General features: G+C 39.6%; 1 protein-coding gene across 1 annotated transcript; it reads left to right on the top strand.

The window, feature by feature from the left end:
- Positions 1-49,782: 49,782 nt before the first annotated feature.
- Positions 49,783-51,018, top strand: LOC140830120 (uncharacterized). Its single transcript, XM_073193402.1, has one exon. It carries the CDS (start codon positions 49,783-49,785, stop codon positions 51,016-51,018), a length of 1,236 nt encoding a protein of 411 aa, XP_073049503.1.
- The last annotated feature ends 21,071 nt before the right edge of the window (positions 51,019-72,089 follow it).

The following is a 72,089-nucleotide window of genomic DNA, read 5'->3' as shown; positions in this document are numbered from 1 at the left end:
GTCCAAAAGTTGGACGTCATTCCTAATGGATTTGCTCCTGTCCTGGTGTTGTGTGACAAAACGGGAGCTATAGCTCAAATAAAGGAGCCAAGGTCTCATCAGAAGTCCAAACATGTATTGAGAAAGTACCACATCCTCCAAGAGATTGTGGAAAGAGGAGATGTCTCGATTGACAAAGTCGGCTCCGCAGATAATGTTGCTGATCCACTAACTAAGCCTTTACCTAGACCATTATTCGAGAGGCATCGCGAATCGATGGGTTTGAAACATATGGGTAGTTGTCTCTAGTGCAAGTGGGAGATTGTTAGAGTAGGTGCCCGTCGAGCCAAGTAATGGCCGAGTGTTCACAATGAAACTCTATGTATAAGCATTCTTTATTTTAATAATATTTGAAATTATTGTTTTGACAAATCTTTATCTGTATACCCATGCTAGTTGCATAGATAAAGACATTGAATATACAAATAGTAGAAAGAATATGAGATGCTCATATGATGAGTATCATGAAACTCATATTTGGAATACTGTATATTCTAAACAGTTCCTAGTCGATTCAGCCGCCGCTAAGAATGATATAGGCCGCTAGAGTTCGAGACTAGTATCTGCGATGTGAGTACCATGTTTCATTGGTAGGGTACATTGTGATGTCCGAGCATGCAGATAGGTGCTCCTGGTAAAGTGCACTGAACAACCCTCCATAAAGGACTTTCCAAGTGGTTCTCACTTATCGAGTGGAAACGTCCTGGTTTATGGTTGTACACCATTAGTCCTTATGACCCGGGACAACATTGAGACTCTATGTGCTAGCATTACACTTTGACTTGTTTACCGACTCTCAAGGTGTCATCAGGTGGCAAGGTTGGGTGTTTTGTCGAAACATATAGGAGTCAATGCATTGTAGTCGGGGATTCACCGCTTACCTTCGGGTATGGATATCCTATGTGTTCTCATGTGTATGTAGGTTGAAATCTCTGATCAGATTATGGTGGTAATTATGAAAGGGGTTTCATAGATTACACCATCGATTATACTACGACATGACACAGAGTATCGATTCATTGACAACTCTCGATAAACCAATGGTTGTCGAATCGATCGGGATATATGAGTTGAAGGGACCGTACTGTACGCTAACCATAATTGAATGGTTCTTGCAGACACTATCATTTTATACCTAGGGAATCATGTAAGCGATGCTGCTAAGCGTTTAACATGATTGGTTGGGTACTATCAGACTTGAGTTCTGACGTTTTTGTTATCAAAGAGTTGATAAGTAAGAATCGAGCAATTGGGGTATGCTCATATAAGGACATGTTTAGTGCGAATCACATGGAGATGTGAACCCACTGCTAGTTGTATCTATGAACCATTGAGGGCCACACAAGTATTAGCTTTCTAGATCCCGTTGAGAAGTAAAATAGTTAATGTGTTGAACGGCTTATAAATGAGTTTATAAGCGTAAGGAAAAATAGAAGTAGGACTTCTATGAGGGAAATGTAACTTTTAATTTATGGAGTTGTTCCTAAATTAAAGTTGGCCAAATAGATAATGTATTTGAAAATTGTGATTTTCATAAACATTATTATGGACTAAATTAAATTAATTCAAGTGTTGAATTAATTAAACACTAGTGGGCCTAGTAGAGTCCAAATAATTATATTAATTCAAGTGTTGAATTAATTAAATCATATTGGATCTTGTAGAGCCCAATAGTAAAATAATTATTCAACTAGTGACTTGAGTAAATTCAAGTAATTATTAATTAGTCTCAAATTTGATTGAGATAATTAAATTAAGTCCATGGAATTTTAATTGTTAAAAATCAAATAAAAAAAATGCATGCATGGGAGGTGAAGAGTTGGGAGACAACTTTTTGTTTAACCAAGACATGGCATGCAAAAGTTGGTCTCTACTTTTTCACACACCAAGACAACTCATTCACTCTCCCATTCCAACTCAAGTGGCCGAAAAATTTGGGGTGTTTTCTCCCTCATTTTTCTATCCATTTTTTTTTTTCAATAGTTGAAGAAAAACACTTACTTCTCCTTGAAAAATCCTCTTATTTTTCTAGTGCAAAATAAGAGGGGTTCTAGCTAGTTGGTGGTGGGCCTAATTTTGAAGAAGGGAGGAGGCTTGTAGATCTTCTTGCCATTCAAGAGCTAAGGTGTTTACACTTTAGTTGGAGCCATCATCAATCTTGAGAGATTGATAGGTATATTTCTAAACACACTATGAATGTCATATTTTTGTGTTTTGTATATGTTACATGTTAGTACAAGAGGTGCTCGAAATTTTCTTGTAAAATCGAAAATTTTGAACTTCCGTTGCGTATTAGGGCACCTAAAATCGATCCCTTTCAGTTTCCCTAAACGATGACTTGTTGAGCCCCTAACCCAACACTCTAAGACCAAGACCAAGCCTAGGGACTCCCTCCTAAACCATGAAAGCCACGACTATAGCCCCTACTCGTTTGAACACCCTACCCTCGAGAATGCCCAAAGTCCGACCCTAGCTATTCCAGACCTCCATCTAGCCCGAGACCAACCTTGAAGGACCTCCCCTAGACTGCGGTTTGGACTCATGCTTGACCGTACCATGACTTGGTTTGGTTCTCCCTTGGCCGAGCCTCTCATTTCCTTACCATAGTTCCACAAAAACCCTAGCTGCATGACTCAAACGATCGGCCCTCCCTACGATCATGGATAACTCGTGACTCCAGCATTATGACAACACTAAACCACCGTACATAGCCCTTTAACAGCAAGAACTTGGCAGCCCCCTTGTAACCATACAAAGAAAATGTGAGGCATGATCAAAACGTGCATGAATTCAAGTAAGAACCGAACCAAGGTGATATCCCATGCTAGATAGGAAATTAAACACACGAAGTACACATAACATCATGTATATGACGTGAATGATGTGAAAACGAAGATACTTGGCGTGCCTTTATTATTTATGACCAAAATCTTGAAGAGAAACACGTCGAAGAATCACTGGAGGAGCAAGGATGATCCTTTCTTGAAAGAAAATGGAGGATCCGACCTTGCTGCTGAAGACCAAAGGTGGAGGCTGCTGATGCAGAGGGGTGGATCGCCAAGGTGAATATTTTGGTTTGAGGTTTTATTTTGGTTAGGTTTTAAGTAAATAATACATGCACTAATGGGCCCTAAATATAATTAAATGATTTAAAAGGATTTTTGAGCCCATTAATCTCTAAAACAAACCCATCAAACCCAAAAACATTCCCGAAAAATATTTCGTTTCGATACATTTTTGAAAATATTGCCCGATCCCTCAAAAAGCCCTCTGTTTCGATAAATTTTCATATCGATTAAAAATATGCTCTGTCGGAAAAAAATGTAACACCCTTCTTCTATACTTGACAAGGTTAATGATACTTATACTCAAAATCAGAATAGACTTTGAATGATATACCTATATTATGAAACATTTCAAACAAGGGGTATCAATTTGAGGGTTTATAAAAATTTTAGCATGATGTCCCTACATTTTGTAATGGCCAAAAAAAAAAAACTCAAGCAAAAACATCTATACGAGACGTATATGAACATCTTCATATACAAACATACGCCGTATCGTTATACATAAAACATAGACGTTGGAAAATTTGTTACAAACCCTAACATAAAATCCATTGTAATACATATGCGGAAGCTATACAATAAGACGTCCAGGTTCTTGTCGAGGTAAGGTACTTCACAAGTATCCATTGGCGAACCGACATCCTATGTATCTTCATTACCTGATCCTGTAATACATGAGTTACGTAAGTTCATAAAAAACTCAATAAGTTGGCACTTATACGTATTAATATGCATCGAAGAATTATACAAATCAAGTCGTGATCAAAACTGAATATTTAAACCATATCATAACATAGCATATATTCATGTTCATTTCAGTATTTGAGCCTCATTAGTTGACTTGTACTACCGTGCTTGCTTTATTATATAGCTACTACTATGTTGGACGTCAAGGTGCCTTGTCACAACCCCAAGCCCAATGAATATATCACCTTAATAGTTTCACTAAGGGTATTTCCTTGCCTCGTAACAGTTTTGATTTCCTATTGAGGATTTGGACCGGCCGTTCTTCATACGAGAGATTTGATTCAAGCTCCAATGGTTCGTAATGAAGAAGGTGAGATGGATTGGCCAAATACATCCGTATCAAGGAAATGTGAAAAAAGTTATAAACATTTGACAAATTCAGTGGTAATGCAACTCAGTATACTCTGTCTCATATTCTATCCAATATTTCAAATGGACCGATATATCTTGGACTTAATTTTCCCTGCTTACCGAAACGCAAAAATGCCCTTCAATGGTGACATTTTTACAAATACATTGTCACCGACATGAAATTCCAATTGACGACGTCGCATTTCAGCATAACTTTTCTGTCGACTCTGGGCATTGTGGATTCTTTTTTTGATCTTGGTTACCAATTCTGTTGTCTGTTGCACCAATTCAGGGCCTAATAACTTTCTTTCTCCTATTTCATCCCAATGTACTGGATATCGACATTTTATACCATATATTGTAGTATACGCTGCCATTCCTATAGTTGAATGATAACTATTGTTATATGTAAACTCAGCCAACGGTAGTTTACTATCCCAAATGCGTGGAAAGTCAATAGTACAGTACCTCAAAATATCTTCCAATATTTCATTCACTCGTTCTGATTGGCAATCAGTTTGAGGGTGGAATGCTGTACTAAATTCTAATCGAGTTCTAATGACATGATGTAAACTTTTCCGAAATGCAGGCATAAATTTGGGATCTCTATCATATACAATTAACACTAGGATGCCATGAAGCCTCACTATCTCTTTGGTGTATTCTTCGGCATATTGATTCATCGCGTAGGTGGTCTTTACTGGAAGAAAGTGAGCTGATTTTGTGAGCCGATCTACAATAACCCATATAGCATTGAATCCTCTTTGTGTTCCTAGCAACCCAAGGATGAAATCCATCGTAATATGTTCCTATTTCCACTCATGAATGGGTAATGGTTTAAGGAGTCCTACTGGTCTTTGATGTTCAGTGTTGACATGTTGACAAGTTAGACATTGTGCAACAAATTCAGACATGTCCTTTTTCATACCTGACCATCAAAATAAAGTTTTTAAATATTTGTACATTTTCATGCCTCCTGGATTAATCGAATAGGGTGTAGCACGATCATCTATAAGAATGCCGGTTCTTATCGTTCCTTATTTTGGCACACAATCTACCTCGATATGTCCACATTCCTTCCCCATTAAGTTCAAAGTTCAAATTTCCTTTTTACTCATCTCGCTATCTCACTTGTTGTAATTCATTATCTGCACTTTGTTCAGCCTTGATCCTATCTGCAAGTGTTGGTCGAACCATAAGGGATGATAACCAGATCGCAGCTCCCTTTGGAATAACCTCAATCTGCAAGTTCTGTAAATCCCATAAGATTTGTTCTTGTACTTGCATTACGGTAATAGAACTAGATTTTCAACTTTATGCATCTACAAAAACATTGGCTTTAACTAAATGATAATTAATAACACAATCGTAATCCTTCACTGATTTCAACTAGCGTCGTTGTTGCATATTCAATTCCTTTTGCATGAAAAAATAATTCAAACTCTTGTGGTCAGTGTATATTTCACACCGCTCACCATACAGATAATGACGTCATATTTTAAATGCAAATACCACTGCTGCCTATTCTATTTCAGGTGTGGATAGTTTTTTCATATTCCTTCAATTGTCTTGATGCATAAGCAATCAACTTCCCATGCTGCATTAAGACTGCTCCTAAACCTTGTTTTGAAGCATCACTACATACCAAAAAACCTCATGGTCCTTCAGGAATAGCAAGGACCAGTTCTGATGTCAATTTTGTCTTTAACTCTTGGAAACTGCAATCACATGCTTCGTTCCATTCAAATTTCACATTCTTTCGTGTTAAACTAGTCAAAGGCAATGATATCCTGGAAAATCTCTCTATAAAAAGACGGTAATAACCAGCTAACCCAAGAAAAATACGTACCTTGGTAACACTAGTTGGTCATAGCCAGTTATTAACAGGTTCAATCTTGCTTGGATCCACAGATATGCCTTCTTTTGAGATGAAATGGCCCAAGAATTCTACTTTTTCAAGCCAAAATTCGCATTTCTTCCATTTGGCATATAAATGTTTATCCTTCAAAGTTTAAAAACTAGGTTTAGATTTTCTCGATGCTCCTCTACAGTTCATGAGTAGATGAGAATATCATATATAAATACAATCACAAACTTGTCCAAAAATGTCTTGAAAATTTTGTTCATTAAATCCATAAAAGTAGCTGGTGCATTCGTTAGTCCAAATGGCATTACAAGAAATTCATAATGCCCATACCTGGTTCGGAAGATATTCTATGAGATATCATCTGACTTTACTTTTAGTTGATGATAGACTGATCATAAATTAATCTTCGAAAATATAGCAGCTTCTTGTAATTGATCAAACAAATCATCAATTATGGGGAGTGGATATCTATTTTTTATTGTCACTTTGTTCAACTCCCTATAATCAATACATAGACGAAGGGTACCCCATATTTCTTCTTCACAAATAAAACACGTTCACCCCACGGTGAAAAGGTCGGTCTAATAAATCCTTTATCAAGTAACTCCTATAACTGTCATTTCAATTCCTTCATTTCTGTAGGAGCTAATCGATAAGAAGCTTTTGAGATCAGATGAGTTCCTGCCACAACATCAATCATAAATTCGATCTTTCTATCTAGAGGTAAGCCTGTTATATTATCGGGAAATACATCTAGGAATTCACAAACAACATCTGTATCTTTTAACTCACGAACAAGTGGGTCAATAGTTAAAACAGATGCTAAATATCCTTGACACGCCTTCTATAGTAATTTACATGTCTTCATACAAGAGATTATTTCAAGAGGTAATGATATACCTGCACTTGCTACTGTGAATGGTTCAGCTCCTGTTGACGCAAACTTGATCATTTTCATGCCACAATCAATAGTTGATCTATACTTCGAGAGACAATCCATTCCCAGTATCACATCAAAATCGGTCATTTTCCGAACTATCAAAATTTGCATACATCTCACGCCCTTGGACATATATTGGGCATAATCGCACAATCTGATCTGTCTGTAATTCTTGCCTGGAAGGTAAATCTATGGTGAGTTGTGTTTCTGTTTTACTTGTTGTAATGCCCAGTTTCCATACAAACGATTCCGAAATAAAGGAATGCGTGGCTCATGAATCTAGTAAAACTGAAACGTCTGCCCTTTATTGCTTTAAAAGTACTAGAATTTTTTTTAACACTAAATGCACATTTTCCCCATGAAAATATATTTATAAATTATTTTACCCCTTAAAATAAAATACCAACCATCTAGCATTTTGAAAATCAAATGCAATAGTCATAAAATGAAATCATCAACTGTTTTTCCAAACATAAAAAAACAATAAGTTTGAAAAGTATAGCCCATACTAAACCTCTCAAAAATCTCTCAAAAAGCATAAATAAATAGTCTTAAAAATCTTTAACATAAAGCATGAGTCATAAATCTTAATGCAGAAAGAGTAGAAGCGATGGTACTCGGGTTGTGTGCGCCATCAGTCCAGTCAAATCATCTGTCAAGACCTCCCTCAACCTCACCTGCATTTATCACACCTAGTGAGCCTAAAGACTCAACACACCATAATCTTAATAACAAATAATACGTAATACATTCAATATATAACAGTGAAAAATACTTGTACTTAAAATATCGTTTTCATGAATAGGCATAAACTTCAAACATGACCATTTTCATAAATATTTTAATGATGCATAAACTTTAAACAGAAACATTTTCATAATGATGTATTAACTTTAAGCATAAACATTTTCATGACATGCATCACATAAACCTTAACCTTTTTCCTTTTACCTTAACATGACATAACATTAAATCCTTTTTCATGATCATAAACATTTTTCTTTTTCCTTTGTTGAATTCAGATCGTTATTTGTGACTTTCCTGAACATGACATGAACATGAAAAATCTATGGATCCATCTACATGAAACCACAGTACTGGGCGGCGGGGATATCAGTGACACTCTCACCGGTCAACTGAGCCTTGGCCTATCATGATTCGAATAGAAATATGATCGTTGGGGTTCCCTCTGGGCCTTTTCCCACCAATGGGTTCCCTCGGGGGCCTTTTCCCCTCACGATATTCTCATTCTTATCATTACCACAAAACTGTTACCACATATTCGTAAGGATGAAAATACGATCGTCGGGCTCCCACTGAGACCATCACCCTCACGATATCTCCAACATTATCGAATTAGTCACAATTACTTCACTTCCTTCAACGTTTACATTCTCATCACTTTATGAAATCATGCATAACATAACATTTTTGTTTTTGAAACCAAGCATGCAACATGTATTTTAAATATCTTCCTTAAATCATAAAAATACCTTAGACATTTAAAAAAATCATAATATCATAAAAACAGCATTTAGGGCACTGCCATGACCTTTACATATTTTAGGTTTAAAAGACCTTTTTACCCCTGGACTTGACTTTTTATGTTTTTGACTTTTTTTTCTTGATTTCTTGACTCTAAAATGTCCCAAATAATTATTTAAGCTTACATGAATTTTTACATAATTTTATTTAGCTTAAATATTAGGCTTTTTCATTTATCTATAAATAATTGTTTTGCCGGTGTTTTAATCCCGAAAAAATCCATAATTTTAATATAAAATTCATAAATTCAAAATTTAGTCTTTTTATATTATTTTAGCCCTTATGAACCACGAATCGACCCCCGTGAGTCGTTTTTAACTTTTTCATTAGTTAAAAACTCTAATTCGACACCTAAACTTCGACCTTGAGCCAACTTTCGATTTTCACGAGTTACCCCCGAACATGTTTGTCCAAAAGATGACCAACATCCTAAATTAACCTACTGGACCCTAAGTTTACCATGAACCTAAACCAAACAACAAAAACGAGCCAACCCAAGACACCCCTATTCTGGCCGAGAACTCTAATTGTGGTAGGACTCTATGATTTGCTTCCCAACCCTTACCAACGAGCCCAGCCCTCGAACCACCCACCCGTGCACCCTCCTAGGACCCTAGTGCATTGCCTTGACCCAGCCCTTGAACCCCAGACCGAGCCCCAAGCCCCTGGAATCAGCACGAAACTTGCGCGCTCCCTGGACAGCTTCTCGGGTAGAGTCCTAGCATGGCTAGGACTCTTTCCCCAGCCCCTACTCGAGTCCTAGCCTGGCTAGGACTCTCCCCTAGACTCCCTCCACGACCCTAGCTAGCCTCTAGACAGAAGCCAGCCCTTGCCCAGCCGTGGGGTACCAAACCCGCACCCCTTTCCCTCATGACAGCAAGTTTCATGTTTCTGTGACGGGTTTGCTTCTGTCGATTTTTTTGTGGTGTTTATGGTGAGTGTGTGTGACTCTAACACATGTGTAAACCACACTTGATCCTACCTTATGTCATGGCAGCCCCTTAACCAAACAATATACACATTATTGGGTTCAAAAATCATGTTTCTTCATGTATACATGCAATATACCGAAAATTATGAAAAATATTTCATGTTCTTCATGCATACAATAATTCAAACAATAATATGATATGATGGATGAGAAAAAGAGATGTATGGCGTGCCTTTGCGTTATATACGCACGAAAAACCGTTGACGACGAAGAACGGGACACAACCTTCGCTTGTTCTTGCTTGCACCCTTCGAAAATTTCTTCTAATTTGAGAGTGTGTGTAACGTGTGTGTATGAGAGGGGTGGGGGAGAGTTTTCAGAATTTGAAAGTGAGTGGCCGATTTTTTGATTGCAAAAGTGTAGGGTTTTGATTAAAATAACACTTTAAATATTAATTAATCAACCTCAAGGCTTTTAGGCCTATTAGGCCCCTAAATTAAGCTCATTAGTCTCAATTAGGATTTAGTTAAATAATAAAAAATGGTTTGATAAAAATAGGTTGGTGAATTTAATAGCCGGGTTACTTAAAAGTTAGTATTTTTGTAATATCTCAACCTTTTATCTTTCTATTGTCAATGATGTTATTCTATGGTTTGGTGTTATGGATATATTGTTAAGTTATTATTGATCATGGTTATTGTTGTGGTTTATAAGTATAGTTGATGGAAGGGTTGCTATTGCATGTTATAGCATCAATATGGTTATTGCATTGTATTCATGGTTATTTATTGTATGGTTAGTTAGAGTAGGTGCACGTCGAGCCAAGTGTTGGCCGAGTGTTCACAATGAAACTCTATGTATAAACTATCTTTATTTTAATAATATTTCAAATTATTATTTTGGCACATATTTATCTGTATACCCATGCAAGTTGCATAGATAAAGCCCTTGAATATACAAATAGTAGAAAGAATATGGGATGCTCATATGATGAGTATCATGGAACTCATATTTGGAATACTGTATATTCTAAACAGTTCCTAGTCGATTTAGCCGCCGCTAAGAAGGATATAGGCCGCTCGAGTTCGAGACTAGTATCTGCGATGTGATTATCATGTTTTATTGGTAAGGGACATTGTGATATCCGAGCATGCAGATAGGTGCTCCTGGTAGAGTGCACTGAACAACCCTCCATAAAAGATTTTCCAAGTGGTTCTCACTTATCGAGTAGAAGCGTCCTAGTTTATGGTTGTACACCATTAGTCCTTATGACCCAGGACAACATTGAGACTCTATGTGCCAGCATTACACTTTGAATTGTTTACCGACTCTCAAGGGGTCATCAGGTGGCAAGGTTGGGTGTTTTGTCGAAACATATAGGAGTCGATGCATTGTAGTCGGGGATTCATCGCTTACCTTTGGATATAGATATCCTATGTGATCTCATGTGTATGTAGTTTGAAATCTCTGATAAGATTATGGTGGTAATTAAGAAAAGGGTTTCTTAGATTACACCATCGATGCAACTACGCAATGACAAATAGTATCGATTCATTGACAACTCTCGATATACCAATGGTTGTCGAATCGGTCGGGATATATGAGTTGAAGAGACCGTACTGTACGCTTATCATAATTGAATGGTTCTTGCAGGCACTATCATTTGATACCTAGGGAATCATGTAAGCGATGATGCTAGGCGTTTAACATGATTGGTTGGGTACTATCAGACTTGAGTTTGACGTTCTTGTTATCAAGGAGTTGATAAGTAATAATGGAGCAATTGGGATATGCTCGTATAAGGACATGTTTAGTCCGAATCACATGGAGATGTGAACCCACGGCTAGTTGTATCAATGAACTATTGAGGGCCACACAAGTGCGAATTTTTTAGATCCCGTTGAGAAGTAAAATAGTTCAATGTGTTGAACGGCTTATAAAGAGGTTTATAACTGTAAATAAAAATAGAAGTATGACTTCTATAAAGAGAATGTAACTTTTAATTTGAAGAAGTGTTCCTAAATTAAAAGTTGGCCAAACAAATAATGTATTTGAAAATTGTTATTTTCATAAACATTATTATGGACTAAATTAAATTCAAGTGTTGAATTAATTAAATAATAGTGGGCCTAGTAGAGTCTAAATAATTAAATTAATTTAAGTGTTAAATTAATTAAACAATATTGGGTCTTGTAGAGCCCAATTAGAAATAATTATTAAACTAGTGGGCTTGAGTAAAATCAAGTAAAGGTTAAATGGTCTCAAATGTGTTTAAGAAAATTTAAATAAAAGTCCATGGGCCTTGTAATTGTTACAAGCCCAGGTAAAAAGCATGCTAGGAAGGTGAAGGGTTGGAGACAACTTTTGAGTTAATTGCATGGCATGCACATGCAACTTTTTTATTCTACTTTTTCCACAACCAAGAAAAACACTTCTCCTTCTCTCCTCCCCTCATGTTGGACGAAATTTGATGCCCTATTCTCCATCATTTTTGCTTCTTCAATTGTTGATGAAAGCACACACTTCTAAAAAAAAATGCTCTAATTTTTCTAGTGCAAAATTAGAGTGGATCTACCATGTTAGTGGTGGACCTAATTTTGAAGAAAGGAGACCAAAAGAAAAGTGAAGCTTGTAGTGTAACGCCCCAGATTCGACGACTGTCCTCACTGTACCAAGACGAGTCTTTCCAGCGTGCTTATGTCCTCACTCACACGCACCCTAGGAAACTTCCCAGGAGGTCACCCATCCCAAAATTACCCCAAGTCAAGCACGCTTAACTTTAGAGTTCTTATCTGACGAGCTACCGAAAAGAAGATGCACCTTCGTGATATGAGTAGTACCAATCAAATCTTTTAAGCCCTCTTCAACTGTACAGTCCATTACATTGAACAGTCTCGGAATCCCTCTCATTCCCGTGTGGGTCGGTTCATTCATGTTTCCTTCACCTAGAAGCCTGCCAGGAGCCGCTCATTGTCCGTGCAACTGATGGCACCGGCGATCACCCCCCGCCCTCTTCGGCCCCGGGTCTCACATGCCCACCAGCTTCCGCTTGGTTCGTCCCCGAACCACACCGTACTAAAGAGGTCAGCTCTGATACCAATTGTAACGCCCCAGATTCGACGACTGTCCTCACTGTACCAAGACGAGTCTTTCTAGTGTGCTTATGTCCTCACTCGCACGCACCATAGGAAACTTCCCAGGAGGTCACCCATCCCAAAATTGCCCCAAGTCAAGCACGCTTAACTTTAGAGTTCTTATGTGATGAGCTACCGAAAAGAAGACGCACCTTCGTGATATGAGTAGTACCAATCAAATCTTTTAAGCCCTCTTCAACTGTACAGTCCATTACATTGAACAGTCTCGGAGTCCCTCTCATTCCCGTGTGGGTCGGTTCATTCATGATCCCTTCACCTAGAAGCCTGCCAGGAGCCGCTCATTGTCCATGCAACTGATGGCACCGGCGATCACCCCCCCGCCCTCTTTGGCCCCGGGCCTCACATGTAGATTGTCTACCATCAAGAGCTAACTTGTTTACAACTTAGTTGGAGCCATAATCAATCCTTGTGATTGATAGGTACATTTCTAAACACTCTATGTATGACATATTTTGTGTTTTTTGTATATGCTACACATCATAGTTGAGGGTGTTCGAATTTTTGCTTGTAAAATCGATTTTTTGAAACTACCGTTGCGCATTAGAACACCTAAAATCGATCCTATTTCATTATGACAAAAATGAGAGACTTTCATTGTTTTTTGTATGGTTAAGTAGATGGTTGTGTATTTGAGGAGTTGTTTTTTTCATGAAGGAATAATGTTGGGAGTTGGATTGATGGTTTGGATGGTTTGAGCCAAATAGGTAATTGGAGTGCAGAAATGGTATGAATATTTTGGTATCTGTTACGGTTTTTAGCATAATGAATGGGATATTGATCCAAATGACATGAGGCCAATTTCATTAGAAAGCTAAGATCCAAGGCTACAACTTTCTTGTTTTGAGTTTGGTTCAAAGAGTTGAGGAAGATGAGTCAAAAGTGGCCCGAAGTGCGTTATGTATATCGCCGTTCCTACACAGACACATTTTGATAGAATGGGCATAACCTTTTACTCATACCTGCAAATGACCTGAAATTTGGGGAGATTCAAGAAAAGACATAGGGCTACAACTTTCTTGTTCTCCACTTTGGCTAATTCGGAAGAACAAATGCCATTTTGGCCCTTGGACCGAGGGTACACGGACCCCACACGGACTCCTACACGGGGTCCGGGTCTGACTAGGAAAAATTGGTGATTTCCCGAGTATACACGGACCTTTACACGGAGGGGGGCACGGGGTCCGTGTCTTTGGCGTAGAAAACACTTTTTTAAGAGTTTCTAAGCCAATAAGTTAGTCATTTCTCTTATTTCTCTTGCATGCATCGACTTGGGGAGTTAGGGTTCTTCATTTCTTCTCTTAATTCCTTTCTTTCCAAGGTTTGAATATTCAAGTTGGAGGTGTGATCTTCATATCCTCAAGAGCAAGTAACCAAGGTAATGGAAATTATCTTTTGGGTATTTGGTTGAAGTGAAGGGATTGGTCGGTTAGGCTTGAATGGTAATTTATAGGTTGAAGATGTGAGGTTAATGGTATAATCTTGATCTTGTGTTGTAGGATCAACCACCAAGAAGCTATCACAACAATTTTCATTGGTTGTAAGTGGGATTTTTTCTTGAATGCATCTCATGGCCTATATTTATGATGAATGATATTGTTATTGTTCCTAGCTCCTTTAATCAATTGATTATATACTTATTATGTAATGGTTCATTGTTGTAAGAAAAGGAAAGGAATTTTGATGTCAATTGCTAAGTAAGGAGCTAGTTCTAATTACATGCACACCACATGTTTGATACAATGATTCAATGGTTCTTTTTATGGCTTGATAGTTATATGGTAGTGGTGGTGATTCTAGCACTTCTAAACCCACATAACGGAAGTTGATAAACATTTAACATGTACAGTGACTGATTTGACTGAAACGTACATGTATACCATCGACGGATGAATTATCATTGCCATACAAGGAAAATGAAAGAAATGGTTGATAGAATGCCATCTTATAATTGTTATCTATATGTTCCATTGAACGATGGCATTTTCTATGGTTCTATTGTAATGATTCCTTTCTTTACACCATTGTATATGTAATTGTTATTGAAATTTCCACTTACTGAGTTTTGTAAACTCATTACAGTTATGTCATGTGATGCAGGTAAAAAGGAATAGCGATAGAAGTGTCGAGGCATGGAAGGTGCATGTGCCAAAGCTTGGAGAATAATATTGTGTTAAAATGGTTTTGAGTATTGTACATTGGTTCATGTTTTGAACAAGAAAGCATCTTTTGTCAAACACCTGGTATTTATGGAGATGGAATTTATGTGCTCGGAAAGATTGATTGTGGTAATGTTTACTCTGTTTTCTTGGGATTATTTGGTAAATCTATATTTAGGTGCAAACTTTGACAACATTTTATTTATTATTATTTTTCTCCAAATATTTTTAAGGCTTGGTGTTACAATTTTAGTCGAAAAAAACGAAACCGAAAAAAATTTACGTCTCGGTGTATAAATCACCTCAAAACCCATTATTTTAAAAAATATGCAAAACCATCAACCATATTTTAAATAATTAAAAATAATTATTTAATAAAAATATTTTGCGTTTTACAGCCCTCGGTCCCCGTTCCTCGATCGTCACTTGAATATTCCTTAAAAATACAATTTTATTGCAACAATGTAGAAAAATATATTTTAAACATGCAATTATGCACAACATAATTAATTCATGCAATTAAAACAATTAATTGTAATACACAAGTAATTTAATAATTGCATGCATGTGGTTTGCGTGGACTTTTAAATTTTCGGGGCGTTACAAAAACAATAACAGTGATACCAAAAATCAAGAACATACCAGTAATCATCGATGTATCCGCGCCACTTCTTCTTTGGTCATCGAGAAAAGGCGTCCCTGTACATTCTCGGAACATCCTGGAAGATTTCTGACGAGATGCCCTGGATTTTTGCAATGATAACAAACATTGATACCTTGCATACATTCACCGCCATGGGCTTTGCCACATTTAGGACAAGGTGGTCTGTCGTGTTCCTTACGTGGAGGGGACCCTTGCCACGAGGTTCCTCTGATCGAGTACCTTTACTATTAGTTAATTTTCCTTGTCCTGTTCCTTGGTTCTTTGGAAAGTACTGTTGCTTGAAAGAGGATCGATTATGGTGCCCGAAAGCGCAACGAAATTTCAAAAAATCATATATTTATACAAGAAAACCGAGCACCTCTTTAGTGTATAGCAAATACCAAAATAAACACGAACATTGGGTATTTAGAAGTTTACTTATCAATCACAAAGATTGATTATTGGCTCCAACTATGTTGTAAGTAACTTAACTCTTGAAGTTAGACAATCTACAAGATTCCCTTGAGCACTCATTGCTCAAATTCCTTATTTCCTTCAAATTAGGTCCACCACTGTGGGGACCCGGACGCTAATTCATTTCTTAATCGTCTGTGGGAATAATTAATTCAATTATAATAAACAGGGTCTACATTTTTTTTTATACAAATTTCAAATGCAGAACATAATGGAACTCATTCGAATATATACATCGAAAAACAAAGTACAAGTCTTGTACCCTATACATTCATTTAAAACTAAGGTTTAACAACTACATATCAAGTGTTCAAACCCTATCTAGAATCCAAGTCCGTAGTCTCCACTCTAATCACGATCTCTTTCTTCATCTCCTCGACCCTGATCTTGTCCCACCTGTTGTCATGCACACATACAAACACGACAACAGCCGGATAACTCCGGTGAGAAATACACAGTATAAATCAACGATACATGCAATCATATAATCAATATAAAGCATGAAACAGATATCAGTAATATGAATCAAAATCTGAAAGCATAATTCAATATAAATCTGTAAATCAACTCATGACTCCATATCTCATACTAGACTCATTCCTAGTCTAGGGATCCCGGTTTCCAGATGTTGGCATCCTATATCGAATTTCAGTAAAAGAAGTAAATCCACCTCTAATCAAACATCGATATAAACCAAACATCCGGTGTCTTGACCTATCCGTCACGGACTTTGTCATCTCCGCCTGTAGAACCCGTAAATCAGACTACGTATAAGCCATGTATTATTTCTAGTATTTAAATTAAAATGATTTTATTGCATGAGGATTAAAATTCTTTTCTTTAAATTTAATTATTTTATGCAGTAGTTTAGTTGTTATCTTTTCAGTTAATTAAGTGAGGCCGGACTGGAGTGGGAGTATTGAAATAAAATCTAATATTAAGAAAACATTCCTAGAATTTATTTTAGATAAATAATAAGTTAATTTAATGTAAAAGAATGTTTAAGGAATTATTTAAGTAATTTAAATGTTTAGCCTTGCATGCAAGATAATGTTATTCTATAATTAATTTATTAATTCACTAAAATATTTAATGGGTAGATAAAACACTAGAGATTTAAAATTTAATAATTAAGAAATATTTCCCCCTTCATTTTATTATAATTTTCGACCATTACCCTTTAAAATATTTAAATATTTGACAACTCACCATTATTTGATTTCCTTTCCTTATCCCTTTCTTTGCAAATAATCCCTTCATTTTTAAATCCTCATTTAATTAATAATTAAGCAATTTCCTACCCTACCTTGGTTGATAAAAAATCAGCCCCCTCTTTTTCTAGATTAAAATTATTTGACAACCTATTCCTTTGATTCTTTCAAAATCCTTTTCTTGTTAGATATTCCCCTATTTATTTACCACTATTTAACATTTAATCAATATTTCTACCATGTTTATCAAGCAATATTCCATCCTCATTTACCACAAAAATTTGGTCACCCTTTTTTTTATAAGATTTAAATTAGTTTGACAGCTCATTCCTTGTATTGTCTAGTAGATAATTTCCCCACTTTTAAATCACCAACAAATAAATAATCAAGCAATTTTCTCCCTTGTTCCTAGACTAAAAATTCGACCAAGTGCACCTTCTAGTATCCTTCAAAATCTTTTGATATCAAATCACTCCCATTATCTCTCAACTCTAAGATAGAAAAGATTTATCTTGCCTTCCTAATCCCCCATCTATTAGTAAACTTTCAATTCATATCCTAGCCAGTTCCCCTCCCCATAATCTCGAAAACTTCAGAACAATATTCAGCAAAATTCGAGAGAGAGCAAGGTAAAATAAGAGAGAAAAAGTGAGAAAAAAAAGAACACTCCGTCTCCTCCGCTTTTCATCGTTGATTTCATTTGTTTTTCTTCCAAAACAAATCCAGGCATGTTTATATTTTCTTTCACTCTTCAATCAAGTCATAATATTATTTTTAAACATTTCATGATCATGATTTTATGAAGCAAAAACAAAAATTTCATGACAGTTTTTTCGAAAATGAAGTGCAGATTTTCGGCCTCTTCTTTCATGCTTCACGGTCTTGTTGTTTTTGGTGTGTACAGGTGGTTGGCTCGAACATAGGCTCCCAAGGCTGCCACTAGGCACGTACTAGGGTGTGTCGGGATCATGTTGGTGTTAGAGTAGGTGCCCGTCGAGCCAAGTGTTGGCCGAAGGTTCATGTTTAAACTCTATGTATGAACAGTCTTTATTTTAATAATATTTGAATTTATTGTTTTGGCACTTCTTTATTTGTATACCCATGATAGTTGCATAGATAAAGCCCTTGAATATACAAACAGTAGAAAGAATATGAGATGCTCATATGATGAGTGTCATGAAACTCATATTTGGAATACTGTATATTCTAAACAGTTCCTAGTCGATTCAGCCGCCACTAAGAAGGATATAGGCCGCTCGAGTTCGAGACTAGTATCTGCGATGTGAGTACCAGGTTTCATTGGTAAGGGACATTGTGATGTCCGAGCATGTAGATAGGTGCTCATTGTAGAGTGCACTGAACAACCCTCCATAAAGGACTTTCCAAGTGGTTCTCACTTATTGAGTGCAAACGTCCTAGTTTATGGTTGTACACCATTAGTCCTTATGACTCGGGACAACATTGAAACTCTATGTGCTAGCACTACACTTTGACTTGTTTACCGACTCTCAAGGGGTCATCAGGTGGCAAGGTTGGGTGTTCTGTCGAAACATATAGGAGTCTATACATTGTAGTCGGGGATTCACCACTTATGTAACGTCCCGAAAATCGAAAAGTCCACGTAAACCACATGCATGCAAATTATTAAATTCTTTGGTATTTTATTAAATTCTTTTAAAGCATAAAATGTATTTTTATTTTATTAAATTGTGTTTAAGTATTTTTATATATTTTATGCATTATTATTTCATGATATGATTTAATTCATGAAATTTTAAAAGTTCATGCACTATGATTTTTAAGTTTCATTTCGCGCTCGGACGAGGATCGGAGACCGGAGAATTTTCAGAAATATTATTTTAATTACATGATTCGTTTTTAAATATTAATTTAAGATGTTTTAAAGGTATTTTTCAAGAATTGGGATTTATTGTGTATTTTTAACCGCAAGTTTTTTATTTTTATCGATACGAAAATTTTATCGAATCGGGGGACTTTATGAGGGTTCGGCTAATATTTTAAAAAAAAAAACTTTCCAACACGAAATATTTTTCGGAAGTGTGTTTGGATTTAATAGGCCTACTTTTAAGCTTATTGACTTAAACTCTTTTAAATTCCTTTGAATTTAAAATAAGGCTCATTAATCTAATTGTTATTTATTTAAATTTAAATAAAACATAATGACCCTACCCCCATTATCACCCTCCCCATCAACCGAAACCCCACCTTCTCTTCAACATTTTAAGTAGGTTTCATCATCTCCATGGATGCAATGCTCGGCCAAGTTCATTTCTTCAAGCAAAATTCTTCGGCGCCTCCCCGTTGCTCATTTCTTCATCTTCTTGCATAGGAAACATCATCAGGCACGCATTGTATCATTATTTCTGCATCATTCACGTTATTATATGCTGTCATGTGTGAATTATTTATGTTTGGCTCGGTATTTTCATGACAAATTCTCATGGCTTCGGTTATCATGATTTAAGCTTGCATCTTCTTGGCATCTCACGTTTTATTTGTCTTTTGATGTAAAGGGGACTGCCGATGTGTGGGGACCCGGACGCTAATCAAGTTCTTAATCATGTTTGGGACTAATTAATCAATTATAAAACAGGGTCTAAATTTTTTTTTTTAAAATACATAGCGGAAACGTAATGTAATTTACTCAAATTACATATTAAACATGAACATACATCTCAGTATAAAAGTACAAGTCATGTACAACATATATGTATTCAACTAGGGTTTAACAGCTAATATCAAGTGTCTAACCCTATCTCTAAATCAAGTCCGGAATCACCACGCTATCTGTCTTCTCTCATCCTCTTCTTGACCCTGATCCAGCCCCACCTGTTGTCATGCACACATACAAAACAAGACAACAGCCGGATAACTCCGGTGAGAATGAATCCCAGTATAAACAATGTACACATGCAATCATATATAAAAACATATATAAAAGCATAATAACGAATATTCATAACATGTCTCAAATCAGAAACATAAATCAATATCAAACACTGAATCATACTCAGACTCAGACTCGACTCAAACAACGCGTCGTCTCAGACTCGACTCAACTCTATCCTAGGGATCCCGAAGTCTGAATAATAGTAATTATACCGAATCTCAGTCGATATGAATGAATCAATTCCTAAACGGCATCGATATAATACATATATCCAGTGTCTGGGCGAATCAACCACAGAATTGACGAATCTGTCAAGAATTAGGCGAATCAGCCAATAACCAGACGAATCAGCCTGTGATTAAGCGAATCAGCTATAATTAGGCACATCAGCCAATAAATAGACGAATCAGTCTATAACCCGACGAATCAGCCGGTGACTAGGCGAATCAGCCTATGACTCAACAACTCAGTAGTCAATACATGCATTCAGTATCTAAGCAAATCAGTCGATGACTAGCGAATCAGCAGTCATTACATGCAGTAGCTATAAATCAATAAACTACAAATATCAATCTTATCATACATTACCTATAACTCAATAGAATACAATCATAAGTCTCATCAATTGCAAATATCAATGCAATAAATGAAAGTATGTGATTTAGGGAAACTCGAGTCACACCTCACTCGAGTTGTGCAATCCCAACTCAACATTAATTTATACCTTTCTTTCTGATATTCTGATTCTGTCGAAGTCTCGAACTCAAATCTGTCAATACTTAATCTGACAAGAACAATATCGAGGAGTATAATATCAATATACCACTCGAATTAAATCTGTCCTGCTCAATACTCAATCTAATTCAATATCGATGGCATAACGGTATAATATCAATATACCCAACAATACCCTATCAATCAGATATTAATTCTAATATCTCATACTCAATAACAACTCAATTCTGATATCACTTGACTCCAAAACTATTCCGAAAATCATAACAATTCCATAATCAGTCCGTTTCTTAATCTGACTTCGATTCTATGATGTCTAATATGTCGAGAACAACATATATGAGTTCCATTCAATTCTGACAATATCATAATTTCAAAGCATGTCAAAACGTAGTAAAACTTACGTCCAGTTGTAGCCTACGTTGATAGGAACTCGATACCCAAGTCGGATTCAAAATCGGACGGACGGATTTCTCACAAATCACAAATCTATGCGTCGAACCCTTTCTTTCCCTCTTGCCTCGGTTTCCTTCGTTTCTCAAGAATATTCGTTTGTATGTATATATATATATACATTGCATGATATAAGGGCAAGTGGCATTGTGCATGTTCTGCACGTTTCTCGCTAGGGCGGTCAAAACCTACCGCTAGGGCGAGTCAGTTTCGGTCGAGATCCTCGGCTGAACATCTCCTATCGCTCGGGCGGTCAAAAGTTGCTCGCTAGGGCGAAGAACTCTCGGCCCTCACAATTATACATGCGCGCTCGGGCGGTGCTTTTCTGCCGCTCGGGCGCGAGATGTTCGGCCTAACATCTTGAGATGTTCGGTTCAACATCTTGGCTTAACATAAACCAACGCCCGACTTCGTCATTTGAGTTCCTATGACTTCCATTACGTCCATTAATCAACGTCTGATTAAAATGATTAAATCTCGGGTATTACATTTCTCCCCCTCTTAGATCTGAGTTCGTCCTCGAACTCACAAATAATCAATTCAGATATATCAGAAGAAATGTATAACATAGTTTAAATCAAACTCTCATCTCAATGAATCCATTCTGAAATCTCTTTCTGGTATCAACCTTAGATTTCACATCTGGAATAAGCCGTCATGAAGTACACTATCATAATACTTCTCTCGTCCTTTTGACAGAATCAATCTCGCATTACTGGCTATACACCATCCGTATAAATCAAGCTATAGCTCATCCCATATCAGTACCATCTGCTGTTATAAAATCTGTTTATCTCAATCAAGGACAGATACCATCTTAAGCTTCAAATACCAATCGTCATCATCCGACGTTGGTTTCTTAAGTCTGTCCTTTCTGAACTATCTTCATCTTCCTTCTCATAACCCCTCTGGTAGTCTGATAATTAACATCATCTCATAACTCAGATAGTGACAATCTGTCATATCCACCAGTGCTAACATCCAGCACTGCAGCTTTTTGGATATCCTCCAATGTCTGGATAATATACTCTGACTGTCTGTCAATCTGTAAAACAATCTAGAAGAAAGCTCGTGATACATTCTGTCACGAATACGATCTCAAGCAAAATCACAATCTGACATAGTCTATTGTGGCATTCTGATCTTTCTGACCACTTCTCTGACATCAATCTGTGTCATCTGGTCATGTTTGTACGTTATCTTGTACAAACTAATAGATATAGATTGAACAATCTGTCAATCACAATCATATCATATTACAATCTGAAAAAAAATGGCGGTAATTTCATTACGAAAGCCATAGAAATGTACTCCCATTTCTATTTAGAACTATACAATTCTGTAATAAATCTTCTGATTTCTATCTTTCTGTCTTTTCTGTTAGCGATTCAGACATATCAGTACAATTTCTGCCAACATTTTAATACATTTCTGTTATAACTGATCTCAATCACAACTATCTGTTCGAATACAATACAGTCTCAATCATCAGACTGAACACTGAATCCATGACTGTAAGCTTCTGACAATATCTGTTCTTTCTGATTCGAACTATTTGATATACACCAATCAGTTAATAACATAAATTAAAGAAGAAATACCTACCTGGTATTCGGCTCTGACTATCAATATCAAGCTTTGCTGTACAATTTTGACACATCTGATATCACAGAATAATCAACCTCATACCACATATAAAATCACATATCTGTTACTCTGATCGACACTCTGTTCTGACTATTGTTATTGAGTTCTAACCATTCTAATCAGCTTTTTGAACTGCTAACGTTTCAACATCAGCTCTGGTTCGGACGGTACAATGTAATCTCCATTGTCTACAATCTGTTTCAACCACGTACTCAGAATAAACATCAATATTCAATCAGATTCAAGGCTAAAATCAATTTCTCTGATTGGAATCAGATCTGAAGTCTTACCAGAGAAAACATCAATAATTTTCATATCATTGGTAAATCAGCCAATGATAGACTCAACTTCAGTAAATCAACTGAATACATAAGGAGTCACTCTGCTCCTTTCTGTAATAATCGAGTCATAACTAGTACGAATATCAAAGAAATTCTCAATCTAGAATTCTTATCGTACCATATTCATCCCTTGGCCATCTCAGGTTCAATTCTCACCCTCTTCTAAAATTAATCTAGGGTAGCTCTGTACTTGATCCGCATATCAATATGCGTAATGCAGTCCCAAACTCAGACAACATCGGTACAATACTAGCTATCATATACTCTAACTCGATCTCATTCTCATCCTACTGTAGTACACAAGATCTAACAGAAATCACTGATACAAGATCTTTTCCCCAAAGGAAAATAAACAGATACTACAGTACATAGGGACTCAACAGAGAATGCATACATCAATGCAAATCTTTCAGAAATAAGAGTATGTGAAGCACCGGCATTACTCAATACATATGCAGGATAATCAAACAAATCAGTTACCTGCAACATCATCATCTGGTGCTTCCTGAGCCTGCTCCTCGGTCAAAGCAAATATTCTGGCCTGCTGTCTAGGAGGCTGGCCAACTGTCTGGCTTCCTCCTGGCCTCTGCTGTGACTGAGATGGTGCTGGCTGAAATGAAGGAACGGCAGCTGATCGTCTACCCCACTGTGCCGCTGATCCAGATGGTTCAGCTCCCTGGGATCTTTGGGAACCCCTCTGTGGACATACTCTGGCAAAATGTCCCTGTTGCTTGCAGAAGTGGCAGCTACCAAGTACTCCTTGGCATTGTTCAGTGGAATGTCTCCCTCCACAATTTCCGCAGTAAACGCCAGTATAACTCTGCTGAGAACCACTAGAGCTAGAAGAACTGCCGCCAGACTTCTTAAACTGCTTTCCTCTAGCCTTCAGAAAATCTTTCTTTCCACTACTGCTACTACCGCCCTCGAATCGGGAAAGTGGTTGCTGTGGTCTCGACACTGGAGGAACAAATTCAGCTCCTCTCTGCCTTATCAGGCCCGCTTCAGCGCCCTTTGCTCTATTCATGGCATCAGCAAAGTTATTAGGTCGCCCTATGTTCACCAATGTAAAAATATCAGGATTCAAGCCATTGATGAACTGATCAGCCACGGCTTCATCATTATCAGCCACATGTGGAGCAAACTTCAACAAGGTAGAGAACTTGGTCACATATTCTTCAATGTTCAGCTGACCCTATCTCAAATTGGCAAACTCTGCCCCCTTGTCTTTCCTGTACGACACTGGGAAAAATCTCTGATAAAATTCAGTTTTAAATACATCCCAAGTAATAATCGTACCTCGCTGCTCCAAGGCCCTCTTCATTGTAACCCACCAGCTTTGTGCAACATCCAGCAACTGGTGTCCAATCAATTTAATCCGGCGCTCATCACTGTATCCCAGTGAATCAAACAGCAACTCAATGCTACCTAACCAACTCTCACACTCGACTGGTGTCTCAGTACCTTTCAGAGTGGGTGGTTTGAATGACTGAAACCTTTTCAGCAAGGTTTCCATTGGAGTCGGCGATACATCCATTGGAGGATTCGATGTACTACCCTGTTCTGGAATTCGTCTAGGAGGCATATCTGAAACTCAAAAGGATTAGTACCCCAATCCCACACATCTGTTTCAATTCAATCTCCCTCCCGATCATCTTACTGCTGATCGAGAATCAGTTCAGATTCGTTCCCAATAATACATATTACAAAATCAAATCAGATAAATCAAGTAACATGTATTGTATAAAGCAGTAAGCATGCCAGCATTCACAAGCAAGGAAAGAAAACTCAATCTACCCCGCTCACTAGCCTCTTCTATCTCAATCTAAAGGATCTATCGCTCTGATACCACCTGTTGTGGGGACCCGGACGCTAATCAAGTTCTTAATCATGTTTGGGACTAATTAATCAATTATAAAACAGGGTCTAAATTTTTTTTTTAAAATACATAGCGGAAACGTAATGCAATTTACTCAAATTACATATTAAACATGAACATACATCTCAGTATAAAAGTACAAGTCATGTACAACATATATGTATTCAACTAGGGTTTAACAGCTAATATCAAGTGTCTAACCCTATCTCTAAATCAAGTCCGGAATCACCACGCTATCTGTCTTCTCTCATCCTCTTCTTGACCCTGATCCAGCCCCACCTGTTGTCATGCACACATACAAAACAAGACAACAGCCGGATAACTCCGGTGAGAATGAATCCCAGTATAAACAATGTACACATGCAATCATATATAAAAACATATATAAAAGCATAATAACAAATATTCATAACATGTCTCAAATCAGAAACATAAATCAATATCAAACACTGAATCATACTCAGACTCAGACTCGACTCAAACAACGCGTCGTCTCAGACTCGACTCAACTCTATCCTAGGGAACCCGAAGTCTGAATAATAGTAATTATACCGAATCTCAGTCGATAGGAATGAATCAATTCCTAAACGGCATCGATATAATACATATATCCAGTGTTTGGGCGAATCAACCACAGAATTGACGAATCAGTCAAGAATTAGGCGAATCAGCCAATAACCAGACGAATCAGCCTGTGATTAAGCGAATCAGCTATAATTAGGCACATCAGCCAATAAATAGACGAATCAGTCTATAACCCGACGAATCAGCCGGTGACTAGGCGAATCAGCCTATGACTCAACAACTCAGTAGTCAATACATGCATTCAGTATCTAAGCAAATCAGTCGATGACTAGCGAATCAGCAGTCATTACATGCAGTAGCTATAAATCAATAAACTACAAATATCAATCTTATCATACATTACCTATAACTCAATAGACTACAATCATAAGTCTCATCAATTGCAAATATCAATGCAATAAATGAAAGTATGTGATTTAGGGAAACTCGAGTCACGCCTCACTCGAGTTGTGCAATCCCAACTCAACATTAATTTATACCTTTCTTTCTGATATTCTGATTCTGTCGAAGTCTCGAACTCAAATCTGTCAATACTCAATCTGACAAGAACAATATCGAGGAGTATAATATCAATATACCACTCGAATTAAATCTGTCCTGCTCAATACGCAATCTAATTCAATATCGATGGCATAACGGTATAATATCAATATACCCAACAATACCCTATCAATCAGATATTAATTCTAATATCTCATACTCAATAACAACTCAATTCTGATATCACTTGACTCCAAAACTATTCCGAAAATCATAACAATTCCATAATCAGTCCGTTTCTTAATCTGACTTCGATTCTATGATGTCTAATATGTCGAGAACAACATATATGAGTTCCATTCAATTCTGACAATATCATAATTTCAAAGCATGTCAAAACGTAGTAAAACTTACGTCCAGTTGTAGCCTACGTTGATAGGAACTCGATACCCAAGTCGGATTCAAAATCGGACGGACGGATTTCTCACAAATCACAAATCTATGCGTCGAACCCTTTCTTTCCCTCTTGCCTCGGTTTCCTTCGTTTCTCAAGAATATTCGTTTGTATGTATATATATATATACATTGAATGATATAAGGGCAAGTGGCATTGTGCATGTTCTGCACGTTTCTCGCTAGGGCGGTCAAAACCTACCGCTAGGGCGAGTCAGTTTCGGTCGAGATCCTCGGCTGAACATCTCCTATCGCTCGGGCGGTCAAAAGTTGCTCGCTAGGGCGAAGAACTCTCGGCCCTCACAATTATACATGCGCGCTCGGGCGGTGCTTTTCTGCCGCTCGGGCGCGAGATGTTCGGCCTAACATCTTGAGATGTTCGGTTCAACATCTTGGCTTAACATAAACCAACGCCTGACTTCGTCATTTGAGTTCCTATGACTTCCATTACGTCAATTAATCAACGTCTGATTAAAATGATTAAATCTCAGGCATTACACGATGGGTGCTGAGTGCTGTTAAGGTCGTGATTATTGTTAGAGTAGGTGCCCGTCGAGCCAAGTGTTGGCCGAGTGTTCACAATGAAACTCTATGTATAAACGATCTTTATTTTAATTATATTTGAAATTATTATTTTGGCACATCTTTATCTGTATACCCATGCTAGTTGCATAGATAAAGTCCTTGAATATACAAATAGTAGAAAGAATATGAGATGCTCATATGATGAGTATCATGAAACTCATATTTGGAATACTGTATATTCTATACAGTTCCTAGTCGATTCAGCCGCCGCTAAGAAGGATATAGGCCGCTCGAGTTAGAGACTAGTATCTGTGATGTGAGTACCATGTTTCATTGGTAGGGGACATTGTGATGTCCAAGCATGCAGATAGGTGCTCCTGGAAGAGTGCACTGAACAACCCTCCATTAAAGGACTTTCCAAGTGGTTCTCACTTATCGAGTGGAAACGTCCTAGTTTATGGTTGTACACCATTAGTCCTTATGACCCGGGACAATATTGAGACTCTATGTGCTAGCATTGCACTTTGACTTGTTTACCGACTCTCAAGGGGTCATCAGGTGCAAAGGTTGGGTGTTCTGTCGAAACATATAGGAGTCGATGCATTGTAGTCGGGGATTCACCGCTTACCTTCGGGTATGGATATCCTATGTGTTTTCATGTATATGTAGTGTGAAATCTCTGATCAGAGTATGGTGGTAATTATGAAAGGAGTTTCGTAGATTACACCATCGATGCAACTACGACATGACACATAGTATCGATTCATTGACAACTCTCGATAAACCAATGGTTGTCGAATCGGTCGGGATATATGAGTTGAAGGGACCGTACTGTACGCTAACCATAATTGAATGGTTCTTGCAGGCACTATCATTTGATACCTAGGGAATCATGTAAGCGATGCTGCTAGGCGTTTAACATGATTGGTTGGGTACTATCAGACTTGAGTTCTGACGTTCTTGTTATCAAGGAGTTGATAAGTAAGAATGGAGCAATTGGGGTATGCTCATATAAGGACATGTTTAGTCCGAATCACATGGAAATGTGAACCCACGGCTAGTTGTATCAATGAACCATTGAGGGCCACACAAGTGCTGGTTTTCTAGATCACGTTGAGAAGTAAAAATAGTTCAATGTGTTGAACGGCTTATAAAGGAGTTTATAAGCGTAAGGAAAATTAGAAGTATGACTTCTATAAAGGAGAAACTAGTTCACTGTGTTGAACAACTTATAAATGAGTTTATAATTGTAAAGAAAAATAGAAGTATGACTTCTATGATAGAAATGTAAATTTTAATTTATGGAAGTGTTCCTAAATTAAAAGTTGGCCAATTGAATAATGTATTTGAAAATTGTGATTTTCATAAACATTATTATGGACTAAATTAAATTAATTCAAGTGTTGAATTAATTAAACACTAGTGGACCTAGTAGAGTCCAAATAATTATATTAATTCAAGTGTTGAATTAGTTAAATTATATTGAGTCTTGTAGAGCTCAATTTAAATTAATTATTTAACTAGTGGGACTTGGGTAAATTCAAGTAATGTTTAATTAGTCTCAAATATGTTTGAGATAATTAAATTTAGTCCATGGTTTTTATTTTGATAAAAAACCATATAATATGCATGCATGGGAGGTGAAGGGTTGGAGACAACTTTTTCAAATATCAAGGCTTGGCATGCTACTTTTGTCTCTACTTTTTGCAAGTCCAAGATCAGTCTCCCTTCCCCCATTCTAGCTCACAATGGCCGAAATATTGAATTATTATTCTCTCAAAGTTTTCTCTCAATTTTTCTCTTCAAGTGTTGAGGAAGAAAAATACTTCTCTTTGAAAAATCCTTTTATTTTTCTAGTGCAAAATAAGAGGGGTTCTAGTTTGCTAGTGGTGGGCCTAATTTTGAAGGAAAGAAAGGAGTCCAAGGAAGCTTGTAGATCTTCATTCCATTCAAGAGCCAAGTTGTTCACAACTTGGTTGGAGCCATCATCAACCTTAAGAGGTTGATAGGTAACTATTTCTAAACACACTATGAATGTCATTTTGGTGTTTTATTGTATTTCCTACACAAAATCATGGTGGCCGAAATTTATATGCTAAAATCGAAAATTTTTGTGCTTCCGTTGCGTTTCCGGCCACCGTAACCGATCCCCTTTCAAGTGGTATCCGAGCTATGGTTACGTTTTTGTGTAGCAAATGCAAGATATTATGTTGAGATCGATTTCTAACCGCATGAGTGTATTTTTTGCAACAAAATACCAAGGCTTTTTGGGGGAAATTTCGGGCAGCATGTTGCTGCCCGTGTCGGGCAGCTCGGGCTGCCCGAGGGGCTGCCCGTTTCGGGCAGCAAGGGCAGCCCCTCGAACGCCCCTCTTTTAAAAATAAAAAAAAAAATTTTGTTACCGGAATCCGGCGACGGAGCTCCGGCGACGACAATGACGACTAGGGTTTTCAAAAGGTGTTTTGAAATATCCAAGTGTCATGGGCCTTGAGTTGTTGGGCCATTGGATGGCTAACATATTTGTGAATTTTAAATGGGCCAAAACGTTTTTGGTGAAAAATGAGTTTTGGGCCCTTAAGTTTAAAATTACAAAAGTTGCAAATATTTTCTCATGAAATAAATAATTTAAGTTGGACTTTAATTATTTATAGTAAATGGTGATTTACAAGAAATTCGGTTATAAATAAATTAATTGGAAAGTAGACAAAGGTGTTTGTATACTTTGTTAATTTAGTTTATAATCGTGGCGGTTAGTGATTGGATCAAGATATATAATATTGGATCAATTAATTATTGTGATAATTAATTGATGGTGCATGATATGTGATATTATGCATGAAGGATGATCAAAAGCCCAAGCCCAATTTGCTAGGTGTATGCTAGGATATTTTGTGTTGAATGATTGTAATAATTATCAATTTATAAAGTGGGCTTGGTTTATTGCCCGTTCCCACCCCCATGAGATGTATCCCTATTTGCCATGGATATTTATTTGTAAATATTCGTATAGTGGATGATCAAGATTGGAAGATGGTGGCAATGATGATTATGAAGATCGAAGATATGTAAATATTGGAAGCTTATGTAATAGTTGCATTTGCATCCCGTGCATTTCCCTAGGATTGGACCTAGGCCCGTGTTTAGCTCACACGGTCCGTTAGTATTGGGGCGATTGATCATCCTTGTTTGTTTACTGTTTATAATATATGCATGATATGTTATAAATAATGAGTATGTGCGTTATTATTATAATAACAAAGTTGCATGAATCCGGCAAACATACGATCAAACATGGCGAGCTTTTAAATAAAATTAATGATGAGACCTTTCAAAATTAAAAACCCTCATTTTGAATAAGATTCAAAATTAATATCAAGCCTGAAAAGGGGAATTATAAATTTGTTTATAATTTCCTTGTCTTCCATCGACAAATGGGTGCATGACGAATCGCTACCCGTACTCGGGGCTCGGCTCATATTATTGGGGGGCCCTTAGTACCGGAAAGCTGTGACATCCATTTGACATAGTGATGTGAACTACGTGGAACTCCCATGACTTCGGCTCATATTATTGAGGGAACTCTTGGCGACCGTCCATTAAGGTTCAACATCGATGGGTAAGGCTTGACACGTAAAGATGAACGACGTCATATTATTGGGTCCTAATCAAACGTGAGACAAAAGTTTACGTAGAGGGTTGCATTGTGATGCAATTGGAAACTACCTTTTAGGAATTGTGATTGGCTGATATTATTCGGGATCATAATTCGCTAATTGGACCTTACGTACCTACTGAGGAAAGGAGTTTCCCGTTTTCACTAGAGGGTAGTGAAAGATGTCAAAACAGTGGGAGTAAACATTTATAAAGTTAAAGTCCATACTTTATATCTTACTAAATATTTTAAAATAGTCATTAACATTTATCTGTTTACTTTTCAGTACTATTTAACGATGTATTCAATTCGCAATCCGCTTTCTGCCATACTCGAAAAACATGTGTTAACCGGACCAAACTACCTCACTTGGCTAAGAAACCTGAAAATCGTCTTGAACTCGGAAAAGATTGCATATACACTGACTGAGTCGCCCCCTGATAAGGCTCCGACTGACTGCACTCCTGAGGAATTGCAGACCTACAAGGATTTGTGTGACCATGACTTGAAGACCAAGTGTTATATGCAGGCTTCTATGAATGATGAGCTGCAGAGGCGTTTTGAGGGTGCAAAGAGTGCTGCTGACATTCATTGGCACCTCAAGGAGCTCTTTGGTGAGCAGACTCGGCCTCTTAGGCATGCTACCGTCAAGGAGCTAATCACTTTGCGCATGCGAGATGGGGCCTCGGTCCATGAGCATGGCCTAAAGATGATTGGACTCGTGGACAAGCTTGTTGGCATGGATTTGATATTGCCTTCGGAGTTGACCACCGACGTGTTGCTGTTATCGCTGCCTAGCTCATTTGATCCTTTTGTGGTGAATTTCAATATGAACAAGATGGAGCCGACCCTTGAGGAGTTGGTGAATATGCTTGTGACTTTTGAGTCCACTATCAAGAAAGAGAAGTCGGTTCTTTATGTGGGTTCTTCATCTGGTATGAAGACCGATCCACGTGGGAAGGGAAAGAAGCGTTCTTTCCAACGTCCCAAGAAGAATGTGCCCTCGAAGAGGCAAGCTCCGAGTCCTGTTGTGGTAGCCACACCAGTGAAGGCTAACAAGACTATTGACGTTTGTCATTACTGCAAGAAGCCTGGACATTGGAGGCGTAACTGCAGGGAATATCTTGCCCAGAAGGGTTCTGGAAAAGGTATGTTCTATATTGAAGTAAACATTTCAATTAACTCTACTTCTTGGGTATTAGATACCGGCTGTGGCTCACATCTCTGTAATGATTTGCAGGTGATGGGAAGAAGAAGAAGGCTAAGAAAAGGTGAGACCTTTTTGAGGATGGGCAATGGAGCAAGGGTTGCTGCCAAGGCCGTAGGAGATGTTTACTTGCTTTTGAACAATGATTTTAAGTTAATTTTGAGAGATGTTTTGTTTGTACCCGACTTGGTGAAAAACATTATTTTCATTTCTATGTTGGACAAAGATGGATTTTCTTGTTTATTTAGCAAAGGTGTTTGCAACATTTACAAGAATGAATGTTTAGTTGGTACCGGGGAACTTGAAAACGATCTCTATAACTTAAAATTGAAAGATATTCCACTAAACAATGTCCAAGCGATAACAACAACAAACAAGAGAAAACAAGATACTCTAAATTCGGCACAATTATGGCATGCTCGATTAGGACATATTTCCTTAAGAAGGATGAACAAGCTAGTGGGAGTTGGCATGTTATGTCTGATATTAATGCTCTCACGACTTGTGAATCCTGTCTAAAAGGAAAGATGACCAAAATTCCATTTAAGGGCCATGTGGAGCGAGCCAAAGGGTTATTGGATTTGATCCATACCGATGTGTGCGGTCCGCTTAGCATCACCACTAAGCATGGACATGCCTACTTCATCACCTTTACCGATGATTTCTCGAGGTATGGGTATGTGTATTTGATGAAATACAAATCTGAAGCTTTTGAAAGGTTCAAAGAATTCAGAAGTGAAGTAGAGAATCAGTTGGGACGAAGCATCAAGACACTTCGATCGGATCGGGGTGGTGAGTACTTGAGTGCCGAGTTCCAAGAGTATCTAAGGGAGAATGGGATTCTCTCGCAGTGGACTCCGCCCGCAACACCACAGTTGAATGGTGTTTCGGAGCGTCGTAACCGGACTTTGATGGACATGGTTCGGTCTATGATGGGGTTCACGGAGTTGCCGCCATCCTTTTGGGGATATGCGCTTGAGACAGCGGCACTGTTGTTGAACAATGTCCATACAAAAGCAGTTGATAAGACACCATATGAGATATGGATGGGTAAGCCACCCAAATATTCATATTTTAGAATATGGCGGTGCCCTACTTATGTGAAGCAGGTAGTGGGAGATAAATTGGATAGTCGATCCATTTTATGTTACTTTGTGGGATATCCAAAGAATTCTGTTGGATATTACTTCTATCATCCCCAAGAAACAAAGGTATTTGTTTCTAGGAATGCAACCTTTTTGGAAAGGGAATTTCTATTGAATAGAAAAGGAGAGATGATAGAAATCGAAGAAGTTCGAGAGACACCCACAATTGTAGAACCCACACCCGAAGAGCCAAGGGAGGAGATACAAGCTCCTAGAAGATCCGAGAGAGTCTCGAGACCACCTATGAGGTATGGTCTGCTTCTTCAAGAGGGCCGTTATGAGCCTAACCTTGGATGTGATCCAAGGACCTTCAAGGAAGCCTTATCTGATGCCGATTCATCCAAGTGGCTTGAAGCAATGGAATCTGAGATGAATTCCATGCATTCGAACCAAATGTGGAATCTTGTGGATCCACCTGAGGGAACTGTTCCCATAGGGTGTAAATGGATTTACAAGAGGAAACTTGGGGCGGATGGGAAGGTATTGACCTTCAAAGCGCGATTGGTAGCAAAAGGATATACTCAAAGACAAGGAGTTGACTTTGAAGAAACCTTTTCTCCAGTCGCAATGTTCAAGTCCATAAGGATTTTGCTAGCCATAGCTGCATGGTATGACTATGAGATATGGCAGATGGATGTTAAGACAACATTTCTTAATGGGGATATTAAGGAAGAAATTTACATGTCTCAACCCGAAGGGTTTACATCTGTCGGAAGTGAGCATATGGTATGCAAACTTCAGAGATCTATTTATGGTCTAAAACAGGCATCTAGGAGTTGGAACCTTAGATTCGATAGTACAATCAAAGAGTTTGATTTTACTAAGAATCCTGAGGAACCCTGTGTGTATAAGAAGGTCAGTGGGAGTGCTGTGACATTCTTGGTGCCGTATGTTGATGACATTCTACTCATTGGAAATGATGTAGGAATGTTGCAATCAACCAAGATATGGTTAGCAAGCAAGTTCTCGATGCAAGACTTGGGTGAAGCATCTTTTGTATTGGGAATACAAATCTACAGAGATAGATCAAAGATATTGCTTGGTCTCACCCAGTCCACGTACATTGATACCATCCTGAAGCGATTCTCGATGGATGAGTCCAAGAGAGGACATCTACCAATGTGTCATGGCGTGACCCTATCCAAGTCTATGTCTCCCAAGACTGATGCGGAGATAGCGGCGATGACACACATTCCGTATGCTTCGGCAATTGGTAGCATCATGTATGGAATGATATCCACACGTCCTGACGTGGCTTTTGCACTAAGTGTAGTGAGTAGATATCAATCGAACCCCGGTCTTCCACATTGAAAAGCTGTGAAAGACATCCTCAAGTACTTGAGGAGGACCAATAAATTGTTCTTGGTCTATGGGGGTGGAGAACTAAAATTGGAAGGCTATACCGACTCTAGCTTCCAAAGCGATATTTATGACTCAAAGTCAACCTCTAGATTCATATTCATGCTCAATGGTGCTGCTGTCTCTTGGAAGAGTTCCAAGCAAGACAATACAGCGGATTCCACCACTGAGGCAGAATACATTGCTGCATCAGCTGCAGCAAAAGAGGCAGTTTGGATAAGGAATTTCGTCCAAGAGTTGGGCGTCATTCCTAATGGAGTTGCTCCTGTCCCGGTGATTTGTTACAACACGGGAGCCATTGCTCAAGCAAAGGAGCCGAGGTCTCATCAGAAGTCCAAACACGTATTGAGAAAGTACCACATCCTCAGAGAGATCGTGGAAAGAGGAGATGTCATGATTGACAAAGTCGACTCCGCAGATAATGTTGCTGATCCACTAACTAAGCCTTTACCTGGACCATTATTCGAGAAGCATCGCGAATCAATGGGTTTGAAGCATATGGGTAGTTGGCTCTAGTGCAAGTGGGAGATTGTTAGAGTAGGTGCCCGTCGAGCCAAGTGTTGGCCGAGTGTTCACAATGAAACTCTATGTATAAACGATCTTTATTTTAATTATATTTGAAATTATTATTTTGGCACATCTTTATCTGTATGCCCATGCTAGTTGCATAGATAAAGTCCTTGAATATACAAATAGTAGAAAGAATATGAGATGCTCATATGATGAGTATCATGAAACTCATATTTGGAATACTGTATATTCTAAATAGTTCCTAGTCGATTCAGCCGCCGCTAAGAAGGATATAGGCCGCTCGAGTTAGAGACTAGTATCTGCGATGTGAGTACCATGTTTCATTGGTAGGGGACATTGTGATGTCCAAGCATGCAGATAGGTGCTCCTGGAAGAGTGCACTGAACAACCCTCCGTTAAAGGACTTTCCAAGTGGTTCTCACTTATCGAGTGGAAACGTCCTAGTTTATGGTTGTACACCATTAGTCCTTATGACCCGGGACAACATTGAGACTCTATGTGCTAGCATTGCACTTTGACTTGTTTACCGACTCTCAAGGGGTCATCAGGTGGCAAGGTTGGGTGTTCTGTCGAAACATATAGGAGTCGATGCATTGTAGTCGGGGATTCACCGCTTACCTTCGGGTATGGATATCCTATGTGTTTTCATGTATATGTAGTGTGAAATCTCTGATCAGAGTATGGTGGTAATTATGAAAGGAGTTTCATAGATTACACCATCGATGCAACTACGGAATGACACATAGTATCGATTCATTGACAACTCTCGATAAACCAATGGTTGTCGAATCGGTCGGGATATATGAGTTGAAGGGAACGTACTGTACGCTAACCATAATTGAATGGTTCTTGCAGGCACTATCATTTGATACCTAGGGAATCATGTAAGCGATGCTGCTAGGCGTTTAACATGATTGGTTGGGTACTATCAGACTTGAGTTCTGACGTTCTTGTTATCAAGGAGTTGATAAGTAAGAATGGAGCAATTGGGGTATGTTCATATAAGGACATGTTTAGTCCGAATCACATGGAGATGTGAACCCACGGCTAGTTGTATCAATGAACCATTGAGGGCCACACAAGTGTTGGCTTTCTAGATCCCGTTGAGAAGTAAAAATAGTTCAATGTGTTGAACGGCTTATAAAGGAGTTTATAAGCGTAAGGAAAATTAGAAGTATGACTTCTATAAAGGAGAAACTAGTTCACTGTGTTGAACAACTTATAAATGAGTTTATAAGTGTAAAGAAAAATAGAAGTATGACTTCTATGAGAGAAATGTAAATTTTAATTTATGGAAGTGTTCCTAAATTAAAAGTTGGCCAATTGAATAGTGTATTTGAAAATTGTGATTTTCATAAGCATTATTATGGACTAAATTATATTAATTCAAGTGTTGAATTAATTAAACACTAGTGGACCTAGTAGAGTCCAAATAATTATATTAATTCAAGTGTTGAATTAATTAAATTATATTGAGTCTTGTAGAGCTCAATTTAAATTAATTATTTAACTAGTGGGACTTGGGTAAATTCAAGTAATGTTTAATTAGTCTCAAATATGTTTGAGATAATTAAATTTAGTCCATGGTTTTATTTTGATAAAAAACCATATAATATGCATGCATGGGAGGTGAAGTGTTGGAGACAACTTTTTCAAATATCAAGGCTTGGTATGCTACTTTTGTCTCTACTTTTTGCAAGTCCAAGACAAGTCTCCCTTCCCCCATTCTAGCTCACAATGGCCGAAATATTGAATTATTATTCTCTCAAAGTTTTCTCTCAATTTTTCTCTTCAAGTGTTGAGGAATAAAAATACTTCTCTTTGAAAAATCCTTTTATTTTTCTAGTGCAAAATAAGAGGGGTTCTAGTTTGCTAGTGGTGGGCCTAATTTTGAAGGAAAGAAAGGAGTCCAAGGAAGCTTGTAGATCTTCATTCCATTCAAGAGCCAAGTTGTTCACAACTTGGTTGGAGCCATCATCAACCTTAAGAGGTTGATAGGTAACTATTTCTAGACACACTATGAATGTCATTTTGGTGTTTTATTGTATTTCCTACACAAAATCATGGTGGCCGAAATTTATATGCTAAAATCGAAAATTTTTGTGCTTCCGTTGCGTTTCCGGCCACCGTAACTGATCCCCTTTCAATTATGATGTCTAAGGGGTGTGGTTGAGGTGTGTTAAATTCTAGTCGAAGAAAGATCAAAAGTAAGCGAGATCGAAAGTTTGAAGAGTAGATCGGTTGTGAGGTGTTAGGAGTTTCAATCCATGTTTTTCTGCTACACCAGCTTGTGTGAGGGCTGAACCAAGCCTTGGATCAGGCCCTGCTGGGTCTGAGACCCGGTTTAGAGAGGCTTGACCGCTGCTGGAACCGCCCCAAGGCCGGGCGATCGAGTGCAATTTTGAGGGACTAGGACTCGGGTGATGGGTGGTGTTGTTTCTCGGCTCTCAGCAGGTTGTATCCTGCATGTAGCTGGTGCCTTGAGTCTAGTGGGTCCAGCAGGGTCCTAGGGTGGGCTAGGGGAGGATGGTTCATGGCTATATCCGTGGGCTGAAGGCTAGGAACGCATTTATGGATAGTGCTAGAATTTAGGCTCGAAGGGAAGCTGCTGGAAAATTCCAGCAGCTATTGAGGCTGTCTTCGTGAGTCTATGAGGGCTGGAACGTGGAGTTTTGGGGCTGATAGGGCGTGTTTTGGGCATGGTATAAGTTTGGTATAATTCGATTAAGTTTCGAGTCGATTCGGGTTAAAATCGGGACCCCGCTCCAAGTTTTAAAACAATTCGGTTAAGTTATGAATTGGGCTCGAGTTTACGTCTAGGAATGATTTTAAAAATTTTTTGGGATATTTTTAGGAGTTTGGTAAGCTTCAGATCAAAATAATGAGTTTTGGAATTATTCGGGATTTAATCGCCGCACGAAACGTTAATTAAAGGATTAATGGAAACGTCTAGATTTAAGCTTAATAAAATTATGGGAAATTATATTTAAGCTCACATCATTATTTGAAGTCTAAGTTTTTAATTTGGGAATTTTATGCTAATGTTTGATTTAATTCGGGATTAAAGCACATTGTTATGTTATATTTAAGGATTAATTTAAAGGTCATCGATTTAAGCCAAATAAAAATATGGTAAAATTCTTGTAGGCTTAAATAAATATTTGAGATGTATTAGAGTCAATGAAATTAAGAAAATGTCAAAGAAGTGAAAATTTACGTCTATGGGCAAAATGGTAATTTTTGGGTTTCCAGGGGAAAAATAGTCATTTTTCACCCGGGGTGAGATTTTGGTCCTGGCAGCGCCTTGAGCACATTTTATCATGTTTTAAATGTTTATGCATCATGAATATGATTTTTAAGATTTTATGAAAATATACGTTGCATGCTTGGTTTAAAGGAAAAATTACGTATATGCATGTTTTTATTAAGTGATGAATATGATGATTTTTTTGAAGGATGGGAGTTGTTGTGACTGACGATGTATATGTATACGATGATATGATTGGAGATATCGTGAGGGAAAAGGCCCCAGAGGGAGCCCGTTTTCGGGAAAAGGCCCCAGAGGGAGCCCGACGATCGTATTTCCATTGTTATGATATGATGAGCTGAGGCCCGGGCTCAGTGGGCGGGTAATGCTGTCGCTGATGTCTCCTGCCGCCGGGTACCAGGGTTTTTATAGATGGATCCATCGATAGAGCTGACACGATAGAGCTGATACGAAAGTCACAACTAATGAACTGAATTCAATTAAAAAGAAAATGTATACGTATATGATGACATGAGATGACATGCTTTGAGACGATATGATTTTACACGACACGTATACGTATATGATGACATGAGATGACATGATTTGACACGACATGATTTTATACGACATGTTTATGTTCATGTTTTAAAGTTCATGCAAGGTATGTTGGCATTAAGCTTTTAAGTTCACGAAAGATATGTTGAGTATGATATTTTTCACTGCTGTGTGCTATGTATATGTACTTGTTATTCCTAGTACAGGTGTGTTGAGTCTTTAGACTCACTAGGCGTGTGTGATGCAGGTGAGCTTAATGATGAGGAGACTGGAGGTGCCGAACTCTGAGTAGGCAGACCTGGTGGGGTGACACGACCCGAGGACCATATGTTTTCCGCATTACGATTTATGAGATTGAGAGGAGATGAATATTTTCATATGTATGTTCTTTCGAAAAGCGCGAGCTTTAATTTAAAAAAAAAATTATTTCGCATTTTTTTAAAAACTAGTAGACGTTTCAACTTACCTTCGGGTATGGATATCCTATGTGATATCATGTGTATGTAGTTTGAAATCTTTGATCAGAGTATGGTGATAATTAAGAAAGGGGTTTCTTAGATTACACCATCGATGCAACTACGGCATGACACATAGTATCGATTCATTGACAACTTTCGATATACCAATGGTTGTCGAATCGGTCGGGATATATGAGTTGAAGGGACCGTACTGTACGCTAACCATAATTGAATGGTTCTTGCAGGCAATATCATTTGATACCTAGGGAATCATGTAAACGATGCTGCTAGGCGTTTAACATGATTGGTTGGGTACTATCAGACTTGAGTTCTGACGTTCTTGTTATCAAGGAGTTGATAAGTAATAATGGAGCAATTGGGGTATGCTCATATAAGGACATGCTTAGTCCGAATCACATGGAGATGTGAACCCACAGCTAGTTGTATCAATGAACCATTGAGGGACACACAAGTACTAGCTTTCTAGATCCCGTTGAGAAGTAAAATAGTTCAATGTGTTGAACGGCTTATAAATGCGTTTATAAGCGTAAATAAAATAGAAGTATGAATTCTATGAGAGAAATGTAATTTTTTAATTTATGAAAGTGTTCCTAAATTAAAAATTGGCCAAATAAATAATGTATTTGAAAATTGTGATTTTCATAAACATTATTATGGACTAAATTAAATTAATCCAAGTGTTGAATTAGTTAAACACTAGTGGGCCTAGTAGAGTCCAAATAATTAAATTAATTCAAGTGTTTAATTAGCTAAATCATATTGGGTCTTGTAGAGCCCAATAGTAAAATAATTATTCAACTAGTGTGTAATAGCCGATCATTCAATTCTTTTATTTTGAATTACGGTATTTTATTGTGATGGTTTATGCTTTACATTATGATATGAATGGTAATGAATGTTATAGAATGGAATAGATATGAATGGGTAGAATAGAAGGTTGAATTTGAGTTAAATAGGTAATGGAAGTGCTTTAACGGTATGAAAATGTGGCAGTAGTTGTGATTTTTAGCATAATGTTTTGTATATTGATCCAATTGATGTGAGGCTACTTTCATTAGAAATATAAGACATAAGGCTATAACTTTGACGTTTTGCGTTTTGTTCAAATCATTGTGGAAGATAGGCCAAAAGCGCCCCGAAGTGTGTCGTGCGTTTCGTCGTTCCTCCAGTGGCACATGTTGGGAGATTTAGCATAACGTTTTACTCAGACCTCCAAATGATCTAAAATTTGGAGAGAATCAAGAAAATACATAGAGATACAACTTTGTAGTTTACCATTTTTTCCAAATTATGACGGGAAGAGGCGTTTCGGAGGCGATCTTTGAGGCAGCTGTGCGCAGAGTATGCGCCGAGACAGCAAGTACCGCGCTAGGGCGGTAATGTTTGACCGCCCCAGCGCCCCTGGCTCTGAAATTTTGGGTTTTGGCAGTAAGGTCCGCGCTAGGGCGGTAAAACTTGACCGCCCAAGCGCCCTGTACAGTTAGAAAAGCGTGTTTTGGTGTTTGGGAAGGCATAAAATCGAATGGGACACAATTTTTACTCATTTCCCTTCTCCTTCTTTTCTCTCCATCGACTTGGAAGATAGGGTTTCTCATTTTCTTCTTTGGATACCTTTGATTCAAGCTTGTAGTTGGATAATTGAAGTGAGAAGAAGTTTATTTTGGGTCCAAGGAGATAAGGTAAGCTTGTGGCTTTAGTTATTGTTGGATTTTAGTGTTGGGGAAATTATGGAACTTATACTTGTGTTGATTTTATGGGTTTATTGCTTTGGTTAGTTGATTATTGAGTTGTTGATGGTATTATTATTGATATTGTGTTGTAGGAATCCCTCAAGACTTAGGAAGCACTTTTGTATTGGGTTGTAAGTAGACTTTTCCTTTGAATGCATCTTATGAACTATGTATATGATAAATTGTGGGGACCCGGGCTCTAACTCTCTTCTTTTGGGATTTAATTGGATCTTTGTTCGAAAATGTGGGTCAAAATTTTGCTTTTAACATTAGTTTAAATGTATTAACGAAAGCATCACATGTCTCAATAGAAATTAAACAACGTAATGTACATACAAGTCTGTGCGTACAAACATACACTAGTGTTCAATAACAACTACAAACATAAGTGCTACAAGTCCAGTAGGAAACACTAGGAATCTTCCACGCCCGAGATCTCCACGCTATCAACTCTCTCTTCCTCGTCGTGACCCTGATCCTGCCCCACCTGTTGCCATGCACACATACAGACACGACAACAGCCGGATAACTCCGGTGAGAACATATCCCAGTATAAAACATGGATGCATGCAATGTCATAATCATGTACAAAAGCATAGAATATATCAAGTAACATGAATAAAATCTAAACATGTAGAAGAATACAAATCTGTATTCAACATTTAAATCTTGACTCGACTCATTTCTAATCTAGGGATCTCGGTGTGAATAAGACGGTCTGTCACCTACTCAACCAATCGGGGCAACGGTACGTCTTATTCCTAGACTTCGGTCAACTCTGTATCGAGGGTCTACACATATAGCAAATCTGCTCCTATGCGTCGATACACCGAAACGTGTAGTGTTGGCAAGTCTGCCAATCTCTCCTATCTCAGGACTCGAATATAAATCAATAAACAAGGCATTACATAATCAAATGTAATAACAATCTAGTATGTGATTTAGGGAAACTCGTATCAAATCTGAATCGAGTTGTGCAATCCCGTGACCACATGAATTATACCTTTCGTCGCACAATGTCTGTCGAGATCTTGAAGTCGGAATGTCACTCTGTCAAGACTAATCTGAAATGACAATATACAAAGCATTCTATCAAGATATAACTCATATCAAAATCTTGTACAAGTCAATACTCCATCCCGGTAACAATCGACGGCATAACGGCGTATTCTCGCAATACCGATCAACTCAAACAATGATACACAATCATAATTCATTCCTAATCCCATCAACACATCCATATATATTCTGAAATCTGCATAAACTCGATCCATGCATGCTGGAAAATCGAACCCATAGCATATGACATCCATAATTCGATTCGGTAGTGAATATATCAAGCTCATACTATCAAGAACACATATCTTCAACAAAATCATAAATTCTCCAACACCTATGTTTCGAACCATGCTGAAAATGTATAAAACTTACGTCACTTTGTAGCCGTCAATGCAAGGAACACAAATCTTACCTCGGAATTAAAATCGGATCTCTAAATCTTGCACAATCTAAATCACAACTTGAAAGAAGTTTGAAGGATTTCTTGGGAGCTCTCGGTTCTTGCTATGGAGATCTGAAAAATGAAGACTCAGCAGATTCCTATATATATATATGTGCCATGTGTCAACACGAAATTCAAAGGTGGCAATCTCGCATGCAGACCGCGGGTGCGGTAACTCAAGAGTGCGGGTGCGCTGTGCTTACGGATAGTTCATCCAAAAATGTAGCACCTAGACCGCGGGTGCGGTCCTTACATGACAGCGGGTGCGGTCTCACACCGCGGGGGCGGTCTTGCTAGCACCGCGGGTGCGGTGTCTGTTCGCACAAATTCACCAATTTCTGTCACCTACACCGCGGGTGCGGTAGTCTTAGCACCGCGGGGGCGATGTGGCTTCGGCCATGCTTCACAAATTCCACTCTAAATATCATGCATTCTCATGGTTTCAAGTCTCACATCGATGACACGGATAATTCTCGAGCCTTACATTTCTCCCCCTCTTAGACAGGAGTTCGTCCTCGAACTCATAAACCAGTAATCAAGCATGTATACACAAAACAGTAAAGTAAAAGTGGGAAGAAAGACTCACATCATAAGAATAGCTCGGGATGCCTCTGTCTCATCTCAGACTCCGTCTCCCAAGTTGCTTCCTCGATACCATGACGACTCCACTGAACCTTCACAAGCGGAATAGTCTTGGTTCTAAGCTGTTTCTCCTTCTGATCAAGAATCTGTATCGGTCGCTCAACATAGCTCAGAGTATGATCTAACTCGGCTTCGAATCATCTGGCATATATCTGCGCAACATCGATACATGAAAAACGTCATGTATACCAGACAGTGAAGGAGGAAGAGCAAATCTGTAAGCTCGATCGCCAATCTTCTCAAGAATCTCATACGGACCAACGTATTTAGGAGACAACTTCCCACGTTTGCCAAATCTGACAACGCCTCTGAAAGGTGAAATCTTCAGAAATACTCTGTCTCCCTGTTCAAATACTAACGGTCTGCGTCTAATATTGGCGTACTTCGCTTGCCTATCCTGTGCCGTCTTCATTCGCTTCTGAATGATCTTCACTTTCTCTGTCATCTCACGAATCATATCAGGCCCCAACACTGGTACCTCAGAAATATCATCCCAGTACAACGGATATCTGCACTTCTTTCCGTATAAAGCTTCGAACGGTGCCATCTCTATGCTCGTCTGATAGCTGTTGTTGTATGAAAACTCACACAACGGCAATGAATCCTGCCAACTAGTACCAAAGTCTAGTACTACAGCTCTCAACATATCCTCTAAAGTCTGGATAGTCCGCTCTGACTGTCCGTCTGTCTGGGGATGATAACAGTGCTCAGGTGTAAAGTCGTACCCAAAGCCTGCTGCAAGCTGTGCCAAAAGTGAGAAGTGAATCGTGGATCACGATCTGATACTATCGACTTCGGCATACCGTGCAATCTGACGACCTCCTTGACATACAACTCTGCCATCTGATCATGTCGATAGGTCATCCTGTACGGAATAAAACACGCTGACTTGGTCAGTCTGTCTATCACAATCCTCCGACCATACAAACGGCATGTTCTTCTGTGTCAACTGGGTAATAGGCTTCGCTATACTGGAGAAATCTCGGATAAAACGACGATAATACCCGGCTAGACCCATGAAACTGCGTATCTCAGGCACAGAAGTCGGTATCGGCCAACTGATAACAGCCTCAACTTTACTCGGATCTACTGCAATGCCATCTCCAGATATAATATGCCCCAAGAAGACAACCTGTCGCAACCAAAATTCGCACTTGGACAGTTTGGCATACAACTGCTCCTGTCGCAAAGTCTTCAGCACGATTCTCAGATGATCTGCATGCTCAGTCAAACTCTTCGAATACACCAAAATATCATCGATAAACACAATTACAAACTCATCTAAATATCTCTGAAAAATGCGGTTCATCAAACTCATAAACACCGCAGGTGCATTCGTCAAACCGAAAGGCATAACAACAAAATCGTAATGTCCATACCTGGTTCGGTATGCAGTCTTCGGAATATCAACGTCTCTAACTCGGAGCTGATGATACCCTGATCTCAAATCAATCTTCGAATATACCGAAGATCCCTGTAACTGGTCAAACAAATCGTCGATGCGAGGCAAAGGATACTTGTTCTTCACTGTTGCCTTGTTCAACTGTCTGTAATCAATACACAGTCGCATCGAACCATCTTTCTTTCTAACGAAAAGCACCGGAGCACCCCAAGGTGATACACTGGGTCTGATATATCCCTTGGACAGAAGATCCTCCAACTGTGCTTTCAACTCTTTCAGCTCTATCGGTGCCATCCTATACGGAGCTCTCGAAATAGGAACAGAACCGGGCATAAGATCTATGTTGAAATCAACCTCTCGAATCGGAGGCAACCCTGGAATCTCATCAGGAAAAACATCTGCAAACTCGCAAACCACTGGCAAATCTGCCAATGCTGGGCTCGACTTCAGTAAATCTACTGAATATACGAGAAAGCCCTCTGCTCCTCTCTGAAGCAGTCTACTCATAGTCAGAGCAGATACTAAGGGAATCCGAGATCTGGAACCCTTGCCGTAAAATTTCCACTCATCTGTCATGTCGGGTCTGAATCTGACAATTTTGTGGAAACAATCTACCGTGGCCCTGTATGGTTAACATGTCTATGCCAACTATACAATCAAAATCAGCTAAACCAAGTACTACACAATCAAGATCAATCTCATGCCCCTCAAACTGAAGCATACAGTGTCTAACAGTAGTCACAGATGTCAAACCACTTCCCAACGGAGAAGCTATAGACACTACCGTAGACATCGACTCAACAGGCAATGAATGTCTCAATGCAAAATGTTCAGATATAAATGTATGAGATGCCCCTGTGTCTATCAACACATATGCAGGATAACCGCAAAGAAAACAGTTACCTGCAATGACGTCATCTGGCACCTCCAGCGCCTGCTCCTCTGTCAGGGCAAAGACACGTGCCTGCTGTCTGGGAGGCTGACTCACCGTCTGACTACCTCCTGGTCTCTGCTGGGTCTGTGTGGAGGGTGTCTGAAAGGAGTGTACAGAAGATGCCTGTCTCTCCATCTGTGGCGCTGGTGCTGATGATCCTGTGCTCTGGAATCGTTGTGCACCTCTCTGAGGACAAACTCTAGCGAAGTGTCCCTGTTGCCTACAGATGTTGCAGCGTCCCATAACTCCTTGACACTGCTCCGTCGCATGTCGTCCTCCACACGAGCTACAATACACGCCACTGTAATCTGAACCCTGACCTCTCTGTCGAGATCCACTCGAACTCGATGAACTATTCCCAGATTTCTTAAACTGTTTGCCCTTAGCCTTCAGAAAATCCTTCTTGCCACTACCACTATCTCCGCTGTCAAAACGAGGAGGAGGTGGTTGAAATTGAACGGTGGTAGGCTGTGGCGGTCTCTGCACCTGAACACCGTAGGGAGCCCCTCGCTGCCTGATCAAGCCAGCCTCTGCTCCCTTTGCTCGGTTCAGTGCCTCTGAAAAAGTACTAGGCCGTCCCGTGTTCACCAAAGTAAAAACATCCGGATTCAATCCGTTGATGAACTGATCGGCCACTGCCTCGTCGTTCCCGGCCACATGCGGTGCAAATCGTAGCAATGCAGAAAATTTAGCAACATACTCCTCAATGTTCCACTGTCCCTGCTTCAGATTCGCAAATTCAGCTCCCTTATCTTTCCGGTAGGAGACGGGGAAGAAGCGCTGATAGAACTCATCTTTGAAAACTTTCCACGTAATGTCAATGCCTCGGTGCTCCAAGGCTCTCTTCGTCGTCAACCACCAGCTCTTTGCAACCTCTTGCATCTGATGCCCTATCAACTTCACACGTCGCTCATCAGTATATGCCAAAGACTCAAACAACATCTCGATATCATCAAGCCAGCTCTTGCACTCTACTGCACTCTCTGTGCCCTTCAGGGTAGGCGGATGGAAAGACTGAAATCTCTTCAATAAGGTCTCCATCGGCGTAGCGGTAACATCCATCTGTGCACCGGTCGTGCTACCCTGCTCTGGCTGTGGCACTCGTCTAGGCGGCATAAATCTGATCATAAAACTGATTAGTACACAACCAATATCATCTGTCTCAGCCTTCCTCTGATCATAGACTCTGATCAAGAATCGGTTCTGATTCAGGCTTGAAATGCTGTAAATCAATTCAGATAATACAACACAACATATAATAGGGAAAGCAATAAACCATGCTAGCATCTCAAAAGCAAGGAAGATGACTCGATCTACCCCGCTCATTCTACTCTATCTCAGTCTACAGAACCTACTGCTCTGATACCACCTGTTGTGGGGACCCGGGCTCTAACTCTCTTCTTTTGGGATTTAATTGGATCTTTGTTCGAAAATGTGGGTCAAAATTTTGCTTTTAACATTAATTTAAATGTATTAACGAAAGCATCACATGTCTCAATAGAAATTAAACAACGTAATATACATACAAGTCTGTGCGTACAAACATACACTAGTGTTCAATAACAACTACAAACATAAGTGCTACAAGTCCAGTAGGAAACACTAGGAATCTTCCACGCCCGAGATCTCCACGCTATCAACTCTCTCTTCCTCGTCGTGACCCTGATCCTGCCCCACCTGTTGCCATGCACACATACAGACACGACAACAGCCGGATAACTCCGGTGAGAACATATCCCAGTATAAAACATGGATGCATGCAATGTCATAATCATGTACAAAAGCATAGAATATATCAAGTAACATGAATAAAATCTAAACATGTAGAAGAATACAAATCTGTATTCAACATTTAAATCTTGACTCGACTCATTTCTAATCTAGGGATCCCGGTGTGAATAAGACGGTCTGTCACCTACTCAACCAATAGGGGCAACGGTACGTCTTATTCCTAGACTTCGGTCAACTCTGTATCGAGGGTCTACACATATAGCAAATCTGCTCCTATGCGTCGATACACCGAAACGTCTAGTGTTGGCAAGTCTGCCAATCTCTCCTATCTCAGGACTCGAATATAAATCAATAAACAAGGCATTACATAATCAAATGTAATAACAATCTAGTATGTGATTTAGGGAAACTCGTATCAAATCTGAATCGAGTTGTGCAATCCCGTGACCACATGAATTATACCTTTCGTCGCACAATGTCTGTCGAGATCTTGAAGTCGGAATGTCACTCTGTCAAGACTAATCTGAAATGACAATATACAAAGCATTCTATCAAGATATAACTCATATCAAAATCTTGTACAAGTCAATACTCCATCCCGGTAACAATCGACGGCATAACGGCGTATTCTCGCAATACCGATCAACTCAAACAATGATACACAATCATAATTCATTCCTAATCCCATCAACACATCCATATATATTCTGAAATCTGCATAAACTCGATCCATGCATGCTGGAAAATCGAACCCATAGCATATGACATCCATAATTCGATTCGTTAGTGAATATATCAAGCACATACTATCAAGAACACATATCTTCAACAAAATCATAAATTCTCCAACACCTATGTTTCGAACCATGCTGAAAATGCATAAAACTTACGTCACTTTGTAGCCGTCAATGCAAGGAACACAAATCTTACCTCGGAATTAAAATCGGATCTCTAAATCTTGCACAATCTAAATCACAACTTGAAAGAAGTTTGAAGGATTTCTTGGGAGCTCTCGGTTCTTGCTATGGAGATCTGAAAAATGAAGACTCAGCAGATTCCTATATATATATATGTGCCATGTGTCAACACGAAATTCAAAGGTGGCAATCTCGCATGCAGACCGCGGGTGCAGTAACTCAAGAGTGCGGGTGCGCTGTGCTTACGGCGAGTTCATCCAAAAATGTAGCACCTAGACCGCGGGTGCGGTCTCACACCGCGGGGGCGGTCTTGCTAGCACCGCGGGTGCGGTGTCTGTTCGCACAAATTCACCAATTTCTGTCACCTACACCGCGGGTGCGGTAGTCTTAGCACCGCGGGGGCGGTGTGGCTTCGGCCATGCTTCACAAATTCCACTCTAAATATCATGCATTCTCATGGTTTCAAGTCTCACATCGATGACACGGATAATTCTCGAGCCTTACATAAATGGTGTTTTAAATGATGTTAGCTCCTTTAAATCATTGATTATATATATGGTATGTATTGATATGTTCAAAAGAAATGGAATTGAAGCCAAATGGCAAAGTAAAGGAGCTAAGGTTTTAGCACGCACACCACATGTTTGATTAAATGTTTCAATGAATGTTTTTTTTATGGCTTGATGGTTATATGGTATTGTGGTGTTACCTATGGTAATTCTAGACCCACTTGACTGAAGTTGATCAACATAATGACATGTACTGTGACTGATTTTGACTGAGACGTACATGTGTACCATTGATTGATGACCTATCAATGCCATACAAATGAAAAGAAATGAATTATGCTATAGATGCCATCTTATAATTGTTATGTATGTATTTTATTGATTGATGGCATATCGCGGTAAAGAAATGATACGGATTCTTCCATTGAACTATGGTATATGTATTTGTTATTTAAAGGTCTACTTGCTGAGTTTTATAACTCATTTCAGTTATGTTCATGAGATGCAGATGCAGGTAAACGGGATTGATACAGCGTGGTGTCAAGACAGAAGATGGAAATGTGCCAAGCTTGGAGGAAGGGTGAAGGATTATTTTGGTTATGGATGGGTAAGAAAGTATTTTGTTTCGTGTTGATGGAAGTTTACTATTATATTTTGTTGTAAAGCATTTGGTATATTTTGGGGAGTTTAACTCGTCTCAAATATTTTGGTAATCACAAGTTCTATTTTTGAATGTGTATATTGTTATGTTTAGTTGTGATAATTCTATTGTGTTTTGGTTTTATTTATTGAGGTAGGTTATGAGTTCTTTTTATGGGGAAACTTTGCCAAATTTTTTTTAAAGATCATATATCCTCCAAGTTCATTTATTTTAAAGCTTCCGCATTTTAGAGTTTATTTTCTTTTAAAACGGGTCAGGGAGTCACATTTAGTGGTATCAGAGCCATGATTTTTCGGACCAATGGATTGGCACATGACTTCTTCTGTTTGAGACACTTCGGTATGTATACTTCTGCAACTCATTGACGTAATGATATGATGGTATGTATCTTTTATGGTATATATATGATTTCAAATGATTTTAAACTGAGATGCAATGTAGGAGATGCCACCTAAGAGGAAAGTTGTAGAGGAAGAAGATAGTTCCTCATCTCGAGTTGTTGGTGAGTTTAGTAAGTTGCTCAAGGAGCAAGCCAAAGTTCATGGAGAACAGATCCAACAGTTATTGAGATTGCAGAACCCAGCTCAAGGGAGAGGTAGAGGCCTTGTGAGGCAGGAGCCCAGTTCAGAGGGAGCTTATGACAGATTTAAAAGAATGAATCCACCTGAGTTCGTGGGAGGTACGGATCCTCTTGCAGCTATGGAATGGGTTAAAGCTATTGAAGCAATCTTTGACTATCTACACTTTGAAGATAATGATCGAGTTAGTTGTGCAGTGTTTCTTCTAACCAAGACTGCGCGCATTTGGTGGGAGGCTACGAAGGTAACTGTCAATGTTCAAACCCTTAAATGGAATGAGTTCAAGGAGCTATTTTATGACAAATATTTCTCCACGGATGTCAAGACTCGGAAAGTGAAGGAGTTCTTGGAACTAAACCAGGGCAACTTGAATGTGAATGATTTTATTTTGAAGTTTGAAGAAGGTTGCTTGTTTGTTCCTTTCATTGCTTCGAATGACAAAGATCGAGGGGAACACTTCATGAGAGGCTTGAGAGCCGAGATCAGGAAGGATGTCAGAATGTCTAAGGCCGCAACGTATAAGGAGATCGTGGAGAAAGCTCTTTTAGCGGAACAGGATGAGAAAGAGATTGAGAAGGAAAGACAATTGAGAAGGCAAAACTTCAATCAAAAGAATCAAGCTTCGAATCAAAGTTTTAAAGGGGGATACAAAGGCAAAGGAAAAGAAGAACATCGAGGTAAAGCTCCTGCAGTTCAGTCTGAGACGAATAGACCTTTATTTTCCAAATGCAACAAGCCCCACAAGGGTGAATGTCTCGTAGGGAGCAACAAATGTTACAGATGTGGAGGTGTAGGTCACATTGCCATCAACTGCACCCAATCTTCAGGCCGAGGACGAGTCCAAGGGCGCATCTTCTCTTTGACTAAGGAGGGTGTTAATCCTGATACGTCGGTTATATCAGGTACTATTCAGATTTCAGGCAATGTAGCCCTTACTTTAATTGATACTGGAGCTACACATTCTTTTATGTCTGAAATTTTCATGAGATCGTTGGGTATTGCACCTGTATTTGAACCTCTCCAGTTTACTATTATGCTTCCCTCGGGAGATGTGATTTGCCCAACAAGTGTGATTAGAGCTTGTCCTATTCAAGTGAATTAGAGAATTTTGTTTGCTGATCTTATTGTGATTCCTATGATTGAGTTTGATGTGATTTTGGGTATGGATTGGCTATCATCGTATCGTGCAGCGATAGATTGTGTTGAAAAGACGGTGCGATTTCCGACAGAAGAAGGTGACAGTAATGTCTTCAAGGGTTCAGGTACTTCGCTTGGCACTTCTTTTATTTCTTGCTTGAAGGTGAATAAGATGTTGGTTAAGGGGTGTCAGGATTTCCGACGTCAGTAATGGATGTGAGTGAGAAATATGATGTGGATGTTAATGGTATTGAAATTGTTCGAGAGTATTCGGATGTCTTTGCCGATGATGTGCCGAGATTGCCACCCGATAGAGAAGTCGAGTTTGTCATTGATGTTGTACCTGGTACTGCTCCTATTTCTAAAGCCCCTTATCGAATAGCACCGACTGAAATGAAAGAATTAAAGAACCAATTGCAAGAATTGTTAGATAAAGGCTTTATTAGACCGAGTTCTTCACCATGGGGGGCACCAGTGTTGTTTGTGAAAAAGAAAGATTGGTCACTACGTTTGTGTATTGACTACCGAGAGATCAACAAAGTTACAATTAAGAACAAGTATCCTTTGCCCCGAATTGATGATCTTTTTGACCAATTGCAAGGGGCAACAGTATTTTCCAAGATTGATTTGCGATCGGGTTATCACCAATTGAAAGTGAAAGAAGACGACATACCTAAGACTGCTTTTCGAACTAGGTATGGTCATTATGAATTTTTGGTTATGTCTTTCGGGTTAACGAATGCACCGTCAGTTTTTATGGATCTTATGAATCGAGTCTTCAAGTCTTATTTGGACAGTTTCGTCATTGTATTTATTGATGATATTTTGGTTTATTCGAAGACTCGTGAACTTCATCGAGAACATTTGAGAGCTGTTGTAGTGACCCGTTCCAGAATCACCTACTAATCAAGAACTAAGCATGCGATTAACTTAATTAAAAACAATCAGAAATAAAGGCGGAAAACTGTCACCAAAAGATAGTTATACAACCCAATCGAAAATCCAGGACAACTCAACTAAAATGAATATACGGTACAACCATATCGAATCAAAAAGATACCGAAGAACTAAACCAACCAGCTACTCAACGTCCTCCTCCTCCTCCTCCTGAGCTGTCCAACCTGAGGCCTGCCCCGTGGGAATGGGGTGTCCAAGATAAACAAAACCGAGGACATGAGCGATAAGAACGCCCAGTACAAAAGCATGAGTATACAAACCTATATGAAATGCACATGCTATGATATGATACCAGGGTAGTCAAGAAACAGGAGTAACAAAGGATCTCAATATGCTCAGTCTAGAGGCGCCAAGTGGATAGTGCCGCGCGGTACTCCTCTGGGTCACTGCATCCACTACAAGAACAGACGTGGACCTAAAATGTCCCGGATCACCGAAGCCCTCCGGACCCGTCGGCCACTGTGTACTCTCGGTGTCCATGCGTCCACAACACAAGACAGGGCTGAGCGGCCCCACAAGATATAGCTTATCTCGAAAGAGATACAGCTCAACAGTAAAGGCTATCTCGAAGGAGATACGGCTCAACATGAAATGCAACATGCATCATACAGCGTGACATAATAGCATGCATCATATGACATATATCAATACACCACATAATCATGCAACACATATAAGAATGTATACTCGACCGGGATATCTCGGATAGTACTTTCGTACCTCTATCACTGCAATCCTAATCCACTGGAAAACCAGACAAACAGGTCTATTCCAAGCCTATTCATCAAGTGAAAACCATCACTAAAACTTATCTACCAGACTTAACTAGATAATCCTGAAATAATAATGATACAATTCCAAACCTTCGTCCGTCGCTAGCCCGCTGATGCCGCTAGCTCCCAACTAGAGCACAGCTCCGCTACAAAGCCAGTAGCTCCCTGCTAGTGCCTGAACCTCGGGAAAGACTAGAAACCTCTCAGAAACGACTAAAACGCTCTGGAACGCTCTGAAATGGCGAGTAAGAAATGAAGCCTCGCGCCTCTATTTATAGCCAATGTTCGGACGATCCGATCCACTTCGGAAGCTCCGATCCGGTACACTTCGGACGATCCGAACCCACTTCGGACGATCCGAACCTTGCATGCGTTCTACGTGTCCAGCCACCTGTCTCGGACGATCCGAACCCTTGCTCGGACGATCCGAATTCTGCATGTCTGCCACGGGTCCAGCCACCTGGCTCGGACGATCCGACATCTGGCTCGGACGATCCGAACCATGATCGGACGATCCGAACCCGGTTCGGTCCTTCCGATCCCACCGAAAAATAATTATCCAATAATTAACTCAAATTAGGAATCGGGATACTACATTCTCCCCCCCTTAAAAAGATTTCGTCCTCGAAATCAGGTTTATAGGATGAACAAAAAGGAGTAACAACATTGTTATTATATCTCAATTGTTGTTGAACACAACTGATCTTTGGATTACAGCGGAAAACACACACACACATCCATAGTACAACTACAGTACAACTCAAAAGAGCTCTGGATGCTCCGAACGCATACGACTCTCTAGCTCCCAAGTGGCTTCTTCAGTGCCTCTGCGCTGCCACTGAACTAAGACAAGAGGAATGATCTTATTCCGCAATACCTTGTCTTTGCGATCGAGAATCCGCACTGGTCGTTCCACGTAAGACAAATCCGAATTTAGTTGAACTTCAGAGGGATGCAAGATGTGAGACTCATCTGCTACGTATCGTCTCAACAAAGATACGTGGAATACATCATGAATACTTGATAGGTATGGCGGCAATGCAAGTCTGTAAGCCAAATCTCCCACGCTTTCCAATATTTCAAATGGACCAATAAATCTCGGAGACAGCTTACCCTTGAGACCAAATCTCAAAATCCTGCGAAAAGGCGAAACTCGGAGAAACACTTTCTCACCTGGCTGAAAATAAAGAGGTCGCCGCTTGGTGTTCGCCTAACTAGCCTGTCGATCCTGAGCGATCTTAATCCGTTTCTTGATTACTGCAACCTTATCAATAGCCTGCTGGACTAACTCCGGTCCCTCAACATGTCGTTCCCCAACTTCGTCCCAGAATAATGGAGTACGACAACGTCGCCCATACACCATTCAGTTAATTATTGGATTAATTATTTTTCGGTGGGATCGGAAGGACCGAACCGGGTTCGGATCGTCCGATCATGGTTCGGATCGTCCGAGCCAGATGTCGGATCGTCCGAGCCAGGTGGCTGGACCCGTGGCAGACATGCAGAATTCGGATCGTCCGAGCAAGGGTTCGGATCGTCCGAGACAGGTGGCTGGACACGTAGAACACATGCAAGGTTCGGATCGTCCGAAGTGGGTTCGGATCGTCCGAAGTGTACCGGATCGGAGCTTCCGAAGTGGATCGGATCGTCCGAACATTGGCTATAAATAGAGGCGCGAGGCTTCATTTCTTACTCGCCATTTCAGAGCGTTCCAGAGCGTTTTAGTCGTTTCTGAGAGGTTTCTAGTCTTTCCCGAGGTTCAGGCACTAGCAGGGAGCTACTGGCTTTGTAGCGGAGCTGTGCTCTAGTTGGGAGCTAGCGGCATCAGCGGGCTAGCGACGGACGAAGGTTTGGAATTGTATCATTATTATTTCAGGATTATCTAGTTAAGTCTGGTAGATAAGTTTTAGTGATGGTTTTCACTTGATGAATAGGCTTGGAATAGACCTGTTTGTCTGGTTTTCCAGTGGATTAGGATTGCAGTGATAGAGGTACGAAAGTACTATCCGAGATATCCTGGTCGAGTATACATTCTTATATGTGTTGCATGATTATGTGGTGTATTGATATATGTCATATGATGCATGCTATTATGTCACGCTGTATGATGCATGTTGCATTTCATGTTGAGCCGTATCTCCTTCGAGATAGCCTTTACTGTTGAGCTGTATCTCTTTCGAGATAAGCTATATCTTGTGGGGCCGCTCAGCCCTGTCTTGTGTTGTGGACGCATGGACACCGAGAGTACACAGTGGCCGACGGGTTCGGAGGGCTTCGGTGATCCGGGACATTTTAGGTCCACGTCTGTTCTTGTAGTGGATGCAGTGACCCAGAGGAGTACCGCGCGGCACTATCCACTTGGCGCCTCTAGACTGAGCATATTGAGATCCTTTGTTACTCCTGTTTCTTGACTACCCTGGTATCATATCATAGCATGTGCATTTCATATAGGTTTGTATACTCATGCTTTTGTACTGGGCGTTCTTATCGCTCATGTCCTCGGTTTTGTTTATCTTGGACACCCCATTCCCACGGGGCAGGCCTCAGGTTGGACAGCTCAGGAGGAGGAGGAGGAGGACGTTGAGTAGCTGGTTGGTTTAGTTCTTCGGTATCTTTTTGATTCGATATGGTTGTACCGTATATTTCATTTTAGTTGAGTTGTCCTGGATTTTCGATTGGGTTGTATAACTATCTTTTGGTGACAGTTTTCCGCCTTTATTTCTGATTGTTTTTAATTAAGTTAATCGCATGCTTAGTTCTTGATTAGTAGGTGATTCTGGAACGGGTCACTACAGCTGTGCTGCAGCAATTGAGGGATAATCAGTTATATGCTATGTTAAAGAAGTGCGAGTTTTGGTTGGACCAAGTGACTTTTCTAGGCCATATTGTTTCTAAAGATGGAATTACCGTGGATCCAACAAAGATAGAATCAGTGAAGAAGTGGCCTATTCCTATGACAGTGGCTGAGATACGAAGTTTTCTTGGTTTAGCAGGTTACTATCGTCGTTTCATCGCTGATTTCTCAAAGATAGCCCTGCCGTTGACCACATTGACAAGAAAGACAGTTAAATTTGAATGGACAAATGAGTGTCAACAAAGTTTTCAAGAGTTGAAGGATAAATTGACATCGGCTCCAGTGTTGTCACTTCCTGAAGGAGTTGAAGACTTTGTAGTGTTCACTGATGCTTCTAAGAAAGGACTTGGTGCTGTATTGATGCAGCGTGGTAAGGTAATTGCTTATGCTTTCCGTCAGCTAAAGGATTATGAAAAGAATTATCTGACTCACGATCTTGAGTTGGCAGCTGTGGTATTCGCTTTGAAGATATGGCGGCATTATTTGTATGGAGTAAAGTGTGAGATTTTCTCAGATCATAAAAGCCTTAAATATCTGTTTACTCAGAAGGAATTGAACATGCGTCAGAGGAGATGTTTGGAACTTGTTAAGGATTATGATTGCACTATCAGTTACCACCCTGGGAAAGCGAATGTAGTTGCAGATGCACTGAGTCGGAAATCACGAGTTGTGTTGAGTTCTATGATTCAAAAACCTTTATTGTTGGACTTGCAAAGTAATGAGATCGCCTTGGTCGAGAAAGGTACGGTAGCTCGACTTTCAGCTTTGGTGATTTGCCCTACTTTGAAATGACATGATTAAAGTTGGACAACAGCATGATAAGAAATTGTTGGAAATGAGATCTAAGGCTGAGCAAAAAGGAAATTCTGAGTTTGGTTTAAATAGTGATGGGTTGATGACCTTCAGAGGTCGAATATGTGTTCCTATCGGTGATGATATTCGACGAGATATTTTGATTGAGGTGCATACCGCACCATATTCGATTCATCCAGGTAATACCAAGATGTACCAAGATCTTCGTCGACTTTTCTGGTGGCCAGGTATGAAGAAGGATATTGCATTGTATATTTCTGAATGCCTAACATGTCAGCAGGTTAAGATTGAGCACCAAAGACCTGCAGGATTGTTGCGGTCATTGCCGATACCTCAGTGGAAATGGGAACATATCACAATGGACTTTGTTGTCGGACTTCCAAGGACGCAGAAAGGTTATAATTCGATTTGGGTCATTGTTGATCGTTTGACCAAGTCATCGCATTTTCTTCCTGTCAAGACTACTTATTCGATGAATCAGTATGCCGATGCTTATGTTCAAGATATTGTTAGACTTCATGGGATACCAGTGTCAATTGTTTCTGATCGTGATCCAAGATTTACATCTGAATTTTGGAAGAGTTTACATAGAGCTTTGGGTACAAAGTTGGTCTTCAGTACAGCTTATCATCCTCAGAGCGACGGACAATCAGAACGAGTTATTCAGATTCTTGAGGACATGTTAAGAGCTTGCATTATTGATTTTCCTGGAAGTTGGGATTTGAAGCTGCCTCTTGTGGAATTCACATATAATAACAGCTATCAGTTCTCGATTGGCATGGCACCTTATGAAGCTTTGTATGGGAGAAAGTGTCGTTCCCTTTGTTTTGGGATGAAGTAGGTGAAAGAAAGATGTTAGGACCAGAGTTAGTTCAGCAAATGGTTGATGTTGTAGCATTGATTCGAGAAAGAATGAAAGCTGCGCAATCTCGACAGAAAAGCTATGAAGATGTTCGAAGAAGACCTTTGGCTTTCGAGGTAGGTGATCACGTGTTTGTTAAGATAGCTCATCTCAAGGGAGTTATGAGATTTGGGAAGAAAGCGAAGTTGAGTCCTCGTTTTATTGGACCTTTCGAGATTCTTGATAGGATTGGTGAGCGAGCTTATCGATTGGCTTTGCCTCCGGATTTGGATAAAGTACATAATGTATTTTATGTCTCAATGTTTCGTAAATATGTGTCGAATCCAATTCATGTACTTCGTCACGAACCACTAGACTTAATGCCAAATTTGAGTTATCATGAACGGCCAGTGCAAATAATGGATCGAAAGGTTAAAGTGCTTAGAAACAAAGAAATTGGGATCGTGAAGGTGTTATGGAGTAATCATATCATCGAAGAAGCAACATGGGAACCCGAGGAAGAAATGAAGCAACGTTATCCTGAATTGTTTACGTCTTGAGGTAAATTTCGGGGACGAAATTTTTATAAGGGGAGGAGAATTGTAATAGCCGATCATTCAATTCTTTTATTTTGAATTACGGTATTTTACTGTGATTGTTTATGGCTTTACATTATGATATTAATGGTAATGAATGTTATAGAATGGAATAGATATGAATGGGTAGAATAGAAGGTTGAATTTGAGTTAAATAGGTAATGGAAGTGCTTTAACGGTATGAAAATGTGGCAGTAGTTGTGATTTTTAGCCTAATGTTTTGTATATTGATCCAATTGATGTGAGGCTACTTTCATTAGAAAGATAAGACATAAGGCTATAACTTTGACGTTTTGCGTTTTGTTCAAATCATTGTGGAAGATAGGCCAAAAGCGCCCCGAAGTGTGTCGTGTGTTTCGTCGTTCTTCCAGTGGCACATGTTGGGAGATTTAGCATAACGTTTTACTCAGACCTCCAAATGATCTGAAATTTGGAGAGAATCAAGAAAAGACATAGAGATACAACTTTGTAGTTTACCATTTTTTCCAAATTATGACGGGAAGAGGCGTTTCGGAGGCGATCTTTGAGGCAGCAGTGCGCAGAGTATGCGCCGAGACAGCAGGTACCGCGCTAGGGCGGTAATGTTTGACCGCCCCAGCGCCCCTGGCTCTGAAATTTTGGGTTTTGGCAGTAAGGTCCGCGCTAGGGCGGTAAAACTTGACCGCCCCAGCGCCCTGTACAGTTAGAAAAGCGTGTTTTGGTGTTTGGGAAGGCATAAAATCGAATGTGACACAATTTTTACTCATTTCCCTTCTCCTTCTTTTCTCTCCATCGACTTGGAAGATAGGGTTTCTCATTTTCTTCTTTGGATACCTTTGATTCAAGCTTGTAGTTGGATAATTGAAGTGAGAAGAAGTTTATTATGGGTCCAAGGAGATAAGGTAAGCTTGTGGCTTTAGTTATTGTTGGATTTTAGTGTTGGGGAAATTATGGAACTTATACGTGTGTTGATTTTATGGGTTTATTGCTTTGGTTAGTTGATTATTGAGTTGTTGATGGTATTATTATTGATATTGTGTTGTAGGAATCCCTCAAGACTTAGCAAGCACTTTTGTATTGGGTTGTAAGTAGACTTTTCCTTTGAATGCATCTTATGAACTATGTATATGATAAATGGTGTTTTAAATGATGTTAGCTCCTTTAAATCATTGATTATATATATGGTATGTATTGATATGTTCAAAAGAAATGGAATTGAAGCCAAATGGCAAAGTAAAGGAGCTAAAGTTTTAGCACGCACACCACATGTTTGATTAAATGTTTCAATGAATGTTTTTTTTATGGCTTGATGGTTATATGGTATTGTGGTGTTACCTATGGTAATTCTAAACCCACTTGACTGAAGTTGATCAACATAATGACATGTACTGTGACTGATTTTGACTGAGACGTACATGTGTACCATTGATTGATGACCTATCAATGCCATACAAATGAAAAGAAATGAATTGTGCTATAGATGCCATCTTATAATTGTTATGTATGTATTTTATTGATTGATGGCATATCGCGGTAAAGAAATGATACGGATTCTTCCATTGCACTATGATATATGTATTTGTTATTTAAAGGTCTACTTGCTGAGTTTTATAACTCATTTCAGTTATGTTCATGAGATGCAGATGCAGGTAAACGGGATTGATACAGCGTGGTGTCAAGACAGAAGAAGGAAATGTGCCAAGCTTGGAGGAAGGGTGAAGGATTATTTTGGTTATGGATGGATAAGAAAGTATTTTGTTTCGTGTTGATGGAAGTTGACTATTATATTTTGTTGTAAAGCATTTGGTATATTTTGGGGAGTTTAACTCGTTTCAAATATTTTGGTAATCACAGGTTCTACTTTTGAATGTGTATATTGTTATGTTTAGTTGTGATAATTCTATTGTGTTTTGGTTTTATTTCTTAAGTAGGTTATGAGTTCTTTTTATGGGGAAACTTTGCCAAAATTTTTTAAAGATCATATATCCTCCAAGTTCATTTATTTTAAAGCTTCCGCATTTTAGAGTTTATTTTCTTTTAAAACGGGTCAGGGTGTCACATAGTGACTTGAGTAAATTCAAGTAATGTTTAATTAGTCTCCAATTTGTTTATGATAATTAAATTAAGTCTATGGATTTTTAATTGTTAAAAATCAAATAAAAATGCATGCATGGCAGGTGAAGAGTTGGGAGACAACTTTTTGTATAACCAAGGCATGGCATGCACATGCTTAACTCAACTTTTTCAGGGACCAAGAAAAGTCTTCCACTCTCCCACTCTCCCTCACTTTGGCCGAAATTTTGAGGGGTTTTTTTCTTCAATTTTTCTCTCAATTTTCTTCTTCAATTTTTGGAGAAAAAATTCTCTTCTCAAAGAAAAATATCCTACATTTTCTAGTGCAAGTATAAGGTGGATCTTTTAAGTTTGGTATTGGGCTTGATTTTGAAGGAAGGACAAGGAGAGCTTGTAGATTTGTCTTGCCTTGAAGAGCCCAGTTGTTTACAACTTGGTTGGAGCCATTACATCAATATTTGAGATTGATAGGTACTTTCTTAACAAACTATGAATGTCACTATTGTGTTATATTGTATTTGCTAACATTAGTAGAGGTGCTCGAAGTTTATCTTCAAAAATCGAAAATTTTGTTGCTTCATTTGCATTTCGGTCACCTTAACTGATCCCCTTTCAGTTGGTCCATTAGTTCAAGCCCCATGCCCGCTGGAATTGAGAAAATGCAGCAACTCTTCCATAAAGTCTTTTTGAGTTCGAATATTCGGTTTTGCTGTCAAGGGGAATGATTCTGATCTTGGCTGCCCTAAGGGCTATAGCCATGGTTAGAACATCTCCTTGTCATGTCTAAGACGAGACCAAGTCGGCCTTTCAAGGCTTGGTCCATGGTTGCATTGGTTTCCAAACAAAACAAGACAAACCCCCTTCGATCCCTTCATTTGCTGCATGTGTATGTTTTGAATTCTAGGGGTGGTATGGATCTTGGTTGGTTTTTTAGCCCTTAGCCATGGTTCATACCATACCTATTGATGTCTAGATCATGCCATGGTCAATCAAATGGCCACTGGAATGGTCCGTGACAGCAAGAACAAGCGAGACACCCCACGCGTGCATATGCGTTCTCGGGTGGGAGCTTCGAGTTGTCTCTGGTGTTGTTTGAGTTGTGGCTGGCCTAGGGCCCTTAGACATGGTTCAAACCACACCCTAGGATGTTGGTAAAAGGCTCTGGTTGGTGGTGCAAGCCCCAATGGCCATTAGCCTTTCAAACGACGCAAGGAAATGCACCAACAGCTCCTGTATTTTTGACAGCAACTGTACCCGCGGTTCAGAGGTATGTTTCGGGTTCTTGGTTGGCTTTTAGCCCATGGCCTTGGACTGTACAGTACCTCATCGAGTTAGGAAGGTCATGTTTTTGGCCGCTCGAGAATTTACGGTGCAATGTGCCAAAATGACTCTCGAAAGTGTGTTTCATGTTTTTGGCCTCTATTCCAAAAATTTCGAAGCACTGAAATTTTTGGAGCATTATTTCATCATTTTAGGTGCATTTTAATCATGAATAAATGATGGTTCGGTGTTGGTTCGGGTTGGCACGGAGTCATGAATTAAACACCAAGTCATTGGGCGTAATTGTCTCGTTTTGGGTTCAAGGACGAAGTTTTGGTCAAGTTAAGTTAGTTGCATGTTTTTCATGTTATATTTAGGTCGCAGCGAGCCTGGGAACGATCCAACCCTTTCGGTAAAATGATAAAGGACATTTAATTATATTACGTGCATAAAGTTATAAAATGTTCGTTTTGAGATATATGCGATATTGCTTGTGGCCACTTCACGTTCATGGGATTGCAGCTCATCATGGGATTATTACTTCATCCGGTGGTCACTGACCGGTTCAGTTAATGTTCATGTATTGGTAGATCTCTGCCGCCCAGTATACTTTGGTTTAGTCTGATCAGACGATTCATTTCACGTTATGGGCCACTAGCGTAGAACATATTCTCAACAGAAAAGTAATTATATGCTATTTCATGACAGGGCTCTATCGAGCAACATTTCACTTATGATTTTCAGTTCAGTTATGCACGTATAATAATTACTCATGACATGATATTTTTATGTTACGACAGACTCATGATATTTTTACCTTGCATGCAATTTTATTATTATTACTTGTTACTTATGATATATGCATGCTGATTCTTTAGACTCACTAGACTTTATTGTTGTAGGTACTGATGAGGTCGGGACTTGATGTGAATCTCGACACGAATAAATAGCAAAAACGATTAAAACGCAATCGCACCCTCTATTTAATTACGATAATAAGACTCGTGTGTTTTCACGATCTTTTGAATCAAGTAATTGATGTGTTATTCACCTCTAAACTATAAAAGTTTAGCAACAAATAAACACGAGGATAAAAATCGAAATTTGATACGAACCTTCGAAGAACGACGCCTACGACAATCCGCACAAGCACGATCGACAAACGCCACAAAGTTATAAACTTTGATAAGTTTGATTTGATTTAACAAAGCTAAAGCCTTGAAAAGTTGAGAGAAAATTCCCACAAGTTTGATAAAACTCAAAATAATATGTGTATTGTGTGTAAAATTTCGTCCAATATGGTTTACATATCAAAAAGATTACTAGAATCTAGTTACCTAACAAAATAAAACTCTAAAGAAGGAAATAATTCGCGCAAAAAAATGCTAGGCACGGACCCCGTGCAGACCTCCGTGTCTGGGTCCGTGTACACTCGGTAAACAGACTTCAGTTGGAAACAATGGACACGGACCCCGTGCTCACCTCCGCGTACGGGTCCGTGTAGACTCTGTCTTCGCCAATGTAATAGGGCACGGACCCCGTGCCTGGGTCCGTCGTTGGGTCCGTGTAGATACTGTCAATGGGCACCTCAGGTTGTATAGAGCAAGGACCCCGTGTGCAGGTCCGTGTACAGGTCCGTCCAGACTTGGCCAATGCTATCAGTACTTGAATACTATTCCTTTGGTCTTCTAACACACTCCCATGCGTCACGACTCCTTCATGCCTACTCATGACTCCTTGTGGTGCCTCCTTGAACTTCTTTAATCGACCCCTCGTGACTGGTCCCTCCGGCAACTGCAAAGGGTCCCATGCTTTCCTTGGGGCTCGACGACCCGTGTTCGCATCATCCTCCCCTTCTTGAAAAGGATTTGTCCTCAAATCTTGCTCATCACCTACATCAAACAACGAGAAATCACTAACATTAATTGTAGAACTTACGTTGTACTCACCTGGCAGATCGAGTTTGTAGGCGTTGTCATTGATCCTCTCAAGAACTTGGAATGGTCCATCGCCCCTAGGTAATAGCTTTGAGCGTCGCTTCTCCGGATATTCAGACTTCTCGAATACCACCTTCTTTTTCCCCTTGTTAGCTTGCTTGGCATATTGCTCATTCCGCTTCTCAATATTGGCTTTGGCCTTTTCATGCAACCCCCTAACAAATTCAGCCTTCTTTTTGCCATCCATGTTTAACCTTTCACTCACAGGTAAAGACATCAAATCCAACGGAGTCAAAGGATTAAAACCGTATACAACTTCAAATGGCGAATAGCTAGTAGTAGAATGCACACAACGATTATAAGCAAACTCAACAAATGGCAAGCAATCCTCCCAATTCTTTAAGTTCTTCTTAAGAATAGCACGTAATAAAGTTCCTAACGTCCTATTGACTACCTCAGTTTGACCATCCGTTTGAGGATGACAGGTCGTAGAAAATAGTAATTTAGTGCCAAGTTTAGCCCATAGTGTTTTCCAAAAGTAACTTAAGAATTTAACATCACGGTCAGACACAATAGTCCTAGGCATGCCATGCAACCTAACGACTTCTCTATAGAACAAATCCGCAATGTTAGATGCATCATCAGTCTTGTGACAAGCAATAAAATGTGCCATTTTAAAAAACCTATCCACTACAACAAATATCGAATCCCTCCCCTTCTTTGTCCTAGGCAACTCCAAAACAAAGTCCATAGAGATATCAACCCAAGGTTCACTCGGGACGGGAAGTGGTGTATATAATCCATGTGGTAGTGTCCTGGACTTAGCTTGCCTACAAGTTATGCACTTCTCACAAACACGCTCAACATCACACTTCATATGTGGCCAATAAAAATGTTCATGCAATGCACTTAAAGTTTTAGCCACCCAAAGTGTCCCATCAAGCCACCCCCATGTGTTTCCCTAACAAGTAATTCACGAATTGATGATTTAGGAATGCACAATGTAAGGCTCGAAGATTTAGTTATCATAATCAGAGGGATTTGTTGATAATTAAGATGATTGTAGATGTATTTCATTGGACTAGAGAAGAAAGGGAAATGTATAATAAAGATGTGAAAGATAGTCAAAAGAATGAGTAAGGCCGAAGCTATGGCGCATATGCGCGAAGAAATGCGTGCATATGCATGAGAATTCCAGTAGCAGTGGCGCATATGCGCGGAAAGAGTGGCGCATATGCGCGACATGTACAGCAGCATTGGCGCATATGCGCGAGAGTAGTGGCGCATATGCGCGGAGCATCCAGAACCATTGGCGCATATGCGCGAGTTTACTGGCGCATATGCGCCAGTGCTATATCTGCCGAGACAGTAGGTCTCGCGCACATGCGCGAGTAATGCCGCGCATATGCGCGAGACGTGTAGTTCATAAGATTTGCCATGTGTATTGAGGCATGCAAAGTATATATATCTTGGCACGAATTTTCCTTCATTCCATCAGAAATAATCGAGAGTTGCAGAGGAAAAGCTCCAAACTTCCTTCCACTTTTAAATGGTGATTTCATAAGATTTAATCATCCAAATTCAAATCCGACTTCGGTTTTGAGCTTCTCTCTTCATTATCTACAAAGTGATGTAAGTTTTATTCGATTTCAGTAAGTTTCGAAATTCACATATTGGGGAAATGAGAATATGATAGTTATATTGTGTTCTTGACGTATTGAGCATGATATATTTGTAAACGAATCAAAGAAATGATATCATATACATTTCCTATGAATTTCAGTATGGTTTATGAATTATTGGGGCAGAATTATTGTGTTTTGGATGGATATTGTATTAGATTATGACTGAAAATGAGATAGTGTTGATATTTGTTGAGATTTGGATTGACCGGTATCGAGAATTACGTCGTTATGCCGTCAAATTGTATTGAGATCACGTAGTGACTTGGTTATGTGTTGATTTAGATTAGAAATTGATAGAGTGCGTATCCACATTTCCATTTCAGATTCGTATTGACGACCGTGAAAGCGATTCTACGACGAAAGGTATAGTACATGTTTTGTTTGGGGAATCACGACTCAAATGAGATCACATTTGAGTTTCCCAACCAAAATCACATACTTGTTTTATTGTTCATACCTTGATATGATTATGATTATTATAGATTTGTTTATAGAACTTGTATTCAGATCTTGCTATGCTTTGTTTACAGATCGTGTAGCATTGCATTATGCTTGTTTACAGATTTTGTATTCATGCATTAAGATAGGGCAGTCTGGAGATCAGGCAGACTACTAGATGTTCGGCGATATCTCAGCTTAGGGGAAGATCACCGCCCCTATTGTAGACGCGGATACAGATCAGGCCGAAGTCTAGGAATAAGACATACAGCACCTCGATTGGTAGGGTAGGTGACAGCCAGTGACGTCTTATTCACAACGGGATCCCTAGAGTTCTAGTCGAGTCGCATCTAGACATGATTAGACTTGCATTGCATGATTTTATATGAATGACAGTCATATTAGCATGTTTCATGTTTTAGATTGTTTAATGCAAGTATACATATTTATACTGGGATTTGTTCTCACCGGTTTTCCGGCTGTTGTTATGTCTGTATGTGTGCATAACAACAGGTGGGGCAGGATCTGGGTCGAGACAGAGAGGATCGTGATAGCGTGGTGATCTCGGGCGCAGCAGAGGACTAGTGGTTCTTTTGTTAGACTTGTACTACCGTTTGTTTATAGATGGTATTGAACACTAGTTGTAAGAACAAGACTTGTACTTCATGTTTATATTGTAAGTTAAACTAAGAATTATGTTTGTTTAGTTACATTTGATTTATTGTAAAAAGCAAAAATTTGACCCACGTTTTTAATAACAATCCATTTAATCCCAAGAAAAAGAATTAGAGCCCGGGTCCCCACAACAGGTGGTATCAGAGCAGAGAGTTCCTTTAGACTGAGATGGGATAGAATGAGCGGGGTAGATCGAGTCTTCTTCCTTGCTTATGATGTGCTAGCATGATTATTGCTTTCCTATTACATGTTGTTTGTGTTTGATTTTTTTCAGCATGTGATAAACTGAATCAGAACTGATTCTAGATCAGAGGTAACTGACTAGAGGATGGCTGAGACAGTTGTATATATTGTATACTAATCCTTTGGATTATTAGATATGCCACCTAGAAGAGCAGCCGTACCTCTACGACCAGCAGCGCCAGAACAGGGGAGCACATCCGGAGATCCTATGGATGTTACAGCGACCCCTATGGAGACGTTGCTGAAGCGATTCCAATCTTTTCGACCTCCCACATTAAAAGGTACCGAGAATGCCATCGAGTGCGAAAGTTGGCTTGAGGACATTGAAATGTTATTCGACTCTTTGGAGTACAGTGATGAGAAGAGAATAAAGCTAATTGGCCATCAATTGCAAGATATAGCCAAGAATTGGTGGTTGAACATTAGGAGAGCTTTAGAGCAGCGGGGTACCGAGATTACGTGGAAGGTATTCAAGACGGAATTCTATCAGCGTTTCTTTCCCATCTCTTATCGCAAGGATAAAGGTGCAGAATTTGCCAATCTGAGGCAAGGGCAATTGAACATTGAGGAGTACGTTGCCAAATTCTCTTCTTTGCTTCGTTTTGCACCTCATGTTTCAGGAAATGATGAGGCCATGGCAGATCAGTTTATAAATGGCCTGAATCCAGATATCTTTACTGTTGGTCAATACTGGGAGACCCGATAATTTCTCGGATGCATTGAATCGTGCCAAAGGAGCTGAAGCAAGATTACTTAGGCAACGGAGTTCTCCGTATGTTGCACCGAGTCTGAGACCGCCACCACCTCCATCCCAAGTTCCTCCTCCTAGATTCGAAAGCGGTGGTAGTAGTAGTGGACGCAAAGAACAGCTGAAGGCGAAGGGGAAACAGTTTAAGCGACCTGGGAGCAGTTCGTCCAGCTCCAGCGGATCAAGACAGAATGGGTTTGATCAAAGTTCAAGGACTTCAGGTGTCTACTGCAATTCTTGTGGGGGTAGGCATGCGACTGAACAATGCCAGGGAGTTACAGGCCGATGCAACATTTGTAGGCAACCGAGGCATTTTGCCAAAGTCTGTCCCCAGAGGAGTGTACAGCAAGGCCAGAGTGGAAGAGCATCCGGGCCAGTACCTCAGTTTGAGCGGCAGGCATCATCGGTTCACTCTTTTCAGCCTCCACCAGCACCGACTCAACCCAGAGGTCGTGGTAGTCAGACAGTGACTCAACCCCCGAGGCAACAGGCTCAAGTATTTGCATTGACAGAAGATCAAGCACAAGATGCACCAGATGATGTTATAGCAGGTAACTGCTCTCTTTATGGTTATCCTGCTTATATCTTGATAGATACAGGTGCATCGCATACATTCATTTCAGAGCGATTTTCATTGTTGCATTCTTTGCCTGTTGAGTCTTTGCTAGATGTTGTGTCTATTAATTCTCCGTTGGGAAGTGGATTGATTTCTGTAACTACGGTTAGACATTGCCTTCTACAGTTTGAGGGGCATGAGATTGACCTAGATTGTATAGTATTGGGTCTAGCTGATTTTGATTGTATAGTCGGTATTGACATGCTAACAAAGTACAGAGCTACCGTGGATTGTTTCCACAAGATTGTCAGATTCAGACCCGAGATGACAGACGAGTGGAAATTCTACGGGAAGGGTTCCAGATCTCGGATTCCCTTGATTTCGGCTCTTACTATGAACAGATTGTTACAGAAAGGAGCGGATGGTTTCTTTATTTATGCTGTAGACATGCAGAAGTCGAGCCCGACATTGGCAAAAATACCAGTAGTGCGGGAATTTCCAGATATTTTTCCAGATGAAATCCCAGGATTACCTCCGGTTCGTGAGGTAGACTTCAGTATTGATCTTACACCAGGTACCGTCCCTATTTCGAGAGCTCCGTAGAGGATGGCACCCATCGAACTAAAAGAATTGAAAGCACAATTAGAAGATCTTCTGGCCAAGGGATATATCAGACCTAGTGTATCTCCTTGGAGCGCTCCGGTGCTGTTTGTGCGGAAGAAAGATGGTTCGATGCGTTTGTGTATTGATTACAGGCAGCTGAACAAGGCAACGATCAAGAATAAATATCCTTTGCCTAGGATCGATGACCTATTTGATCAGTTGCAGGGATCCTCTGTGTATTCTAAGATTGATTTGCGATCCGGATATCATCAGCTCCGAGTTCGAGATGTAGATATACCGAAGACAGCATTTAGAACTAGGTATGGACATTACGAATTTATTGTCATGCCTTTCGGTTTAACAAATGCTCCTGCGGTATTTATGGGCTTGATGAACCAAGTTTTTCAGAGGTATTTAGATGATTTTGTGATCGTTTTCATAGATGATATTTTGGTGTATTCGAAGAACAAAAATGAGCATGCAGAGCATCTCAGAATTGTTTTGCAGACATTGAGAAATGAGCAACTGTATGCGAAATTGTCAAAGTGTGAGTTTTGGCTGAACCGAGTTGTATTCTTGGGGCATATCATTTCTGGAGATGGTATTTCTGTTGATCCAAGTAAAGTGGAAGCTGTGATCAGTTGGTCGAGACCGACTTCTGTGCCAGAAATACGCAGTTTCATGGGCTTAGCCGGATACTACAGAAGATTTATCAAAGATTTCTCCAGTATTGCAAAGCCAATAACTCAATTGACACAAAAGAATGCACCATTTGTTTGGTCAGAGGAGTGTGAGTCTAGTTTTGTTGAATTGAAGAAAAGACTGACTAGTGCTCCAATATTGACGATACCTTCAGGTACGGGTGATTTCGTTGTATATTGTGATGCCTCTCATAGAGGTTTGGGATGTGTTCTTATGCAGCGAGGCCATGTGATCGCATACGCCTCGAGACAATTGAAGCCACATGAAGTTCGATACCCCATTCACGATCTTGAATTGGCGGCTATCGTATTTGCATTAAAGATTTGGCGTCATTATCTCTACGGCGAGAAATTTGAGATCTTCTCCGATCACAAGAGCCTAAAGTACCTATTCTCTCAATCAGAACTGAACATGAGGCAGCGTAGATGGCTAGATCTTCTGAAAGATTTTGACTGTGAAATCAAATATTATCCAGGAAAGTCAAATGCAGCAGCAGATGCCTTGAGTCGTAAGGTATGTTCTTTGTCCTTATCGACGATAGGTGTTAACAAGTTAGTTGAAAATTGCTGTACATCTGGAGTAGAGTTTGATAGAGATAGTAAGCCACTACGACTTTTTACGATCCAAGTTGAGCCCAATTTGATTACGAGGATCAAGGAAGCACAAAGAACTGATCAGAATGTGCAAAGATCAATCCAAATGGTCAGATCAGGGCATGTATCAGAATATCAGGTACGAGATCATGTGTTGTACGTGAATAACCGTCTAGTTGTGCCAGATGTTGCAGATTTGAGACAGCAGATTCTGACAGAGGCACATTGTAGTCGGTTCAGCATTCATCCGGGTGGCAGGAAGATGTACAACGACTTGAAGACCCAATTCTGGTGGAAGCAAATGAAGTCGGACATTGCCGAATTTGTATCTAAGTGGTTGAACTGCGAACAGGTGAAAGCCGAGAGGAAGAAGCCTGGTGGATTACTTCAGAGTTTATCTATTCCTGAATGGAAATAGGATCACATTTCCATGGATTTTGTGACGAAGTTACCTAGATCATCCAAAGGCTGTGATGCGATTTGGGTCATTATTGACAGATTGACCAAATCTGCTTGTTTCATCCCATACAGAATGACGTATAGACAGGATCAGATGGCGGAGATTTATATTCGTGAGGTAGTCAGACTGCATGGAGTGCCGAAGTCTATCGTATCAGATTGTGATCCACGATTCACTTCAGACTTCTGGCACAGTTTACAGCAGGCCTTAGGTACGACATTACACCTGAGTACTGCTTACCATCCTCAGACAGACGGACAGTCAGAACGTACTATCCAGACATTAGAGGATATGTTGAGAGCCGTCGTGCTAGATTTTGGCATTGGTTGGCAAGACTCTCTACCTCTTTGCGAATTCTCTTACAATAATAGCTATCAGACGAGTATCGAGATGGCACCGTTTGAAGATTTGTATGGCAAGAAGTGCAGATCTCCGCTATACTGGGATGACGTTTCAGAGGTACCAGAACTTGGGCCAGATATGATTCGTGACATGACAGAGAAGGTGAAACTCATTCAGAAGAGGATGAAGACAGCACAAGATCGACAAGCAAAGTATGCCAATATCAGACGTAGACCGTTAGTATTTGAGACGGGAGATAGAGTATTCTTAAAGATTTCTCCATTCAGAGGCGTTGTTCGATTTGGCAAACGCGGGAAACTATCTCCTCGATACATTGGTCCTTACGAGATTCTTGAGAAGATTGGCGATCGAGCTTATCGACTTGCACTTCCTCCTTCTCTATCTGGGATACATGATGTCTTTCATGTATCGATGTTGCGTAAGTATATGCCAGATGTTTCTCATGTCATTCAACCTGACGAAGCTGAACTTGATCAGACATTGAGCTATGTTGAACAACCGATACAGATTCTTGATCGGAAAGAAAAGAAGCTCAGAACGAAGAATATTCCCCTAGTGAAAGTCCAATGGAGTCGTCACGGCACTGAAGAAGCGACATGGGAGACAGAAGCCAACATGCGACAGAAACACCCCGAATTATTTCAATAATGTAAGTATTGATCTAACTTTGATATTATTACTTTTGATGCTTTCATTGATAGAATGATGTGCGATTTCGAGGGCGAAATCATTTCTTAGAGGGGGAGAAATGTAAGGCTCGAAGATTTAGTTATCATAATCAGAGGGATTTGTTGATAATTAAGATGATTTTAGATGTATTTCATTGGACTAGAGAAGAAAGGGAAATGTATAATAAAGATGTGAAAGATAGTCAAAAGAATGAGTAAGGCCGAAGCTATGGCGCATATGCGCGAAGGAATGCGTGCATATGCATGAGAATTCCAGTAGCAGTGGCGCATATGCGCGGAAAGAGTGGCGCATAAGCGCGACATGTACAGCAGCCTTGGCGCATATGCGCGAGAGTAGTGGCGCATATGCGCGGAGCGTCCAGAACCATTGGCGCATATGCGCGAGTTTAGTGGCGCATATGCGCGAGTGCTAAATCTGCCGAGACAGTAGGTCTCGCGCACATGCGCGAGTAATGCCGCGCATATGCGCGAGACGTGTAGTTCATAAGATTTGCCATGTGTATTGGGGCATGCAAAGTATATATATCTTGGCACGAATTTTCCTTCATTCCATCAGAAATAATCGAGAGTTGCAGAGGAAAAGCTCCAAACTTCCTTCCACTTTTAAATGGTGATTTCATAAGATTTAATCATCCAAATTCAAATCCGACTTCGGTTTTGAGCTTCTCTCTTCATTATCTACAAAGTGATGTAAGTTTTATTCGATTTCAGTAAGTTTCGAAATTCACATATTGGGGAAATGAGAATATGATAGTTATATTGTGTTCTTGACGTATTGAGCATGATATATTTGTAAACGGATCAAAGAAATGATATCATATACATTTCCTATGAATTTCAGTATGGTTTATGAATTATTGGGGCAGAATTATTGTGTTTTGGATGGATATTGTATTAGATTATGACTGAAAATGAGATAGTGTTGATATTTGTTGAGATTTGGATTGACCGGTATCGAGAATTACGTCGTTATGCCGTCAAATTGTATTGAGATCACGTAGTGACTTGGTTATGTGTTGATTTAGATTAGAAATTGATAGAGTGCGTATCCACATTTCCATTTCAGATTCGTATTGACGACCGTGAAAGCGATTCTACGACGAAAGGTATAGTACATGTTTTGTTTGGGGAATCACGACTCAAATGAGATCACATTTGAGTTTCCCAACCAAAATCACATACTATTTTTGTTGTTCAT

This window comes from Primulina eburnea, chromosome 4 (assembly GCF_022965805.1).
Source record: "Primulina eburnea isolate SZY01 chromosome 4, ASM2296580v1, whole genome shotgun sequence".
Taxonomy (NCBI): domain Eukaryota; kingdom Viridiplantae; phylum Streptophyta; class Magnoliopsida; order Lamiales; family Gesneriaceae; genus Primulina; species Primulina eburnea.
This window is presented reverse-complemented; position numbering and strand designations above follow the sequence as displayed.

Bases quoted from the DNA above. Each gene is read 5' to 3' on its own strand.
- LOC140830120 (XM_073193402.1), top strand. From the start codon at position 49,783: ATGCCACCTAAGAGGAAAGTTGTAGAGGAAGAAGATAGTTCCTCATCT.